The sequence below is a fragment of the Grampus griseus genome (assembly GCF_964374135.1).
Source record: "Grampus griseus genome assembly, chromosome: 20".
NCBI lineage: Eukaryota > Metazoa > Chordata > Mammalia > Artiodactyla > Delphinidae > Grampus > Grampus griseus.
Genome location: NC_139014.1, coordinates 8,352,576 through 8,424,480, shown reverse-complemented (window position 1 = coordinate 8,424,480; position 71,905 = coordinate 8,352,576). Strand labels below are relative to the sequence as shown.

General features: G+C 49.0%; 1 protein-coding gene across 1 annotated transcript; it reads right to left on the bottom strand.

The window, feature by feature from the left end:
- Nucleotides 1-18,943: 18,943 nt before the first annotated feature.
- On the bottom strand, nucleotides 18,944-70,844 carry SEC14L1 (SEC14 like lipid binding 1). Its single transcript, XM_082678023.1, has 16 exons — nucleotides 70,696-70,844; nucleotides 68,107-68,199; nucleotides 36,349-36,498; nucleotides 36,103-36,234; nucleotides 34,734-34,862; nucleotides 33,755-33,989; nucleotides 32,396-32,505; nucleotides 30,769-30,958; nucleotides 29,847-29,935; nucleotides 28,677-28,747; nucleotides 27,564-27,735; nucleotides 27,125-27,259; nucleotides 25,107-25,241; nucleotides 22,832-23,083; nucleotides 21,533-21,711; nucleotides 18,944-21,306 (listed from the first exon to the last, which is right to left on the bottom strand). Exons 2-16 carry the CDS (start codon nucleotides 68,167-68,169, stop codon nucleotides 21,201-21,203), a joined length of 2,148 nt encoding a protein of 715 aa, XP_082534149.1. The 5' UTR covers nucleotides 68,170-68,199; nucleotides 70,696-70,844; the 3' UTR covers nucleotides 18,944-21,200.
- Nucleotides 70,845-71,905: the final 1,061 nt, after the last annotated feature.

Below are 71,905 nucleotides of genomic sequence, written 5' to 3'. Positions count from 1 at the left end.
CTAATAGTATCAAACTAGAAATCAATAACAGAAAGACACTGGGAAAAACTCTAAACACTTGGAAATTAAACAACACACTTCTACATAATCTATGGGTCAAAAAGGAAATCTAGAAGGAAATTTAAAATACATAAAACTGAGCAAAAATAAAGATGCCACATACTAAAACATGTGGGATGCACCTAAAGCAGTGCTGAATGGGAAATGTATAACCCTGGATGCTTACATGGAAAAGAAGGAAGTCTCCAATCAAGTGTTTGTGGAGATGAGTCCTGTGCTTGGTGCTGGGGTGACAGTGGGGCTTACCAGTACCCAAGGGGCAATTCCCTGGCGGTCCAGTGATTAGGACTCCACACTTTCACTACCCAGGGCATGGGTTCAATCCCTGGTCAGGGAACTAAGATCCCACAAGCCATGCAGCGTGGCCAAAAAAAAAAGAAAGAAAAAATACCCAAGGGGCTTACAACTCAAATGAAAGCGAGGCAAGGACATGAAGATTTCACATGCAGTGTGGTCAGGGGCTTCCATCGAGGGTGGTGCAGAGGTCCAAGAGAGCAAAGACAGTGCCAAATCCAGGCTGGGGGAACCAAGGAAGGCTTCTCAGAGGAGGTGATCCTGAGCTGAGTCTGGTAGATGAGGTAGACCCCTAAAATGGGGAGGGGGAGCTCTGGGATCAGGGAGCTGGACACTCAGGAGTGCCCGGCAAAGGCGAACACGGCCCGCTGAGGCCCAGTCAGCTTGGCCAGGGCATGCAGACAGTGGTAGGCAGGGCCAGGCCCAGAGCGAAAGGGCCTTCCAAGACCGGTGAGGAGTTTGGGCTTGACCCCAAGGCAACTGTGGTTTGCAGATATTTTCTCCCCTTCCACAGGTTGCTCTGTCGCGCTGTTGGTTATTTCCTTTGCTGTGGAGACCCGGATTTAAAGGATGCATGGGATTAGCCCAACCTGATAATCTCCCTACCTTAAGGTGAACTGTCTTGGGACCGTAATGACACCTGCAAAACCCCCTCACTGCAGCGTCTAGACTGGCATTTGAGCGAATCACCGGGAGAAGGTGTGAGCACATGGGGGGCTGGGAATCCTGGGGCATCTTGGAAGTCTGCCCTCAGCTGTCACTGAGTGGAGGAGGCTGTTGTCACTCAGCCGAGGGTGTCGGCTAAGATGTCACAGATACTGAAGCTGTTTATCAAGATGGCAGGATCTGGGTGAAAGGAACACAGTGAACCAGGGCCCGAAGCCCTAGGGTGTGGCAGTGGCGGCTGAGTCAGGTGGGAGCCCTGGCCTCAGTGGGGCAGGGGGAGGGGGAAGACCAGGCCTGGAAGCAGTGTGGGAGCCAGAGGTGCTGCCTGTTAGAAAGGGGGTGGGGGGCTTCCCTGGTGGCGCAGTGGTTAAGGATCCGCCTGCCAATGCAGGGGACACAGGTTCGAGCCCTGGTCCGGGAAGATCCCACATGCCGCAGAGCAACTAAGCCCGTGCGCCACAACTACTGAGCCCACGTGCCACAACTACTGAAGCCCGTGCGCCTAGAGCCTGTGCTCCGCGACAAGAGAAGCCACTGCAATGAGAAGCCTGCGCACCCCAATAAAGAGTAGCCCCCGATCGCCGCAACTAGAGAAAGCCTGCGCGCAGTAACAAGGACCCAACGCGGCCAAAAATAAATAAGTTTATTTAAAAAAAAAAGAAGGGGGGTGGGGAGGGCAGAGGAGGATGGGAATTCGGGTGGCAAGTCAGCACCCTGCAAGGAGCGCCCATAAGATGCTCCTGCCGAATCTGAGATATGACCAGCTACAGGGCTGCCCCTGGACCTCACTGGGGGATAAGGGTCCTGGTGCCCATCTGTGAGCTCGGCAGACACAGGTCCTGCCTCTGCACTGCTCAGAGCCCAGCTCAGCATCTTCCTTGGAGGCAAACCCCGAGGTACCCCCAGCCAAACCCAGCAGGAGATGGGCTTCTGGTGCGTCCTCTGACCTTGCTCCTCCTTCACTGTTCTCCACCCTCTTGTAATTAAGTTAAAATTATGCAATTAAAGGTTTGGTTCATTACAGTGGGCAGGTGAACAAAACAGACGTGGTGACACCTTCAGGAGCTCACAGACTGGGATAAGGTGAACATGGGACAGATGAACAATGATGGTCCAACCTGGCGAAAGCTAGGATGGGAAACAGGCTGTTAGGTGAGCACAGAGCAGTAGTACCCACCCTAATGTGGAGCGATCAGGGAAGACTTCCTGGAGGAGGTGGCCTCCTGGAGCTAAAGTTCCTCAGGTTAGGCTGAGGGAGAGAACATTCCTGGCAGAGAGCTACAGGTGACTGTGGAGCCAACCAGCCTGGGTCGGAATCCCAGACCCTCTGCCCACCCACAGGCTGTGACTTCTTTGGGCCTCAGTTTCCCTGTCTTTAAGATGGAGAAGCAACGGGGGAGGGGGGTTAGGGGGGAGGAGTGCAGTGTCATCCGCCTGGTGCAATGAGGCTCAGTGAGGACCAGCCCTGCGAGGGAGGAGGGAGGCCCAGTCCCCGCTGACCTTTGGAATGTCCACTGAAGGTCCCAAGGCCCAGTTCTGGGTGTCAGACGCTTCCCCGTGTCGCGCAGTCTCCTGGCCTTGGTCTTTCCGGAAGCGTCTGCGGGTGGGAAGGGCTAGGTGAGCCCCTGGCACCCTCGCCAGAGGCTGGGAGATGGCCCAGTGCCCGCCGGCCTCACTCCAGCAGGTGGCGCTGTTGCCCGTCGGACCGAGGCCCGGGGCTCCCTCTTCGCGGACCAGACCGAGAGCCGAACAGAGGCGGGGTCGGGCCTGTCTTCATCTGCAAAGTGGGGAGAGCATTCTTTGTCGTCCCTCCCTACAGATAAGAGGGAGCTGAAAATTCAAGCCCATTTTCAAGTGCTTCGTTTCTAATTATCCTGGGACCATGGAATTTGGAGTTGAGAAGAGCCTTCGAGGTCTCACAGATGGAACAAACCGTCTGGCATTCCTTGACCTTTGCACGTGCCCTCCATCCGGGGCTGAGGTGCCTTCAGCTGGCTTTGGTTTCACCTTCAGAGGGATCCTCCCTCTACTCTTAGGCCTTCGTCAGGCAGGTGAGAAGGTCGGGTCTCAGAGAGGCTGAGAAACTCACAGCCAGTGACTAGGAGGCAGGGCTGGAAGTCTGACCCCACCAGCCCAAGCCCGATGCTCTCGACCACGCAGTCTGCAGCCCCGAGACCCTGGGAGGGCCTGGAGACCCCAGCTCCCTGCCCTGCAGCCCTCTCCTGTAGTAAGGACCTTGATGATCCATCTTCATCCTCCATTCAACCATCCCCACCCGTGAGACTCCGGGGCTACAGCACTGAACACAGCACATGGGGCCCCTGCTCTCATGGGGCCCGAGTCTGCGGGTCACTTCAGAGGAGACTGCAGGAGTACCTGAGTAGGCAGTGCCATTTAAATCAGGTGGTCAGAGATGGGGCCATCAGGCCAAGACCTGGGGGAGAGATGGCAGGTGCAAAGGCCCTGGGGCAGAGACCAGCCTGACTTGAGGGAAGGGAGGCAGGGGAGAGGGTCTGCAAAGAGGCTGAGCTGATGAGCAGGGCTGGTGTGGTGAGCTGCATACAAACCAAGTTTGTACAAGAGACCAGGCATCGGCAAGTGTAATCTTCTACCTCAGTGCTGGCCAGTGGACACTGTTCTCTTCATTTTTGTAGATAAGAGGCATGAGCTTCTGGGACTTCCCTGGTGGTCCGGTGGGTAAGACTCCATGCTCCCAATGCAGGGGGCCTGGGTTCGATCCCTGGTTGGGGAACTAGATCCCGCATGCATGCCGCAATGAAGACCACGCACGCCGCAACAAAGATCACGGACGCCACAACTAAGACCCGGCACAGCCGAAATAAATAAATATTAAAAAACTTTTAACATAAATAAAAAAAGAGGCATGAGCTTCTGAGAAATTCATTCTCCCAAGGCCTCGCAGCTAGAAAATCATGGCCTGGGATGGGCGGCCTTTGTCTCCCTGTGATGCGCTGTCTCAGAGTCTCTGCTCCCCTCGTTCCCCTGAACTTTGCAGAGTTTAACCGCCCATCCCTTGCACAGACTCCCCTCAGGCCTCGAGTCCCCCGCCACAGTTCCTTCCTAAAGCTCTGAACTTGCCGCTCTCCTTCCCCTCAGACTCCTCCCCCCACCCCCCGACCCCCGACACACGCACAGTGTTGATTACAGCTGCCCTGTAATCAACAGGTTGATTGATGCCCTGTAATCAACAGCTGGTGCTCAGCACCTGCCCTGGGTCCTGTCACTGCCCCCTCCTGGCTGAGTTCCCTGCCCAGCCCACCATCCACTCTCACTGTTCTGATCGGCTCAGATTCCCCAGTGTTCACACCCAAAGTGGGTCACAAAAGTTTGAAGTGGATTCTTAGGAACCAAGCTTACAGGAGATCATGAACAGGTTAGCCTGAGGTTTGGAACCAAGGCTGCCAATACCCTGGGGGAGATCCTTCCACTGAGAAAACTCAGGGGGAACAGTCACCATGCAGTGGGGGGTCTGCAGGTTCAGACCCCAGCTTGATGAGTGTAGGGGAGGGGCTGTTGAAGCCGTGTTACCTCGGATAGATTTGGGGTCAGAGACAGTATCTCTCAGGAGGGACAAACAATCAAGGAGACAGGGTGAGGACGCAGAGAGGACACTTTAGGCTCCGGGTCTGACGGCCACAGAGCCTGGCGCTGGAGGCAAAGGTGAATGAGCTGATTTCATCAGGAATCAGTGAGACTTGGGCACAAATGGTTCTGCTCCCGCCACAGGTGAGAAGTGTCCCCTGGCGTCGGCGGGTAGGAGGTCTCCCATTTCCATACGGCACACAGAGCGGCCCTGACGCAGCTAGGGGCAAGCGGGGCAGTGCACTCTGGTCTGGTGAGTCACAGCCATGAAGGTGTGCGCCCCCTTCCTTCACCTGCAGATGTTAAGAAGTGGAGCTGGACAGAACGCACCTGCACACCTGCCGTAAACAGGTGTGAATGAATCACTTGGGAGATACGGGCTTATGGCAGAGGCAGAGGTTCTGACATTTGGGGGGTTTTGCTGATACTCTGGCCTAGTGAGGCCTTGGGAAGCTCAGGTTACAGGTGGGAAGGAAAGATCGCAGAGCCAGACAAAACCCGTCCTGTGTCACTTAGCCACACGGTGACCAGCACTGCCACTTGAACCACGCCGCTGCTACTCTTCCTATGACTGGGTCTCCTTACCTAGGGCAGTGCACCTGCTCTGGGCCAGCATTCTACCCCCAGGCGTGGGCCGAGAAGCTTGGAGTTCAGCCAGCTCCCCAGGCCCAATGTCTCGGGTCTGGAAAAGTGATATTATGTGTCATGCAGCCAGACCCCAGGCTCAAGAAGGACGTGCAATTACCAGGAATCGATGAGAGATGGGAGTGTCCATGCTTTGCAGATGACGAGCACCCCCGTCCTCAGATTTTGGTCTCTAAAACCAGTCTCTACTCAAAGGAACCAGGGCTCCTTGGAGAAATGGCTGATTCCAGGTCTAGGGGCAGAGAACGTACAAAGTGATCATGGGACATCTTGTGCCAGAAAGCAAGGAAGCTTTCCAAGACTAATAGGGTCATGTCAAAAGGACACAGGAACCAGCTCCAAGAGGGTACCCCCGGCCAAAGCGGTGACCATTTGAGCATCAGAAAGAATAATGATTGAAACACACTGGATATATAAAAATCCATGAGTCCATTATAATCAACAAAGAAAAAGCAAAGACAAAACAAACAAATAAAACCTTCCTTGCCTTTCTTGGAAATTATTACACTTACTCCTTAATTTGAAAACAGGATATAAAGAGAAAAAATCAAGTGTCAACACTGCCACTCAAGTAGGAACTGTATTTAAGGACAACAGAATGGTCCAGGTGATGAGACAGATTCTTCTTTCAGAAGAACGTCACGCAATAAACGTAGAAGGAGGGATCAACTAGAAAATTCCCATTTTGTAACTCTGAATGAAATGACTGATTCAAGCAGGGTCATCAGCAGGTGCTGGTGACGGACTGGCAGGGAACTACATGTTCTCCCTGTGCCACAGTGTCCCCCATGGGTTACCCGATGGCCCCCAAGAGGGGAGCCGTGGTTTTAAGAACAGAGAGGGCCAGCTCTCACCCCCGAGCCCAGGGACCAACCTCAGAATCCCCGAGAGGGGTGTCACCACTGGCCACTACGTGCGTCCTGATGTGACGCATCACCTACAAGACATTCCCGCCAAACGTCTAACCTTCTGCTCACACCTCGTTCAGATCTGACACCCATGTCATAGCCAATGTGGGGCGACAAAGCGAGTAACAGCAAGAGGAAACAGACAAATCCTGAAGGTCGGACACTGTGCAAATCACCCGGCCCAGTCTCTTCCACAGTCAGTGTCATAAAAACAAAAGGGGAGGCGGATCTGGTTCTAGGTTACAAGTGACATAAGAGACTTAACAACCCAGTGCAAGGCACCATCCTTGATCACATCTTGATTGTACAAGTCAGCTCTGAGAGACATCTGGGAGATAACTGGACAGATGTGAACAGGGACCAGGCGCTCAATGACATTAAGGAATTATTGTTAATTTTGTTAGCTGTGATAATGGCATTTTTGTTTTGCTTGGTTTTGTTTTCTGGCTGCGCCAGGTGGCATGCGGGATCTTAGTTCCCCGACCAGGGATCGAACCCGCAACCCTTGCAGTGCAAGCGTGGAGTCTTAACCACTGGACCGCCAGGGAAGTCCAATAATGGCATTGTTGAAGTAGGAAATGTCCTTTTTTTTTTTTCGGCCATGTTGCACGACTTGTGGGATCTTAGTTGCCCGACCAGGGACTGAACCCAGGCCCCGGCAGTGAAAGAACCAAGTCCTAACCACTGGATCGCCAGGGAATTCCCGAAAATGTCCTCTTTTTTTTGTGGTGCGCGAGCCTCTCACTGTTGTGGCCTCTCCCGTTGCGGAGCACAGGCTCTGGACGCACAGGCCCAGCGGCCATGGCTCATGGGTCCAGCCGCTCCACGGCATGTGGGATCTTCCCGGACCGGGGCACAAACCCGTGTCCCCTGCATCGGCAGGCGGACTCCCAACCACTGCACCACCAGGGAAGCCCGAAAATGTCCTTTTTTGAAGATACGTGTACTCAAATACTAAGGGCGGAAATGTCACAAAGATGGCAACTTACTTTAAAATAATTTTGGAAAAACCAGATGAAGCAAATATGGCAAAATGTTAGCAACTGCTAAATATAGAGGCTGGATGCATAGGCATTTGTAATTCTACTCTCTGTACTTTTCCATACGTTTGAAATTTCTCATAATAGTCTTTTTTAAACTTTCAATAAAGATCAAGTACAGATCACATGGGGGACGTGGGCGTTGGATAGCACACAATCATCGTGGCAACAATAAAGTGCCGTCGATGGCCCTGACGTACAGGGAGTGGCCGTGTTGGCAATTCCACGTGGGCGCTTGGGAGGTGGGGACGGGTGCCAGAGGACGAAAGCCCTGGGGGCCCCGGGGGCACCTTCTCCGGGGCTCAGCACCCGGTCCATGGCTCACACACCCCACGGCCAGAGTGGAGACGGAGGACTTGTATGACTTGTCACAAACCACATCGTCAGTAGGGGAGGGAGCTGAGTGTTGAACAACAATTTGAGGAACTGGAGAGCGTGGCAGCCTGGGGACACTTAGTGAAGGAGCAACATAGGGGCATGGGAGTGGCGAAGCCCCGGTGCTCAGACTACAGCCTCCACCTGAGACCTCCGCTTCCGACCAGTCACAGCACCTGCTGAGGCTTCTGGCCAGTTCAAAGTGTTCCTTGAGCCACAGGCCCCCGCAGGCCAGTCTGCGCCCTGCCTGGGGGATTCTGGTCACCCCTGACTCACCTCCAGTTTCATCGTCCCATTGGGAGGATTTGCTTTGTTTCTGGACGGGAGCTGCCTGTGTGAGGCTGGCAGGATTGTCTGGTGACGTGCGCTGCAGGCTCTCCCTGAGCCACTTTCATGGAAGAGGTGCTATTTACCCTCTCAATTCGTTTCCAGGGGGCTGGGGGTGTAGGAGTCTCGCCAGGAAAAGTATTGAGAAACTGCGGTCTCTGAGAAAGGTCACCGGTCCCTGCGGCAAATGCAGCGGCCCGGCTGGTCCGTGGGTGCCCCCAGGTCACTGCCCTGGAGTGTGCACAGCCGTCCTCGGCCACAGGTGGAGGCACAGCGAGCTGTCCCCAGGGCAGCCATCCCGGGAGCCAGACCTGAGGACGGGAGTGTCGTGGGCACACGCGCTAGCAGCCCTGGCTCAGCTCGGGGGCCATGCCTCTACCCGGGATTCTCCCGAAGGCTCAGCCGTCTGGGGAGTGGGCGAGTCTGGAGTTGGCCCTTTGGAAAGGCCCAAGGCATAACGTGACGCCCCAAATCAAGCGGAAGGTCTCCAGGAAGGAGCGCTGCTGTATGGGGTCAGGTTTGCTGACATCTAAGAACTAACGTAGTCCAGCTATAGGTATTGGAGAATGCAGACTTCTACCATGTTATTATGTTCATCAGCTTGTCTCTCAAGTTTCAGGGGACCCTCAAGTGGGTCTGAGTCCTTTGCCTGGAGGAGCCTCGGCTGCTGGACCCCGAGGGGCTGTGTGGCCGTGTTCCCAGGACCACAGGCGCAGAAGCAGCCGGCGGCCCTGGCTGGCGTGCACAGCCCGGTGGAGGGCCTCACCCCGTGTTCTGCTCCCCTACTTCTGTCTTCCCTCTGAGACCAAGCAGGCCTCCTCTGGCCGTGTGTGACAACACGGCTGGGCTGCGCTGGAGCCCGGAATGGCTCTGGGGGCCTTGCGGCAGCCGAGACCCTGCAAGTTTCGGACTAGCTCTGATCACATCTGAGGAAGGAACCGAACCCTGAGTGTGACCGCAAGGTCCTCAGGTCACCTTGAGTCAGCGTCATCACGGGCCTCCTCCAGTGATGAATATTTATAAAAGACTTGCTGTGTGTGTGCCAGGCTCGAGGCTAAGCACACCGTGCACGTGAGCTCATTCCACCCGGAGAACAACCCTCCCACAGCTTCCCCAATGCCGAACAGGTAGCCCGTGGCAGAGCTGAGGCCCGCAGTCCCCGAGCCCTCGCCGGCTCCCTGACACCTGGGCTCCCGTGTCTCGGTCTGCAGACGTCCAGCCTGCAGGCGTGAGACGGGACACACGCAGACCCCAGGGCTGTGGGACGTGCCTGGATGAAGATTAGAAACCCCCACCTGGCTCTGACCGAGGCCGTCCCAAGGGGGTCGGGAGAACAGGCTAAAAACAGGAGCGAGGCTCTGCTCATCTGGGGCGACTTCCCTCTGATGTGCACGTCGTGTGCGGGAGCCGCTGACCCCGTCTGGATGACAACGTCAAATGCGTGCCTGGATTCACGCACCCTGTTCTAGGACAGACAGACTCAGGCCTTAGGGTATGTCTGACCCCCACAGCACACGCACACACTTCTATCGCTGCCCCCAAATAACTGTATTCGTGATTTAAGGAGATTCCCCACCGTGTCTAGTTTCATTTATTAAACAGAAAATCAGGAAGTAACCACAAGAGGAATCTGGCATTACTAAAGGATTCTTTTTTTTTTTTTTTTTTTGCGGTACGCGGGCCTCTCACTGTTGTGGCCTCTCCCATCGCGGAGCATAGGCTCCGGACGCGCAGGCTCAGCAGCCGTGGCTCACGGGCCCAGCCACTCCGCAGCATGTGGGATCTTCCCGGACTGGGGCTCGAACCCGTGTCCCCTGCATTGGCAGGCGGACTCTCAACCACTGCGCCACCAGGGAAGCCCCTAAAGGATTCTTGCTGGGGGCTGCTTTCTACACCCTTTTCCCAGAGCACATCTTCAAATCTGATCTGATCGACTGGGAAGGTGTTTACTGAGGAGCCTGCAGTCACGTCTGGACCTTGGAGTCTGCAGTGAGTAGTTACTGATGATTAGGAGGATGAAGACGGTCCGGGAGGCTGAGCACAACAGCTGGAACAAGCCGGGCATTGTCCGGAGGTGAGCGCATTACTGTCCGGTCCAGATGTCCCGGCCTGGATCCGCAAGGCTGTGTTCTCCGTGCAGGATCAGGCAGGGGAGGGTCCATGTTGGGGCCTGGAATTCAAACTCCCTTGGCTCTTGGTCCAGCCAAGGAGACTAATTTCTGCCCGTCCCAAGCATCTGCAATCTCAGTGACTGCCGTGGGACAACTGGACCTTGGAGGAGTCCGAGTTGCACCCTTCATTAAAACCACACTCCTGGGCTTCCCTGGTGGCGCAGTGGTTGAGAGTCCGCCTGCCGATGCAGGGGATGCGGGTTCGTGCCCCGGTCCGGGAAGATCCCACATGCCGCGGAGCGGCTGGGCCCGTGAGCCATGGCCGCTGAGCCTGCGCGCCCGGAGCCTGTGCTCTGCAACGGGAGAGGCCACAACAGTGAAAGGCCCGCGTACCGCAAAAAAAAAAAAAAAAAAAAAAAAAAACCACACTCCTCGCACCGGCTGCTGCACTTGCAATGGGCAGAGCACCAATCTGGGGACCCAGGACCAGAAGCCAAGCTCCAGCTCCACCTCCATGGACTCACTGTGTTACTTTGGGCAAATGTCTTAACCTCTCTGGACCTCAGTTTCTTCCTCCCACTCATGAGAGTGTTGGATTAGAACAGCAACTGGGGATGGTTTCACCCCCACAGGGGGACAGTGCACAATGTATGGAGACATCATTGGCTGTCACAACTGGGGGATGCTACCGGCACCTGGAGGGTGGAGGCCAGGGATGCCGCCAAACACCCTACAGTGCACAGACAGCCCCACTGCAAAGAATGACCCCGCCCAGAATGTCAGTGGGGCCAAAGTTGATGCCATTTGTCAGGATGACGGGGCAGGACCAAGGTCGTAGCCAGCCCTGGCCGGGCAGGACTCGACCGGGGAAGCGGAGAAGGCTCACTGCCCAGTTCTCCCCCCGTCCTTGAGGGTTTCCAGGGAATCTGGTGACATTCCTATGGGATTCCCTCCAGCTCTGGGAGCAGCAGAGAAGATGTGAGGAGCTGGCAGCCGAGCCTGGAGCTCGTGACAGTGAACCCTGGGAACTCGGGTTCAAAATGTCACATTCGGGGCTCAGAGTACAAGGTGACCGAGGCCTGGGCCTGCCCTCTCTCCTCCATCCTGCCTTCGTTTGTTCATTTCCTAATAGCTTCAGAGACAGGTAGGCACCCCTTTAACCTGACAGATGTTCCCTGCCTATTTCCAGAGGCAGTGGAAGCAATATTCTTTATGTTGGTTGATAAAAGCCCATGTGCCTCTTTCAGATCTGTATTGGGAATCAGACCCTGCCCAGGAAACAGCCACCTGCTCCAGAAGCCCCAAAACTGACCCCTAACAGGTGACCCACAGCCGAGCAGAGCCAAGGTTTCGGGGCAAAGCCTTCCCCACTTGTCTCTAGTTTGCATTTTCTCTTCAGCTTTCTCTTGTAATTTTTCCAAACCAAACAGCGTCCTGGGAAGCATACTGAAATGTTTTAAAATGAGGCAAGGGACCTCCCCGGTGGTCCAGTGGGTAAGACTCCGTGCTCCCAATGCAGGGGGCCTGGGGTTCAGTCCCTGGTTGGGGACCTAGATCCCACATGCCACAACTAAGACCCGGTGCAGCCAAAATAAATAAATAAATATATATATTTTTTAAGACCACGTGATTTAAATAAATAAATAAAATGAGGCGGTAAAGGAAATCACTTGTCCTCAGACAACAGCTGGTTACTTATCTGGCCGCCGGTTTCTGGGACTCAGCGCTGACGCAGGGATGCTGTCAGCTTTGTGTCCACGTGAGGGTGATCACGACTGTGGCCGCTGGGTATGGAAAGTGTCCACGGTCAACACCTGAGCCGACTGGCGTTACCACTGCGATTTTTCAACCCTTCAAACTGTCGGTCCACAAGCAGTTGCCCAGCTAGCCCTGGCCCTCCCTGGGGACCTGCTACCGTCCGCCTCTTTCTCCCCGCCCTTCCTACCTGCCACTCGGCACCAGTCCCTAAAGGATTTCTCACGAGTGTCTCAAGGAGCTGGAAATGAGTTTGGCCCTGCAGCGGCTGAATCTACGGAGTCACTGAAGATGAATCAAAAGTCACTACATAGAAACCAACATCTGATGCATCAGAGATTTAAATGTGGAAAAATTAAACCAGGAAAGCACCTTAAGAATGTAGGAGATTTTTTTTTTTTTTTGCTGTGCCACACAGCTTGTGGGATCTCAGTTACTCGACCAGGGATTGAACCCGGGCCACTGCAGTGAAAGCCCGGAATCCTAATCACTAGGCCACCAGGGAACTCCCCAAGAATGTAGGAGAATTTAGCATGGGGAACTCCTTTCTAAGCAAGACGTAAAACCCAGAAGCTACTAAGGAAGAGATAATAGAGTTGATCTCATAAAGATTAAAATTTTCTGTTCAAAAATAAACAAAAGAAAAAAGTCAAGGCCAAAGGACAGAAAAGACAACTGCTCCCAACTCATTCAGAGCTTAAGCCAAAAAGCTGGTGGCCTCACAGGACCCATATAGCCTTTGGGGACCTAGCCTCCCCTCCCCCCCCGACTCTGACCTCACCCTGTATTCGTCAGGACAAGCTCCTTTCTGCAGTGGTGACAGATAAACCCTGACGTCACAGAGGCGTAATGCAGTATGAATTTACCCCCACTCACGCCAAGTCCAGTGAGAGACAGGCAGCAGCCACTCCACGCGGTGACTCAGGGATCCAGTCCATCGTGGGCACGGGGCCATCACTGTTTGAGCTTGTCCAGAGGCAGCTCATCTCCTCGGTACCAGGTCCCCGTCCCTAACAGCCAAGTCCTGCGGTGCCAAAATGAAAGTGCAGGTGAGGGAGAAAATAGCAGCAGGTGCTTGTCCCCAGACTCACACCTGTCCTCGCTCTTTCCCGTGCAGAACTCCGACTTGCCCTATTTCGCTTCCAAACACAAAGGGTCTCCTACTTGCTTGTCTGTGGGTCGGCAGAGAGCGGTTCTGAAATAGGTAATCAGGTCCCAGGAAGCTGAGCGCCACCCTCCACATACACCCACCCACCGACCACCAGGGACCCTTCCCCTCCTCCAGGCTTCTCCTACATGGCCTGTGGGGCACGGGTCCTTCAGAGACCTCTGCAGGGTCAACACAGACCCAGCGTGCGCACATACACACACGCACACACATGCATGCACATGCATGCACACGCATGCACGCACATGCCAATGCCTGGGGCCGTGAGGGGGCAACATCCCCTCTGGGAAGCGCTGTAGGGACAGGGCCGCCCGGCAGAGCTCAGGGTTTACCTGTCAGCGGGTGGCTCCGGACAGGACTTCTGGAAACCTGGCAGGTGCCTCCCCTCGCCCTCTGGGCTGCCCTGCCACTGGGCCAGCGCCGTCTTCCTCACCAGGCCCGGGAGGCCGGCACCCAGGGCCCAGGATTCTTCCGGGGGCCCCCGAACGTGTCTTAACTTCTCTTAAAATCAGAAGGAAACATGAGCACGGCCGTCCCTTGGTTTCCGGGGGAGTGGCTCCAGGCGCCCCCGTAGCGCCCAGACCCCGCGGTGGCGCGAGTCCCTCACCCAGAATTCCTCCCGCAGCTGCGGATTTCGCATCCGCAGATTCGCTCCAAGCAGCCACGGTCAGTTGAATCTGAGGATGCGAAACCCGCGGCCACGGAGGGCCGGCTGTGTCCCAGGGCTGAGTGTACAATGAGTCCAGAGCGGATTACGTGCACCTTTATGCCTCCAGACAGAAACGTCCTCAGCCGCCTTGTCGAATAGAGGAAGGCCAACGTGCCCGGCCCGTGGGGTCAGAATAACGCCCTGACTGCGAGGCCGGAATGATGAGAACTCCACTCTCACTGCACAGAGATTTCGGGATGTGTGCCCTGTGGCAGGCACTGTCCTAAGCCCCGGCAGGGCCAGAGCCCTTGAACGCGGGCGCCTCGTCTCCGCCCACCCCGCCCCGACGTCTTGTGCTGAGCGCCCCACACGGAGCGCGATGAGTGAGGCCAGCCGGAGGCCAGCGTGAGGGCAGAGAGAAGGTGCCGGAAGGCCTGGGAGCAGCTCTCCCGGGCAGCCACTTACCCCCCCCCCCCCAACCACCACCCAGCCCCTGGCTCCAGCAGCAAGCCGTCTGTCCTCCGGTTCTCACGGACGCCTGAGCAGAGGGACATTTAATCATCCCCTGTGGTTGTCTCATTTCCTCCCCAGAAGAGGGAAGAAAGGGCGCCACAATGCTTTCTTACTGTTTGCCCTTTCTGATCTCCCCTGTGGTGGCTTGCCTTCCGTTGATGCCGAGCTCGTTCTTCTCCCAAAGGACCCTCCCGCGCAGGCACAGCGGGGACGGGCAGGCCCTGGTGTCTCCTCGGACCTGGGTCTGGCTGTGCTCCCAAGTCCTTGGTGCGCCCTGGCTGTACCGCACTCCCCGCGTTCGCAGAGCGCTTCCAAGTGCGTGTGACATGCGCTAGTATCGCTTGCTTGTTGTGTCTTGACAACGACCCGAGGAGATAACCTGCTTCTTCCCACTTTATGATCAGCGGCAACGACAGCGAGATGGAAGGGACGCGGGAGCTCTCCCGGCTCAGCCTTCACGGTGGGCGGATGAAATTGGGGCTGAGGAGTTGGACTCACGGCCACCTGCTCGGGGAACACCCCCCCTCACCCCTCTGGGCTGCACCTTCTCAAGCTGCAAGAGCTGGAACCAGATCAGGCTAAGCTCTTTGCCCAGCTCTGACAGACTGGAATTTTTTTTTTCTTTTTTTAGAAAATTTAATGGCTGCTTCCTTTTTTTAAAAATTTATTTTATTTATTTTGGCTACATCGGGTCTTAGTTGCAGCATGCGGAATCTTCACGGCGGCGTGCGGGCTCTTCGTTGTGGTGCACGGGCTTCTCTCTAGTTGTGGCGCGCAGGCTTCTCTCTAGTTGTGGCGCACCAGCTTAGCTGCCCTGCAGCATGTGGGATCTTAGCTCCCCAACCAGTGATCAAACCCACATCCCCTGCATTGGAAGGGGGATTATTAACCACTGGACCACTAAGGAAGTCCCCAGGCTGGAATTTTATTCTACGTAAAGAAGGATAAGCCTATTGATGGAAAAAACCCAAACCAAAACACACACACACCCCAACGAGAGATGATTCCAGATTAACCAGTTTTTGGTAAATGTCAAAGGCTTTGCAATGCCAGGACTTTGGAGCAAACTTCCTGTAGTCGGTCAAGGTTCCACAGAGAAACAGACCCAATAGGATGCATATATACAGAAAGAGGCTTATTATAAGGAATTGGCTCACGTGACGATGGAGGATGACAAGTCCCAAGACCTGCAGTGGGCAAGCTGGAGACCCAGGAGAGCTGATGGCATAACTCCCATCCGGAGGCCAGCAGGCCTGAGACCCAGGAAGAGCCAGTGCTCCAGTCCAAAGGAGAGAAAAGCCAGTATCCCATATCATGGCCATTGGGCAGGAGGAAGCCTCTGTTACTTGGGGGAGGGTCATCCTTTTTGTTCTATTCAGGCCTTCAACTGACTGCATGAGGCCCACCCACATTAGGGAAGGCAATCTGCTTTACTCAGTCTACTGAGTAAATGTTACTCTCATCGAAAAACACCCACACAGGGACTTCCCTGGTGGCGCAGTGGTTGAGAATCCGCCCGCCAATGCAGGGGACACGGGTTCAAGCCCTGGTCCGGGAAGATCCCACATGTCGCGGAGCAACTAAGCCCCTGTACCACCACTACTGAGCCTGTGCTCTAGAGCCAGCGAGCCACAACTACTGAGCCCACGGGCCACAACTACTGGGCCCACGAGCCACAACCACTGAAGCCTGCACACCTAGAGCCTGTGCTCCGCAACAAGAGAAGCCACCACAATGAGAAGCCTGCGCGCCGCAACAAAGAGTAGCCCCTGCTCGCCGCAACTAGAGAAAGCCCACGTGCAGCAATGAAGACCCAATGCAGCCAAAAATAAATTTTAAAAAACACACAAAAAACAAAATACCGTCACAGACACACTCAGAACCTTAGTTTGACCAAATATCTGGCCCATGGCCCAACCAAATTGCCACACAAAATTAACCATCACACCCCTCCCAAGGTAAGATTTCGGTAGACATGTGGGCTGGAGACTTTGCTCCCATGGCTCGGACTCCAGGGGCAGAGCTGAAAGGAGCAAAGACACGCTCATCGCCCCAGCTCGGTGACCGGGATGCGCATCTCCCATGTGGCCACAAGGTGGCGCCCGCGGAGGTAAGTCCCTGGATGGAGCCGTGACCACCTGCAGACGGCTGGAAAGGGGCTCCACCTGGGGGCTGAGGTTGGGTTTCACTCTCTGGCTGTAGCCCCAGGGACTCAGATCTAGAGTGTAGACCAGCCTTGCAAAAGGGAAGGAGAAGGACTTGGCAGCCAGACAATTCCATGGAAATCTGGAAGGCTCTACAGGTGGAGCTGAGAGAGTCCTCCTTTCTGCAGCCAGGCACTTGCCCCTCTTTGGTTCCCAGAAATAGCCCAGAAACCCTCTGTGCTTGTCTCACTTTGACACAGAGTGGTTTGGGACTGGTGCGCAGAGGCTCAGTAATTTGAATCTCCCAGGGATCGTAGCTGGCTCTCTGTCGCTGTCAAACTGGGTCCTGGTGACTGACCGAGCTCTTAAACCCAAAGGCAAGGTCAGAGTGGGAAACAGTCTAGTTGCTTCTATTTAAAGAAAGAGAAAGGACGGGTCGTGGGCAGCACATGGCAAGGGGCAGAGCTTTAAAGGGACTGGCCTCAGATTTTCTCCTGGAGAACTGCAGGAGCCTTGCTGTCACTTGTCACCAGCTGGGTGACTCTGCTTTGCTGTCCTGGGCACAGACACAACAAACGCAGGATCGAACACTAGCTACTGCAGGGTGCGTCCCAGGCCACAGTGCCTGGGCCACAGGTGCCAGCAGTCCCCACATGGTGATTTGGGTAAAAGAAGGAAACTCCCAATTCAAGAACCTGCGTTACTTTCCTTGAAGGCAAACTAACCCACCTAAAGCCCTAACTAAAACAAAAAACCTTTCTATTGTAAGATAAAACACAGACATGGAAGAGCACACATGTCGAATCTGCGACTCAGTGAATAAGAACTGCCCCACGCCTCCCATTCCATCCCATGCAAAACCAACACTGAATGCTGTTTTCACTCTCTGCCTTTCTTCATGAACGCAAAAATCCTCTTTGGAGTTGTTACCGAAAGTGGGTATTAATGCAGGTCTTTCATAAAAGCAAAATGGTGTAAGACGAACTCTGGAAAAGCAGGCTATACCTGTATACACACATATACACATACACACACACAAACATGTTATATATGTATCCACACATATATCCATCAACATGGTTATTCTTAGTGTGTGACCTATGTGTGTCTATGTATGTGTGTGTGTGTGGGTACCCACACACACACATATATTACATACCAAGACGCTCAGAATAACCATGTTAATTTCTTGCATATGCCGTCCCCACTCTCCCCTCATTCGTTTTGGCTGTGCCCCACGGCATGTGGGATCTTAGTTCCCCAACCAGGGATAGAACCCGTGCCCCCTGCAGTGGAAGCACAGAGTCCTAACCACTGGACCGCCAGGGAATTCCCAGACACTCCATTGTTTAACATGAGTCTTGTGACTATAGCTGGTTTGTGCCTCTTTTGGGCCTTATCCCCTAGCTTTGTTGTAAATTATGTCCATAGCTTTTTCTTTCTTTTCTTTTTTTTTTAACTGTGGAGAATATATATCATAAGCTTTGCCATTTAACCATTTTCTAGGGTACAAGTCAGTTGTACGTAGGTTTCAGGTTCCACATCGGTCTTTCTGTTTTCGTGTGGGGACGACACTACAATCCTCCCAGAATCCCCTGCTTTCCAAAGCCCTAACTTTTCAAACAAAACTGATTCATTGGTTTGCTTCACACCAACACTTTACCGAGAACACCCCTGCCACGACTCAGGACTGCAATGCAGCCTGTGGTTAGGCTCTGTCGACGTCTGATGAGACCTGGTGCTAAAGGGAACGACCCACTTACAGATCAATACCTGTTATGGCCTGGTGGCCCGGTACAAAAACCTGACGCCCACTGTCAGGACGCCCCGTTTCACTGTGGCCCTGAGATAGTCAGAGACGGGCAGCGGGCGACAGGTGCCCACAGCCTCATCTGCTTTTCACGTTGCTCTGGCCACCACTGCGAGAACCTGACGCTAAACCAAAGGCTTGGTAAAGTGGGCCCAGGAGATGACAGAGCTCGAAGGAATTCATGGGAAAAGTCTTTCCCTTCCCTCGGGGACAGGCTGGCTGAGTCATCAGTTGCACGTCCTGCAGGTGCTGCTGAGGGAGGACTGAAGCCCGTCTCCTGTGTCGACTGCCGGGGGGGCGGGCTCACAACCCAGGCTGGGCCGTGGGCATGGGGGCTCATGCAGGCGTCACCCGCTCCCGCCCCGCGGCCGGGCCGGTCCCACGGCCGCTGCCACCAAGGACGGGCCCTCGAGGCTCCTGACGGGGTAGACACTGCTCCTGCATCTGCAGCGTCCCACCCCGGCAGGCCCAGCTGCAGGAGCCGGGGACAAGGCGGCCCAGGTTTCTGAGGGTCCACGCTGGCCACCTGACAGAAGGACCCATTTTGTTACTAAAGAAACATTGCATCGTGGCTGAGTCCTGTTCGACCTCACAGAGTTTAAGGAAAACTACAGCCTGTTCTCTTCCGGGAGCAAGGGAGCTGTAAGTACCGGGCTCCACGCTCCTGAGGAATCGGCAGCCCACAGCTGCAGCGTGTGTGCAGGACAGTGTACGATGGCCCCTCACAAGCTAGCCACTGTTCCCGAGCTTCTGGAACACCAGTCCTCTGGCTCCAGAATCTCCCCTTCCTTCAGTCTCTAAAGTCTCCCAAGGACGTCACGCCCTTCAAGGGAGACTGCCGATTCACAGTAAGAAAAAGACATTCGTTTTTTTAAACAGTTCACATTTATTATTGATAACAATAAAAAAATCTTTTAAAGACTATCAGTATTGTATTACCAAGAGTGAGGTAATATGTTTACAAAACATTTACAGAATTTGATACGTAAATAATGAAATTAGGAAAGAAAGTGAATTAAGACACTAGTAACAGAGGGGAAACCGAAAGGACCGTTAGTGCTGAGAACAGGTGAAACGACAGCAGCATTTTAAAAAGAGTGCAGGGCACTGAAGGAGAGTCACGATAAACTGCGTGCTCGAAGTCCACCTGCCTCACAGCCCCCTTCCAAGGAGGACAGGGCGATGGGTACTCAGGAGGAACCCTGTAAGGATTTGTGCAGTGATGTGCTGTGAACGCTTAAGGATGCATTCAACTCTTTGGGGACAGGACAGTGCCACTTCTGAGTCAGCTCCAAAAGAGCCGCTCTTCAGACTGGGGGAGGGGCGGCTGCGATTCAGACCGTTCTGCAAGCGCCCCTGGGCTGATGTGGGCTGTCGGGTGCAGTGTTTTCTTGGCAGCTGAGACACAGAGAAAGAGAGAGGAGGACGGAGACAGGACCGTCTTCAGGTCCTGAGAATTTGGAAACGGATGCACTAACTAACCCTACTGTGCTTTCTGGAAACAAGCCTTTAGGTGCCAATGGTGAGCTTCTCTTGTGCAGGAAACACACAGCTGTGCTCTGGACGGGCCAGCAGCCCTGGGAGACGCCCAGGAACGTCCTCAGCGTGCAGGCAGCCACCGAGTATCGCTGCCTGGGAGGGTTGCTCCGCCCCTCCGGAGCCCTGCAGACACCTCCCCGCGGGCGCACGCTCGTCCACACAGCTCTCCTGCCACGCGGCACCCACCTAACACCTCCAGGGCAGGTTTACAACAACGCAACTCAGGGTTTCCGTGCCCGTCACACACTGACGATGGCCGCCTGGCTTTTGGCCCAGATCCTTAAAAGCACAGCCTCCGCCACGCACCCACCATGACACACGTCTTCATTCACCACGGAGACTGACCCAAGGCAACACCTGGACAGGTTCGCAAAGAACCCGCTTTTCCCATAACAAGCCGAGAAAACGAGGGCCAATAAAAGGTAGACCAGGCTTGGTAACTGGAATCAAAAAGAAAAAGTAAAAAGCAGACCGACCTCACAATCTGACCTGCTTCTATGCAATCGAACCCTTCATTACTTGAACTAAGTTTCTACTCGCCCTGTCCCCCGCTGACACACACCCACCCCGAGACACACATGCCTGCAGGCACACACACACACACGCCCACAATTTCCTGCCACAAAGAAGCAGGGCTCCCCCAGGCCACAGGCTGTCCCGACATGGCCACACAATGAACACAGGACAGTTTCAAAACGGCAGATGGGACTCACTGTCTCTTAAGTACCCTTCTAGTGACTAGAAGAACCATTTGGGCTCTGATGCTACCAAGCTGTGAGGGGCCTAGGGGAGGCCAATCTAGAATGAGTTCAGAACTAACACGTGCAGGTAGGAAGAGCAACACACCGGGAGGAAAAGGGAGAGGACGCCCTTGGCCCAAGTTCATGGACAGAGGAAGCCTGCTCTCAAAGTACCAAAAGGTTTAAAAGGAGGAAAGAGAAAATAATGTTTAATGATGGCGGTGTTCTTCCTGGCATTGTGGGGAGTCCGTGAGAGCCCCTGACCCCCCAGACCCACTTTACAACAGTGGGTCCGTCTGGCCCCGGAGCCGGGCCGGGGTGCCCACAGGCTCCCTCTGAGTCCTTCTGATTAAGCAGTGTCTGCTCAGAGGAAAAGGAGCCTAGCGGGCAGTCACTGAATCCTCGGACCGCGTCGACCACCAGCAGGGAGGAGGTGAGGGCCAGATGCAGGGCGGACAGGTTGGCAGCTTCTGCTCCGCGGAGTAAGGTGGGTCACCTCTGACGGGTGGTGGGGAGTTCATCCACTAAGGGATGGTGTGCAGGTACTTGGAAACATTTTTTGCATCAACATTTGAGACAAAGTCAACCTCTTAATTGGTATATAAACTACTTTTCTCTGAAGAGAGAGCCCTTGTGCTCTGGTTGGATTTTGTGCACACTGTATACAAAACCTATGGCTACTGAGCTGGAGTCAAAACTACCTGTCGAGACTGTTTCGGGGTCAGTGACTACGTTTGCCACCTGGAGAGCTACGTGCTACCTAGAGGGCCAGAGGAGCCTGCACAACGCGGCTGCGGGGTGGGCGGGCGGGCGGCGGCCCGAGGCGGTGGGCGTCCCCTCTGCGCACTGGGCGCTACCTGGAGACCATGGAGCTGGAGTGGGACTGGCTGGACGAGGTGGTGGCAGCGCTGAGCTGGGAGAACCCGCTGTGGCTGGACTCCAGGCTGGTCATGGAGCCTCTGTAAGAAGCACGGGGAGGGGGGTGTGTGAGGACCCCACCGCGGCCGCCCACCGCCCTCCTGGCCGATCCCAGCCCGCTCCCCGCAGCGCCCCCCAGAGCCGGGCCGGCCGTGCAGGGCCCAGGGGGACACAGCCCCCCACCGCCCTCCCACACTGATGACGCCGTGAACTGCCAGCGACAGGGGGCCCGGAGGCCGCCCCGGCCTGGACCCCGGCCTCACGCACCGGAAGTCCTCGGACCCGATCACTTCGGTGTAGTACATCACTTTGCACTTGTGGGAAGAGACCTGCAGGGAGGCCAGCACGTCGTCCATGCGGGGCAGGCTGGTGGCGGCACAGGCCGGCATGCTGTGGAACTTCCACTGCAGGATGTAGAAGCCCGGCCACCGTGTCACGTGGGAGCCCTGGAACGAGTCAGGCGGCACCAGCTGAGGACCTGCTTCGCGTGCCCTCCCACAACGGGTCTGACAAACGCCAGGAGACCGGGTCCACTCGGATCCAACTCCGATTACTGACCATCGCGACGGGGAAAGGACCGGCTGCCCTGATTCACGATCGGGGTCCATCCCACGCTGCCTCCCGGGTGTCGGCACTGCAGCCAGGCCTCTGCCAGGCGCAGGGGAGGCCACGGGAGGGACCCTCAGAGGCTGTCCGCCCCCAGGACTCTGCCTTGGGAGGAGGATGCAGGCGCCCGCAGGGTGGGAGCGCCCGGGGGTCCTCTGCTCACCCTTGAGGGCCTGGGGTCAAAAAAGGCCACTTGGACCAGGCAATGCTCTCTCTGACGTGCCTGCAACGACCTTACCGGTGTATTCTGGGTTACAAGGACGGCGATCTACAGTAGAATGCCAGTCTGTGAAAACTACTTTCTCCCTTAATGCTGGAGCTGAAGACTGTGATACAGATTAAAATGTTCGTTATTTTAAAAATGGAATAAAATACTCTCTTTTACCCTGCCTCTAAGACCACCAAAACACTGACAGGCTTATCCCTGAAAACCGTAAAGACAGCAAAATTATGCATCTATTATGAAGGCCAGAGGCACCCGAGAGCTACCACTCTGAGCTCAGGCACTCGGAATAACCAGCCAAAATTTTAAATGAGCTGACAGAGCATTTAAGATAAATTAGGATGCTTAGTAATGACACTTAATAGTTCCCTAATTACTTGTTTCTCTCCCTTCTATTCGGGGTGATTTTCCTTGAAGAGAAGAATGCTGCCAGGTCAAAGGCCGTCTTAGCAGAAGCCTTCTCAATCCCAGCTTTGTACGTGCGCCGAATGCCTTTCCCTTTCTTCCATGTCGCTTTTGTGAAAATACTTCCAGAAATAATTCATGACTTTAGATACAAGTAATGGATTCTGCTGAGCTCTAGGTTCTTCTGGGATCCGCTCGGCTTCTTGAGCGCCTCTAACCGTAACTAAGAGGACACACTGAACTGCCTGTCTACAGACGCAGCACGGGGCCGAAGCAAGACTTCCTTCTCCAGACGGAAGAGCCACGCCGCGGGGACTCCCAGGAGACCTTACCTGCACACTTTCCCCTTCTTTGCAGATCAGAGGTGACTCCACCATGCTGTAGTCACGGCCCAGCTGCCAGATTCTGTCTATCAGCTGCGCGTTGTTCCCTCCCGGGGAAGTGATGCTGTGCGCCCCCAGGGAGTCCTTTTTGGGTGGCTGCGGCGACCTCTTGGAGTGATAGATGTTAAAGACGATGTCCCCTTTGCACACATCAAAATCCCAGGTGATCACCGAAGAGGCATCCACAATCTGAACGAGAATCTGGAAAAAGAGGTCGCATCAACCCACCAAAATAAGCACGGGCCTCTGAGGCGACGCCGCGGCAGCAGGCCCCCCGGCAGCTTTCCCCCGGCTAGGGGGGCGCATAGCCGACCCTCCTCACCCCACCTTCCAGGCCTCTGCTCGCTCTTTTCTTTCTTTCACCCAGCTGCTCCTGCTACGCGTCAGCGCCAGGCTCTGTGCTCTGTCAGCCACACCTATGGTCCAAGCTTCCCCTCAATTCCCTGAGTGCTTTAAAACACCCAGTGCTGGCTGTAAAAAGTGTCTTAATACAAAACAGAAATAATGCTAGACACCACAGAAGTGGTTCCGTGGGTTGCTCTGGGCTGAAGGGCACAGGGAAGGTCGCAGAAGAGCCCAGGAGGGACAGGAAGGAAGCATCCAAGCGGGGAGCGGGGTGGACGCGAGCGCAGGCTGAGTGGCCTCTGCCCGTGGCCACTGCACTAGGTGGGAAGAGGGCGCCACGTGGCCCTGGGATGGGGAAGGGCCCCGGGTGTCGAGTGCCAACCTAAAAGCTGAATTTCATGCGGCGCCCATACAGCTTCCCCACAGGGAATGATCAAAGTTACAGTTTCAAAAGATTACTGTGGGAGGGATGTGAGAATTAAAACCAGCTGTAAAAAGTTATGTATTCACTAAAAAATTCCAGCAGAAGCCAGGCCCCGCATCCCACCCTGCCCTGGAAGCCTGCCCGCTGAGCCTTCCGGGAGGCGTGTTAGCGCTTTGCTTCTCGTCAAGCAGCCCTTTTGGTCCCACCACGGCCACTTCTCACCGCTGACAGAGCCACACAGAATCTCCCTAAAGAGCGGATTCCGTAAGCACAAGAGCTGCATCTAAGCACAGCGGTGGCACCAACGACACCAAAGTGGCTCTGAGGTCAGCCCCTCTGCGGACCAGCACTCTCGCTCCTGCATTCACAGCGGGGACGAGGAATTCAGTGCTCATTTCATGAGGCCACCGTTCTCGATTTGTGCTTTACTGAACCCCCAAAGCAGAACTGAAGTGTTCAGTTTTGATGTAGAAACACTTGCACAGATGCGTGACTCACAAGAACACATCACACCACTGAGTTCTCTACCCTGGATGAGAGCAACCACAACCTCAGGAAAGAACTTGGCCTCCCCGCGCCTGCCAGCCTCCAAATAAAAAACTCATACAAATAATCCTCAAGACACAGTCGACTTCCCCCTACAGAGGCTGTGAATAAGGTACATCGAACCTGTCTTTTTTGCTCGCTCAAACCACAGCCCCATGTCCACTCGCCCCACGAGGCACAGGTGGGCCGTGCGGGACACACTCTGGCCAGGAGGATGGAGGAGGCAGTACGGCGTCAGCTCCCGGCCACCACTGTCCACCCGGCCAGCAGCCCAGCGCGCTGAGCAGCCTCTCCACGCCAGGTGCCACCCCTCCCACGATCCTGAGCCACAAACCTCAGCCCGAAGTCCAGGAAGGGCCAGTCTGTGCTGAGTCCCTCATGACGCCACAGCACACACGCGTGTCAAAACACAGGCACACTCTTGCTTCTGCACCACCACGTGACAGCAAGGAGAGAAAACACATGTGCTAGTTTCTCCTCACTCCATCAGATTTATAGAAACGGGCAAATTCCTTAAAGGTAATAAACACCCAAATCCAGTCAAGACAAAACAGAAGATGCGACTGGTCCCGATCACTGAGTACATTAAACTGAAGAGCTACAAACCTTCCCACGGGGAGACCTGCTGCGCGCCCCTGTGTGTCCAGGCTCTCGGGTGAACTGGACCGCGAGCTGCCTACCCTCCTTCCAGGCGCCCTGACCAAGGGCAGCCACCTTTCCCTCTGAGAGAGCCCTGCTCTCCTGTGTCGACATCTGCCTAAACTGCAGATCAGTGTCAACAGAAACCTAAAGACCAAGACCAGAGAAAAGCACCTGATTCTCCTAAACTACACCCCACTGGGGAGACCCACAGAAGAACCTCGGTGGGAAGCGGGGGCCCGGCCCCTGTGGCTTCGTCCCGGCACCTACCTCGTGCGGGGCCCCTTTGAAAACACTCGCGGACTGGTAGATGGTTTCGGTCCAGAGCTTGAGGTCTTCGTTCTCCAGCTCCTCTGCAGTCCTGTACAGGGACTTGGGCACCAGGCCCCCCTCTGGCACTTCACACTGGAAATGTAAACGCAGTCGTGCGAGCTGAGCCAACGCAGGCCACTCCTCTGAGAACCAAACGCCGGCAGCGCCATGTCCTGACACAGGCGACTCCTCGGAGCCGCTTAGGAAATGGACAACACCTGCCATGTCGCAGAACACTCTACACTACTTAGCAAAATAATTGTGAAAAGCCACTTAAATACATGTGTCTCGCTTTAAATAAATGAGAACAAGTTGAAGCTGATTTGCCACAGAATTCACACTAGTGCGTATGAGGGACTGCATCCAACTACTGAAGCTGGTTTATGTAAGAATAGTTAAGTACGTATGTTGCGCTGCAGAAGAAAACGTTGTGTTAAGAAAAGAGTTTTATTCTCCGCAGCTACAGGCACTATTCTTATTACATACAATTACAGTCAAGATATATAATCTATAAAGAAAGCTTTGTGTCTAAGCCAGATCAAGTGATCGGTCCGTGACACCAGCCAAAAAATAGTAAAGAGCAGCAACTTCCGAATCTGCTTGAAACAGGCCGAATGAGAATCTGCACATTTCATAGATTTCCTAACTGACCGGATATAATGACTTAACACTCGAGCTCATAAAATCCAAGCACTGCTTACATTATCAGCCCTGGGAGGCGACCACACAGGAAAGAAACACGGCCGTCTACAGCGGGCAGTGCAGCGGGACGCAAACACGCCACAGCGCCGAGGCCACGTTAGACGGCAGCGGGCAGAAGCGAGCACTGTCTCTTCAACGCCAGCCCGACAGCAGCACGGAAGAGCAGAGAAGGAGCCTTAACGGCCAGCGTGGGGAGATCTCTGCTAACTGCGGGACTCTTAGCATCCTGAACGCCTCACGGGGGAGTCAGGTCTGCTTCTGCTGCAGCCCAGTTGCTTTCGTTGTAACTGGAAGAAGCAACCTCGCCGGGTCCTGCTCTGATATAATCGAAGTCTGTGGGTTTCTACAGATCTGACCTTGCGCTTTAATCTCACGGGCGCTGGGTGAGTGAAGGTCCTCTACCTCACTTGCTCCTTTGTGCTGCACTGCGATTCCCTGGAGCAGGACTGAAGGCCTCAGAGCTGATTTCAGCGCCGGTTAAATTCCTCGAACAGTCCAGAGGGATTCCCCCGAGCGCCCAATCATCAGCTAAATACGTGAGTCAGCCGGGGGGCCACATCTCAACATCTCAACGGCTAACCTTATTTACTATGAAGGATGATGGAAGTCCCTTCTCTGAGAAGAACCACTACTCCCTGCTGGCGCCCGTCACCTGTCACGTCAGCTAGATGCGTGGACCACGCTTCTGTTTCCTTCACACCACCCCTCCGCCCCGTCAGGCCGTTGTGCCCCCGAGGCTGTACGGTCCTCAAGGAACTAAACTTCTCTGACTCCATCGCCACAGTACGGGGGTAAAGAAGTGGAGCCCCCTGCCTGCTAACCGAGCAACTCAACGTATTTAAAACCCCACATCACAACAAGAGAACTAGTTCCCTTAACTGTCCCTAAAATGTTATCCTGATTTATTGTCAAGGGGGAAATCTTTTTGAGAATCAATTTGATTTTTTAATGTTTTAAAAAGATGCACAGCTCCTCTAAAACGATTAAAGAATCTGATTCACACAAAGCTGAGTGAATAAAGCAAACTGCGATCACACTGACCGTAAAACAAATTCTCATTAGTATTTAACAATGGAGAATATGTGTTATCAAAAATTACCGACATGGTTCTGTTTAGTTTCACCCAGTATCAGAGAGATGTCAGCCAAAACAAAACCGGAAAGACAATCAAATAATCCAAACTAAAAGCTCTGAAGTTCCTTTGTGCAAACCAGCATCCACCTCTGCTACCCTCGTGAGCAGCCGAACATGCAGGTGCTTTCCTAGATACGTACCATGCACTCTCCACTCAGGAAGTCTGGGATAATCTCTTTATCGATGTAATCCAGCAGGCCTCCAGGACCCTGGTAGTCATTTCCTGCATAAATAAGGAATTTCCTTCTGGTGTTGTCATCAATGAATGGACTAACCTATAAATAATCAGAAAAAACCACGTAGTCATATTTGGTTTGCTGTCTGTATTTCAAAGATTAAAATTACACACTGATATTACGGGGCGGATTCAAGTTTGACACGCTTTTTCCGTAAAGCCCGAGTGCACGACATTAGGGCCCTCGGGAATTCTTTCTTTCCTTAAATAATCTGAGAAACTTTGATGTCTCCGTGCTTATTTTGCTTTATGACTTCAAGTCATAGACACATACACAGACATGAACGCACATGTGTGCACCTTCCAAGCGGCTACCAGTTATGCAGAACGACATGGAAACCCACCAGAGTCCAGAGGACAGGAAACACCCTGGGGGCACGCAGGATCAGAAGGCGGCCCAGCGTCTCAGGGTAGTTGGCCTCCACCACCTCGATGATGCGCAGCAGGGCCTTCACGCCCGGCCTCCACAGGTGGCGCATGTTCAGCCCTTCCAGGTCCACCAGGCAGGTCCACGAACTGCAGGTGAGATGAGCTCCGTTCAGTACACGGCACACTCGGCAAACCGCGGCCCAGAGTGACTTGCTTTTCTTTTCGATGTTATATACGGTCATTTGATTCCACTTCCAAAGATACACCAGGTTTTAAAAATCACAGTGTAATGAACTCTATATATATCTGCTTGTATCAAGATATGGGATGGGTGTGGTAGGACTAATCCCTGAAACTTCAAAGCCACCAAGAGCTAAGGGACCGTGACTCAAAGCTTCAGTCTGACGCACTCAGCAATCCAGCAAAGGAGGCCACGTGCTGCCCTTGACCTGCTGAGCCCCCTCTACTGACCCAGTGGGGTGTGTGTGTGGCAGTTAAATACGTGGTGTGACTGAACGGCGATAACCTAGTCTTTGACAAACGTAATTGAGTCAAGCACTGTGGCAGGAGCTGCGAATACAGCAGTGAGCAAAGGCCCTCAAAGTCCCTGCCCTCCTGGAACTTACGTGCTAGTTAACCATCTATACCCTGCTCTATGCCAACCTCTGAACCACTGCACGTTTTCAAAAGGGTTTACCATAACTAGAAGTTTGGTTTAATAGCACAGACTCATTTTTTTCTGTCCCACCTCCCCACCACCAAAAAATAAAGGAGCAAAAACCAACCACCTGTGACTCTGGGCTCCCAAGGACCATGCAGACCTCGGACACGCCAATCCACTCAGACTGAGGGGATGGCAATGCCTGGGGGCAGAAACACCAAACTCTAGCAACGGTCCCTCACAACTGACTATATTACATGCTCTACATGTTTCCCTCTTACCTGCCTCCTAGAGCATTATGGTAAACAGTAAACTATTTCCACTTGGTCCTATAAAATCAAACCAGATTTTGGTTCTAAAAATCAACTAGAAATACTTAACTCATATTCTCAATAAGCTAGCAGGACAAACAGCACCACACAGATACCTGATAGGCCGGCCGAAGACTTTTGTATTTTCTTCACACCGTCTTAGCCCTTCTTCATTTATGGAGAGGACCTACGTACACAAGGGCCATAAAGGTTCCATTATCAGTCTAAGAAGCTACCACGACTGTATCAAAGCTATGCGACTGACAAAAACACGGCGTGTTTTAGGTAGGTGTGTAAACCAGTCATGTATTTAAATCTTGACACATTCATACACACAAAACACAGCACGGATAAAGAACATTTCTTTCAAAGAGAACGAGCGCTGTCCTGTGTGGCAAAGGGGACAGCTCCCCAGTGAGACGACAGGAGTCTCCAGATGGGCGGGGAGGGCACGAACTGCTGACCTGTCTCCAGAGCAGACACGTCCGGAAGTGTCGGACGTCAGTGTCCGTCAAGTGGGGACACTGTGATGCCACACGTACCAGCCAAGAGAAAAGGCAGTCTGAGAACTGACTTGAAGTCCAGCTGAAGGGAACCCTTCAATCTGGAGTAACAAGCCCTTCCCCAACAGACGTAGTCCACCCGTAGCTTTGTGCGCACACGTGTGTACGTGTGGATGCATACGTACGCCCATGTCAGCACACGCACAGTGGCGGGCGCTAACAGAATAGCAACAAAATGCCAACAGTGGATATTTTGGGATAATGGATTATAGATATGCCTTTTAAAGTTTTTGCTTGTTTGTTTCTAATTTAAGGACAATATTCTTCTCTTCATAGTTGCCCACGTGGTGGAAGCTGCCCTGGAAGGGGTCAGGGAGACAGGGAAGTAGCCCTGATGAAAGATGCTAAGAGCCTGGATCATGGACGTGCCAGTGGAGAGAGTGCTATTAAGAGGTCCGATCTGAGGGGCATCTTAAAAAGAGAGTGAGGGTGGGCGGGGACGGCCCGAGCCAGTGGGAGAGAAAGGAACAGGCGACCAGCTCCCCGTACCCTCTCAAGGGGCTGTGCTGATTCTTCTGTTCACACTGCCCCACCGGGAAAAACACTTCTATAATTTTTGTGCCCTCTTTTGAAGTTTTTGAAATATATTAATGGATCTTCCTTTCTAATTATGAAAGTAAAACATGCTGGTGCAACAGGACAGCTGTCCTATCCCACCCCTGCGGGCAGAGAAAGAAAGTGAAGCCACAGCGGAGCCCGGTGTCCTCTGCAGGGGGCACTCACGTATCTCAGCAGGGCCTCCTCGCCGAGGGCTCTCACCAAGCCTTTGGTGTCCATCTGCCCCAGCCTGAGCACGTAGAGGGGCCGCCCGTCTGCAGGGGGAAGGACAGGCGTTGTGAGCGCCATTCCTGACATGAGGCTGGGGACACAGCTCTGAGGCCCTGACAGGGAGACGGGCTCACCCAAGTTCCAAAGGAGCTTCCAGCGCTCTCCCGCTGAGGAGCAGCAGCTGCCTTCTGTGTTGCCCACAGGGCCCCTGCAACCCTGCCCCACCAAAGCCAGCCGACGGAGCAGCTTATTAGCAGGGCCCCGGAGACGCTCTGCACGGAGAGAGGGGGCCCAGCGGAGCTCTGTCCTCCGTCCGGCTCTACCACCCACACCGCGGCCATTGCCGGGCTCAGCCGTGACCCCACTCCACCCGCCACCAAGTCGAGTCAGGAAGCACCGGGCACGCCTTTCGACGGCGCAGGCTGTCCTGCAGGGAGCCGTGTGCAGGGTAATCCAACCAACCCACGCACACCTCATCATTCATGTTCGGGATCACTGTTCTTGGTTTAAGTTTTGTTCACTCTCCAGGTAGAGCTGAAATTCTGATGTACAAAACCTGGCTACACGTTTTTACAGATATTGCAGGGGTTAAGTCACTGGAAAGTACCTTTCCTAGCACTGTGCTCCTGAAAAACCTCTGCCTTCGAAGTTTTTAAAATAAAGTCAAACTCCACGCAACTAAGGACTGCAGTGGAGCAGGCTGCCCGAGGGCAGCGAGAGCAGGGAGGCAGCAGCAGCCTCAGGCCCTTCCTTCCGCTCTGCAGGGCATCCCCAGGGCGGCGGCGGCGGCGAAACGGGCATCCACTTGCTCAAGCCGGGGGAGGGAGGGGCAGCGTGCCCACGGGCCCGCCTGTCTCGATGCCAAGCTCCCAGCTACCTTTGTCGTGATGGTGCCAGCCTCCCGCGTAGTAGTCCTGAAGGACCTGGGGAGGTTGCCAGGTGTCGAGGATGTAGTCCACCTGGTGCTGCTTTCGCCAGGTCAGAGACTGACACAGGGTCTCTCTGGCTTTGTCTATGTTGAAGTCCCGGGCGCGCAAGAACCGGAGAATATGCTCATCTTTCGGGATCTGTTGAGAGTTAGAGATGTTTCTAAGCAATGTTAAAAGCTGCTAAGGGGAAAAACCAAGTTACCAACGGAATACGGCTCTGAAAGTCTCACTTCTTATCAACAGCGAGCTGCACTATCGCACTATGTAAAATTAGCCATTACCAGAAATTCCTTAATGCTTTAGAAAATCAGCATGATTAGTCTGAATAATCTTCATGCTATTCCCATTTTAGTTTCAGCAAAGTAGAGTGAAGGCATAAGGAATTTCTTAAACACCAGATGCTTCAGTTCACTGAGCTAACCTACGAGTTATTATGATCTGTGCATTTTTCTGTGTATATATTACACGTAAATAAAAACCCAGAACACGAAACAGTGTTGTTGGTTTTGGTAGTGGTGCTGGTGTCCTGACACACAGGAACCTTCTCCAGGTTCCGCTCCTGGCAATCAACAAGTTCGACAGGTCGGCTTCCCTAAGTAAACCACAGGCCAAGGCTGCGTCTGGGTCTCCCGTGGACTGGCTGCCCTTGACCCCGGCCACGCACTCACTGCCACATGCTGCTGGTGCACAGATGGGGGAGATGTGGTTGGCACCCCCTAACTACCCCACTCCTGGGAAAATAAAGCACTGAGATGGCATCACCTTCTCTCAGAAAGGAGCACCGTTACAAGGAAGTGGCTAGGAATGGCGGTTCCAGAACCTAAAGGCCTGGCTTCGACCCCAGCCCACCACTCACTACAAGACAGAGCCTGGGCAAGTTACTGAACTCCTCTGTGTGTACCACGGGGCTGATAAAAACAGCACCACCTCACAGGGCTGCTGGGAGGATTTAATTAAGATCTTAAAAGAGAGGCTGGTGCACGGTCAGCACACAACAAATGGCAGCTCTTACCACAGGGGCTGTGTTCTCAATCACTAACACAAACGGTCCTCAGATGCTGGCCGCTGGTGACCAGGACTGACGGACTTAGAGGGCAGGCCAGCGAGTGAATAACACCCCGACACACAAATCCCTCTGCTCCTACTAGTCCCCGTCAGCTGGAGGATTACAAAAATCTAATTCCTGATGAGGCTGCTTACCAAAACCCTCAAAATCAAAGCCCAGACAGTTCGAACCTCGGAATAATCTGTGAACCACTTCCAAACCTTCTGAAAATTAAATGTATGAATACTTGGAATACAATATTGCTTTGCAACTGGACATATAATTGTTTTTCAGCAAGTCCATTCTCTGTAACATCTACAAAAGTACAGCTAATTATACACAGTAGGGGACCATAACTTGCCACGAAAGACTCGGATGCCACACACGGGGATACGGATTCAATGACTTTTAGACTGGAAGGGACATTCCCAGCTATGGCAATCGGGCACATTTACTCTGAGTCACTATGAACAGGACCAGGGATCCGAGGTTTCACAACAGCGCCCCTGCACATGAGTGTGAATTCTCACTTTGCCCTTGTGGGTCTCCTGGAGCCACTGGCGAAGTCGGATCAGGCAGCTCTCCTGCAGTGGAGTCAGGTCACCCAGGTATCTCTTGATGTAGTCTGCGTCTAGTTTGTCTGGAATATAAATTACAGGACATCATTTACAACAAAGAACACAGAAGCTCGAAGGCTTCCAAAGTCCTCCTGCTTGGTGACGTTCCTGTGTGGTCCCGGAGTCTGAGAGGTGACGGAACCACAGGGACGGGGGACTCTAACCAGCTACCCTAGAGACCCCCAATGACAGTCTTTAAGCCCAATCACTGCCAGAGCCACACAGAAACGTGCCGATTCCTTTACACGCCCCGACTACCACCAGATCAACTCTGCTTGCAAGATATCAACTCTATTCATGACAGAATGACAGCTGTTACAGATATTTAATGATATTTAATTCAAAGTTACATAAGGAGGACGCACATCATATAAAACTACGAAATAAAACAAACAAGTGGATCTAGACCTATTTTGGATGTTCAAGAACACAAGAAATCTTCCTCATAAGGTAACATAAACTGGAAGAATGAGATTTCAAATTAAGCATAGCAAAGAAAAATTCCCAAAGTGAAAAATAAAACGTATTTTTGCCAAACCAACTAAAATACCTGCCACCCGTTGAAAAGTAACCAAGGGCACAGCTGAGCCGCAGAAAAGAAGGTATGGAAAGATAAATGCCAATAATTCAACAAAACTTATGAGGGCAGAATTTTCTTGTATTTTCTTATTTTACAATGGGCACAAGTTTGAGAAATAAAAAAGAGGTGTGTGCGCGTGTGTGTGCGTGCGTGCACGCGCACGGGCATAACGCACGAGAAAGGCGGCACAGCGTGGTGGAGCCCGCACTGAGCCTCAGTTAACTCATGTATAAAATGTGAACAGTAAGCATTTCCTACCTAAAAGGAACGATCATGAAATGAGTGAACATTCATAAAGTGCTTAGAACAGTGCCTTGAATCTAGTAAGCCTAAAATGTGTTTGGTGATGATATAATTGTGTTAGAAAGATCAGTTCCTACCTTACAATTCCCTGAAGATACCTTCAACTGAAATGAAAAACGTTTCCTGGTCTCAGTAAAAGAATAACTTGATATGTCCCTTCCTGCCCATTTTTTAAAAACTCATAAAAATAAGAAAAACTTATTTTTTTTTTAGAAGGAAGTTTCTTCATTCTAAGAGAAAAATAAAATCAATGTGTTATATAAGCCAGAGGAAAGGGGACAGTAACGAGATCAATTTTCTGCTCGTGTAACCTCTAAGCGTCCCGAGAGGCAATGGCTCGAGGTAAGCCTGGAGTCTTGCTCTCAGAGCGAAGCCTCGCTCAGACCCACCGTCAGGGGTCCCCACCGCGGGCTCAGGCACCCCGCTCGGGGTGCTGAGGGGCTCGCTGCTCAGCCCTTCCTTTAGCGCAGGGTCTGGGACCACTACAGCCAACGGCGCTGCTGGTTTCTTGCAGGATGAGGACATCTCTGAAGAGGGTGCAAGGGAAGGTGGAGTCCAGCGGGGCACAAACGTGATGCCTTCTTCTTCTAGCTGACGAAGGTAGTACTCAATGATCTCTTTTCCCTTTGAAGCAAAAGCGGTTTTAAAGTTAGTATATACTGAGTTTTCAAATTATTCATCCCTCACGGGTTTTTAAAACCATGATAAAAACTGAGTTACATAAATAGGAAAAAGAAAAGCCAAATGCCTTTGTGGCTTGTTTTTTTTTTTCATAATCTTACTTCCTCTTCTCTAAAGGTCTAGGAAATCATATCTAAGATGGAATTTTTTATATAACCAGTTAAAAGCACTGATTTACCACACTGGTACTCAACATGTGCTTTGTGTCTCAATCCAAATGCTTTCCAGTATCACTTAAAACAAGCCTTCAGAAAGCACTCCTAATCCCATACATACTGATACGTTTCGCAACCCAACTGCCACAATGATGAGCAGCAGCATGAAAACCAGAAGGAAAGGAAGACTCCAAGGAAGACGAACCTCACCTCTCAGCGCCTGGGACCCGAGAGACCCCCTGAAATGCCTCTTCAGGACAGCAGCGCCTTCACCCAGCAGGGCCCTGCTGGCCCGGGGCTGCTGGGGGCTGCTGCCCGGCCTGACTGCAGCGCTCACCTTTCCCAGAAAGCCCGGAAGGGGGGGGGGGGCAGGCCAGCGCCCGCAGACCCCTCCTCCTCAGTCCCCCAGCGACCAGCATCACCTGCAGCCCCGCCCACCCCTTCCACCCCCGGGAGCCCTGACTAACCCGTTCCCAGCCTCCCAAAGAGACTCCCGCCCACCCGCTTCCTTAAAATCCCAAGACAGACTCACTTTTTTAATGTTGCTGGTATACTGTTTCATTGCAATTTTTTCCACTGTACTTTCAAAACCAAAGAAAGATTTAATATCTAAACTTGCAGACTGTTCAAAACAGGTCCAATCTTCATTTTCAGGGTGAACCTGCAGGTAAAAGAGAAAGTATTCCCACTAATTATACTGACAACTGAGAATATCATTTGCTCCTCAGTCAACTGGTACCCAGGAGAAACACTTATTTTACTAATGATGTTATCATCATGAAAACAGCAGATGGAAAAATTACACAGAGAGGTTCAAATTCATGAAAAGGCTCAAATAATGTTTCTAAAATAGTCTAAAAGTGACTATTAGAAGGAGAGCTTCATTTTCGTTCTTGGTTCAGTCATTCATTCACCATATTCATCGAGCCATGTTCTCCACCATGAACAAAACCAAGATCCCTGCCTTGTGAAGCTTCCAGTCTAGCAGGAGGAGACTGACAACGGGCCACAAACATACAGGTAAGAAATGATATCATTGTTGAAGATAAGCACTATGGACAAAAGCCAAGTTGGTGCAGGTTAAAGGGATAGAGGGCAGGTTACAGAACCGAACAGGGTGCTCAGGGCTGGCTCCATCGAGAAGGGGAGAGCTGAGCGAAGCCGGAAGGAGGGAAGGACGGGAGTCAAGCGGAGGTCTGGGGGCAGAAGGAGCAGAGGTCCTCCGGGAAGTTCGCCTACACGACCACAGCCAGCGAGACAGCGGGCAGGCCGTGCCCAAGGCAGGCAGGACAGCAGAGGAGAGATGAGGAGAAAACAGGGCTTCACGAGCCACTGCAAGGCCTCTGGGCTTTTCCTCTGAGTGAAATGCAGAGACACTGCAGGTGTTTGAGCCCAAAGAAAGCATGACACGATCTGACATACTTTAAATGGATCACTTTGGATTCAGTGTCGAGGATACATTGTAGGAAAGTAAGGGTGGAAGCAGAGAGACCTATTAGGTTTTTCCAATAATCTGGTCAGAGAAGTTCTTGAAAAAGGGTGGTGAGCAGTGAAGACGGGGGGCAGATAAACACACTCGGCTCCAATCTTCGGGGGACACAGTAGTCTGGGTCCCTCAATACACATTTCTAAAGTGTCAGAGTGGCCAGAAAAGACGTGGCATATTAAAGAACAAGTCAGGCCATCACTTGGCCACCTGAACTGCGACAACAATGTAATCCACCCTGCAGTACACCACACCTGCCGCTCCCGCTCGTCAGAAACCGGTGACTTTATGTGATGAAGAACTGCCCTCTCAGACAGAGGCAGCCCTCACGCACTGCTTAAAGCAGTGGCCAAACAACTCTCAGAAGCTCCGCGCCAGCACACTCTGCGCCTCTGCCTGAGCGCCGGTTACTCACGCTGTAGCAGCAGTGCTCGTTGATGATGACGCGGTTAGAAAACGTTTCATTACGGGCCTCAATGTGCAAAGTACGTTCCCGAGAATTCAGTGAGTTTTTCTGGATAAAATAAACATAATCGACTCCTGCAATCTTTAAAACAGAAACAGAAAGAAAACGGGTTAATAACAAGAGCAACAGAAGCTATAAGCATAAGTTCATTTTGGTTTTGGGGGGACTGCCTTTTAAGGTGTCCTTTTCAGTTACCTTTTTCAACAGTCTAGGGGCATCTATATCCAGTTTGCAGCGCCTTTCTATAACATGAATAGCCCCATCTTCACTCTTGAATTCATTCACAGTGTCACTGTCCACAAACATCGGAATCAAAGGACACGTAGGGAACCTCCTTTCATAGGCCTATGAATAAAATTTTTTAAAAAAGGAATTGAACAAAGATGCAACCTGACAGTCTGTCTTTGACAGTCTCCCTGGAATAAAATCACCTCTTAATACATGGCAACACGTTACATCACAGCCATCTTCATCTTTACACCTTAAGCTTTCGTGATTTTAAAAAGAAAAAGACATTCAACGTTAATGGACTGCAAGACTCAATATAGTAAAGACGTCAATTTTCTCCACGTGGATATAGAGTTTTAACAAATTCCTATCAAAATCACAGCAAGATTTTCTTCTGTAGCTTATAGACAAGATTTAAAAATTTATATGGAAAGGAGAAAGAACGAAAATAGCCAAAACAATTCTGAAAAAGAAGACCACATCGGGAGGCATCCCTCTCCTGGGGATTAAAGCTTACTACACGGCTACAGGAATCCAGGCTTCGTGCACGGGTGGAGGGAAAGACACACAGGTCAACGGACAGAGCAGAGAGCCACAAGCTGACCCACACAAACATGCCAACTGACTTTTTTTTTTAACAAAGCTGCAAAAGCAATTCAATGGAAGAAGGATGGCCTTTTCACACATATTACTGGAGAAATTACACACCCACAGGCAAAAAAAAAAAAAGGCCTCGACCCCTCGACCTAACCCCACACCTTACATAAAAATTATATCAAAGTGGATCATAAACTTAAACATTTCTGTAACATTCTTGAAATGACAAAATTATAGAAATGGATAACAGATGAGTGGTTACCAGGGGTTAAAGAAGGGCGGGGGGTGGGAGGGCAGTGGGTGTGACTACAATAGGGCAACAAGACGGGGGCACTTGGGAGATGTTCTGTCTTGACTGCATCATGTCAATATCCTGGTTGTGATGATGTACAACAGTTTCCCTGGATGTTACCATTTGGGGAAGACGGGTAGAGAGCACATGGAATCGCTCCATAATATTCCTTGGGAATAATATGTTATTAATATACTATGAGTCTACCATTATCTCAAAATGAAAAAAACTTAATTTAGAAAAAAGAAAGAAAAAGACTTGCTACATAATTCATCCAAACTTTTAGAAAATGTACTTAGGCACCAGATTTAGTTTGCTCTGTAGCAATCTGTGAAGATTACCGAAGATACTGTTGAATTCACACTAAAACCTAAGCCATCCAAAGGATCACAGGTGTGCAAACACAGGAAACCACAGGGCATGGGATGACAAGTGTCTGGCCGTAAGAAGAAACCTAAAAAAGGCCCAGGGCTCGCCTCGCAGTTCTGCTCCCCCTATAATAAAGGACGGTACCATGAGATGTTGTCATGTTAGATTGACGGACGCCACTCCCCTCTTAGGCGGGAGTAGAAACGGAGGCAAGGGGAATTGAGACACCCCATCTTTAATGACAAGCAAGCACAGATTTAAGGAAGAAATTTACGGTGTTGAAAGATTAATGAAAGTGTGGAAATGGCACAGACTGCTCTGACTGCACTTCTAACAAGGTGCACGTGGTTTCAGAACACCATCATACTAAAAAAGTTGGCCTTCTTGGAGAAGTTCCCTGAAGTTCCCCTTCAACAGGCTCGACCATTTGAACGTAAGTACACTCATCACACGAGCGGTCACAGAAGACCCTGTAAAACACCAGAGTGACCTAGCAATTCCTCCACCCAGGATGTTCACGACCATTTCATTCCAAGTAATTCTCAGTTTTCTGGTATCTCATCTTCTCTCCATAACATTATAAAGTTACCCCAATCTGAAAAATGTATGCTGCCCTCCTGCTCTTTATATATTTATACTGTACCAAGCTAGGCAACATGGGAGGAAGGGGAAGAGGAAGCGGACAGTTCGGGAAACAGTGTCAGGGAAATACACAGGAGTGTCCTAAGAATAGCAAGTGCTGTAAGGGCTCAAGAAGAAGAAAACACACAGCTTAGAGGAACAGAGGGACGGAGGCTTCGGAAGGCTTCCAGCGAGAGGAGGCATTTACACCGGGCCTCAAAGCATGGAAAGGGCTGCTCATAGTCAGCGATGAGGGGAGAACATTCCCAGGAAAGAGACCCCAGGAGCGCGACTTCGAGGATACCTCGGGGCGTGAGCACAGAACCACAGCCGGCAGAGGAGGGAAACGGGGGCCTGCAGTGACGCCGTGACAAGGAACATCCCAGCTCAGCGCCAGCCGCGTAGCCAGGCCCCGAGAGCAAGACGGGGGTGGGGGGGGAGACCAGGACCAACAGGAGGCCCCGCCCTCTTCTGCAGGGAAGGAGGGAACGCTACCATGTGACCAGATGGTCAGGAAGGGAGGCAAAACCCACATGGTGACCAATTACATTTACTTTTTAAATGTTTTTACTTTGGGAGTTGAAAATATAATCTTCATGCTTATGTACTCCCCGCCATTCAAATACATTCTGAGTTCCGTGACTGCTACCATGGGATGATAAATCGCACGATAATTCCCTTAATGCATATTATAATAAACAACGTTTAAGAAGTTTATTCAGCCGCTGAGATCGTAACATAGATAATTTAGGCCTCCACGAGGCCCTAAAATTTGTTAGTATTAAGTACTGCACACACAAACAATTCTCGAAAAAAAAATTGCTGACTATCATTTGTTCTACACACTGACACTGTCTAAACTGACTTTTAAATTTTACTACATTAAAAAAAAAAACTGGCTTTGTCCATTGCAGCACTATGACATATCAAGAAACTGAGAATACAAGGGCTTCAAACAAAACAATTCTTTTTAAGTTACATAAAAGGTAGAGTAAGCACTTAGCAAGAAACAACCTAGGCTCGGATCTCTCCTATTTAAGTACCTGTTATATATCATTTTCAAAATACCCACATCTTTAAATTCTTGAAATAGAGTGGTCAGCATAAGGCATTACCCACACAAGCTAGCCCTGAATTTAAAACATAGTAAAAACTTTCCATTCCCTGTAAAATTATCCCTCCATGCAGATTCATATTTGCAGAGACATCCATTTTTACCTCGGTATGCCCCAACCAAATGGCATCTGAGGTATCCAGGCTAACGAGCCACTAATACAGGAATCGGTATGCTCCTCTCCAAAGCTCTGTCGTGGTGGAAAGTGGTTGGTAAGCATCTACCCTCCTTCCTCCACATCCGTCACCCTGCCACCAGATGCAGGGTGACACTCAGCCACAGGGCAGAGACCAAGTCCGTTTTCTCTTTGATTATCCAGGAGAACAAGGACCTTACTCAATGCCTAGTAAGAAGAGAGTCACTGTTCAATAAACATTTTTTGAAATACGGAATAAAAGCTTCCTAAATAAACCAATGAATCCAGCTTTTTGCTTCTGTGCTCACTTACCCTGGCCTTTCAGAGATATGTGAGGTTAATGAGTCCTGCGTACTGTTAGCATAGAAAACCCTAACTTTCTAGAGGGTTAAGGAAAAGGAAGACTGCAAGAAGTTGACCAAACTTTAGTCTCTGAAACTGCTTAGGATACCAGTACCCTAGTTTTCCAGCATGAACTACAACCTGTAAAGTTTCTGGAGCCTCTGAAAAAGAGCAGCATTCTGATTTTATTCAAAATAAAATATATAATATTATTAATATAATTAATATATGTTCTAGCTCCATCCACAGGAAGGGCCTACAAGTGATGACACCTCAGCTGCCATGAGCAAACTTGGCATCCAGATCTTGTTTCCTAAATACCATTCCCTACTAGAAAGGAAGCTGTGCTCCCTGGAGAAATGGCTGATCACAAGTCTGGAGCAAGGAAAGGTCAAGGTTAGTCTGAAGTATTTCTTACCAGAAATCAAGGAAGTGCTCAATGACTGATGGGGAACCAGCCTGAAGGGGTTCCACTTGCCAATCCCGGGATAATTTGAGCAACATAAAGAAAAAAGGTGGTAAAGCTTTATAAATCATAGAGTGATCCTCAAGAAATATGGGCGGGGGAGGAAATTTTACAGAAAAAGATCACCTAATAATCATAGAAGGAATGACAGAATTAGAAAAAATCATCATTCTGCAACTGTCAATTTATAATAACTGATTCAGGCAAGGATCATAAATGGTTGCTACAGAAAGGTAGTCGCTGGAAGATACCACAGTCTCAAATTATCGTCCTGCCGATCATTAGTGACAAAGGCACAATGGTACCTTTATAATGGAAAGATCTAGTAGACATCACCTTAACCAAACGATTGCACTTGGGACAATCTGACAATCCAATGGTTGCAATGGAAGCACACACAAACCCACGAAGTCCTCACGACGCAAAGGGCAAACTAAAGCTAATCGTGGGGAGCAATCAGACGAATCCAAATTGTGGAATATTCTACAAAATAACCAGCCCGGACGCTTAGAAAAGAAAAACTGTCCACGTCTTGAAAGGTGGACAAAGAAAGCAGGGACGTGTCTACAATAAAGACAACTGAAGAGACAGGACTATGGAATGCAATGCTGTCCTGGTTCCTGGATTGGAATAAAAATAACTCTATGTACTCCTTATTAAATAATATTATTCTATCAGTCTCAAATTTCTCAGGTGTGATAATGATGACAGTTATGTAAGGAGAACATCTATTCTTCAGTATTTAGGGCAAAAGTGTTAATATGCAGCTTACTTTCAAATGGTTCTGCAAAAAAAAAAAATATATGGTGTGTGTGTGTGAAAAAGCGAGATAAAGCAAATGTGCTAATTTACCTGGGTGAAATGTATACAGGTGCTCACTATACTTTATCAACTTTTTTTTTAAATGACATTTGTTGTTGCCTTTTTTAAAATATTTATTTATTTGGCCGCGCTGGGTCTTAGTTGCGGCACACAGGATCTTTGTTGCAGCATGCAGGATCTTTAGTCGCTGCATGTGGGATCTAGTTCCCTGACCAGGGATCGAACCCAGCCCCCTGCAATGGGAGCGCAGAGCCTTAGCCACTGGACCACCAGGGAAGTTCCTTTTTCAACTGTTTTTTAATAGAAATTTTTCAAATTAGAAAGCTGGGAAAAATATTAATAGGAAAAGGTAACCCTGGGGGGAAGTCCTCACGTAAACCAACAGTGCTTTTCCAAGTAACTGATTAAATACAACATTGTCCCATTTTATACGTGAAAATGTACACAACTTTTAGGTTTGCCCACAGCCCTAACCCAAGGCGCACCTGCTCCTCCTTGTGGGGCCTCCTGCCCGCGGCCGTCCACTGCAGTTCGGAGGAGACGCAGGCCCAGGGAGCTCCAGCTTATGGTTTTTCAAGAGAAGCCAGCAATCCGGATTTTATGAAGCTTCCCTATTTTTATAAAACCCTGTTTGGTCCAAAGAGCCCACACTAGCAGGCCTTCAATATTATCTCCGCAGGAAGAAATCTCTAGGAGAGAAGTGAGGAAGAACCCCATATTTCAACGCTCACCAGGTTCCAACCACTGCGTCAGAAAAGCAGAGGTTAACTTTCAAATGTCTTATTTTTTTGCCAACTATCTGCAATATTATCAAGTCATTTCCTAATCACACTCGATATTTAACAAATACAAAAATCAAGAAAGGCTGAACAAAAGTAACTCTTCCAGAAGTAGTTTCTTCAGAGGGGGAGAAATGTTCTTTGATGTCTCCTCTTAAAAGGAAAAATTACTTTTGGAAGAGGAATAACCATTGTAGTCATTTGCTCACTCTTTTTGTCTAACTTAGTGATCGTTTCAGTGGTAGAAGCAGCACTAAAGCCTTGTCCACTTGCCCCTGAGAGGAGAGCTGCTCCTGGGTAGCAACTCCCCCCCACCTTCCTACACCCACTCTTCCTCCTTCAAAAGGGTTCTGAGCCTGCAATTTGGGAGCTTGGAAACAGTACTTTCGGTTTTTAACCAACCTCCGAATGCAATTGTGACATATTAAAAGCTGGTACTGTGCCAAAGAAAACCATATTTTAGTGAAGACATTTCAACTTGTGCATTAATGAGCTTAACACTGCATAGTGCCAGGAAAACCCATTTAAAAGAAATTCCATTTAAAGAACCTACCTTTAAATTGAACTATGTTCATACCCAATTTAGCCAACAAACTAAGCCCGTTGCTTTCCCTCACCTTGTCTATCCTGTGGCACCAGGCTTGACCCTCATGAACAGATAGGGTTCCACCCTGGAAAGAATCAGTAAGTGAAAAAGCTAACCATGGCTTAAGTCTCTCTTAGAAGGTGCCAGTGTTCAAAGAAATATACAACATATCAAGAAAACATGGCAAGTTGATCAAAGTCCCTCAGAGTTATATTTCTACAATTCACGGAGTCTCAAAACAACAGCTACGTAAAGAGGGCCTACCATAACGCAGCCCTAGGCTAAGGTTCTGGAAAACACTCGAGTGGAAGACACAGAAACATACGACTGTACACAAGGGCAGCAGAGAGGCCCCAGGGAGAGGTGAGCCACCACCGAAGGGGCTGTATGACAACAACGTCCCGGCTGGGTGGTTCCAGAGGCTTCTCGGAGGAAGTACGTCTGCCGGGGGTCTTCAAGGGTGGGCAGCTTTACAGAAGTAACCCAAAGGGAAGGAAACATCCCTGGTGGCAGGGACAGGAGCAGAACCAAAAGGAAGCCAAGCTGGACGAGCCCCGGGGAGCAGCTAGAGCGCGAGGGTCGCTGCCCCGACAGCGGCAAGCTCCACGTCTGTGGCTGAAACTCAAGAGCAGACAAACGTCCAAGCTAATTCCAGACGTGAAACGTGACAACTGCCCAGGGAACCCGGGGCCTGGCACTGCACCTTGTCCCAGTTCAGCCCTCGGTGGGCCCTCACACTCCACCCCTAAGCCGAGGTTCCAAATCACAGGCCATTTGTGAATAAATGTGTTCATACTCAACAAGATATGGATAAAACCAAAATTTGTAGAAATCTGAGCCCTTTTAAAGAAAAGTTACAATCCAGTTAGTCATGATATACTTCATTCATCCAAATACTTATTGACAACCCTATCATATTAGCTATTTTCAAACCAGTACAAGACCAACAAAGGAACAACGGTCACATGGCACACACAGCTGTAGTAGTAAGTGCTGCATTTAACCCAGTCATTTCCCTCAATCACCCGTCTTCAGATAGACCAGTGTATCAAGTCACAACAACAGGCTGTATACCCACCGGTAAAATCAAACAAGGAAATAAAATGATTATACTAAAACTAAAAAGATATATATAAAAATTTAATATACTCCAAGCCATTTCCCTTTAAGATCAAACATATCTGACGTTTAAATTATGAATTTCATCTTAGACAACCTCAAATTCCATGGTCCTGATAACACTTTTTTTTAAATTAATTTTTATTGGAGTATAGTTGCTTTACAATGTTCTGTTGGTTTCTACTGCACAGCAAAATGAATCAGCCACACACATGCATACATCCCCTCCTTTTTGGATTTCCCTCCCATTTAGGTCACTGCAGAGCATTAAGTAGAGTTCCCTGTGCTATACACTATGTTCCCATTAGCCGTCTAGTTCATACATAGTATCAATCGTGTATAAGTGTCAGTCCCAACCTCCCAATCCACCCCACCCGTCCCTTTCCCCCTTGGTATCCACACATAACACACTTTTTCCAGCGGCAATACTTAGTCTGGAAAAGACATGAGTTCAACCTATGGTGCCATAATGTCTAAGGAAAGGGCACATAACCCAATAAGAGGTTGATTTCTTTTCTAGAACCTTCTCGTTGAAATGTGATTTTGATGAATATTGTGGAGGGCACAATTAGAGCTGAAAGAACAGATGGTGAATGCATTGCTCACATACCATGCACCAAAACTCTTGCAACTCCAAACATTTTAGACAGTTTTACCAGGAACGTATCCCTTTCTCCCAACACGCACTCCCACAGTGCACAATGATATAAACCAGCTCTGTTTACTTTTGATAAATGAGCCATTTCAACATACATTACTCTGCACAACAGAGGGGGAATGCGCAAACACTGAGAAGAAACGTGGGGAATTTTGCACCAACACATCACAGTTTCTTTCACTCATAAATCCACTCCTTTGCTTCAACGGTCCTAAACATGAAATATTTTTGTTAAAGGATAAGACACTTCAGAACTGCTTCTAAAATCCAAATCTCTTCTCTTGGGAAACAGCACACAGACTCAGGGCCTTTGTGCCAATTGGCGTGTCAGGCCTGCATGAAGGAAAGTCACTACTTCCAGTGACCGTCTGTGTCCTCTGCACTTCACTCACACCTTTACCACCTGCCCCTTAACGGACCTTCGGACGACTATTACCAGGCAACAGTGACAATTCTAAAGGACCTGGTAAAAACTACCCACAAAATTAAAAGACTTCACACATAAAAAGTTTTAATTCCACAGAGAGGTCAATAATCTGATTTATCCATACTATGATATTTTAAAATAGTATCCAAAAAGAAAAAAACAGTAGTAGGGTTTTTTTGTTTTTTGTTTTATTTTGGCTGCGTTGGGTCTTCATTGCTGCATGCAGGCTTTCTCTAGTTGTGGTGAGCAGGGGCTACTCTTTGGGATGTGCAGGCTTCTCATTACAGTGGCTTCTCTTGTTGCGGAGCACAGGCTCTAGGCTCATGGTCTTCAGTAGCTGCAGCACGCGGGCTTCAGTAGTTGTGACACGTGGGTTCAGTAGTTGCGGCTCACAGGCTTAGTTGCTCCACAGCATGTGGGATCTTCCCGGATCAGGAATCAAACCCGTGTCCTCTGCATTGGCAGGCGGATTCTTTACCACTGCGCCACCAGGGAAGTCCCAATACTAGGGTTTTTGATCTCTTAAATATCTGGTTCGTGATGCCCATGTACTTGACTCTACTCCAAAAGGCAGCATTCTTGCAGATCTGAATGACGAGTGGGATGGAAGTGCTCTGAACCCAAATTCAGGGCGATGGTCTCTTCCCAAACAGCCACATAAGTTGTTCCTAGAGAGTTCTACCAATTTTAAGATTTTTTTTTTTTTTTTAGTGGTACGCAGGCCTCTCACTGCTGTGGCCTCTCCCGTTGCGGAGCACAGGCTCCGGACGCGCAGGCTTAGCGGCCATGGCTCACGGGCCCAGCCGCTCCGCGGCACGTGGCACCTTCCCAGACTGGGGCACAAACCCATGTCCCCTGCATCAGCAGGCGGACTCTCAACCACTGCGCCACCAGGGAAGCCCCCATTTTAAGATTTTCTACCACAAATTTTCCTAATCCTTTGGGTCCTAGAAACAAGCACTAGTTCATGACCGCCCCCCCGCAAAAAAAAATATCAGCGAGCAAAGAAACAAAGGAGTGGGTATAACAGAGGAGCAGGCAAATATCAGCAAAGAACTGGGACGTCACCCATAGAGTATAACCGGACAGCGCCCGCCACCCCCGAACTCTCCCTGCAACATACTGTGAATCGTGGTTGCGATTTTACACTGCACATACGACAGTCACTGTCCTGCTAACAAACTGTTCCTGGTTCATGGGAAATGTCTACATGTTAATATTTTATAATGTTCAGCAAAAAGTACCATGGCATCTAAGTATCTGAGTCATCGCTATGAGGTCAAAACAAGTAGGAAAACAAAGAATTCTGCTTAGAAGAAAAAGAATCATCTAAACCTGCTTACAAACTGGCTTGTTCACATTGGCTAAAGCAAGACTAGCACAGGGCTCTTGCTTTAGATACAATGCACAACAAGAAGCCAGTCTCAGGTGGGCCCTGGTGGAAGACGGAGCAGACATTACCCCTTCTCTCCTTGCCAAACCTAACACATACGTGGGTGCTGTATCGTGAAAGCCGTGACTTAGCGAGGCCTTCCAGAATACTGTACCTCAAAGTTCTTGTAATGTGTTCCTCTTCAAGAATTTCCAGGCAAGACCACCTGCAAACTTTTGTTAACACAATTTAATAGACAGACAAAGTTACTGGGTTTTCAAATAAACTCAAAGGATAATCAGTATGCTTGATTAACTGCATCTTCTGCATGTTAATTTAGGTTAGAAAACGATAGCCACCCACACTTCTCCAACTGTGTCACTTTCTGAAAGATCTCAAGATTGACATCTAAGTCAATAGCCTGGGGGCTCCATACTTCCAGCGGGTTTATTTTCTTGAAGATAATCATTGATGACATTTCTGACTGGCTTATCTGGGGTCATCTGTCCTTTAAAGCACTGTCACTTGGTGCTCTGTGTCAGAGGTTCCCAAATTTCGGTTTACAGCACCCTTGGAATCTCAGCAACTTTTTCACAGTGCCCCAAGGCCAAAAGAAATACCATTTATTAGATTAGTAGGTCCAAACAATTTAAAAAGCATTTGTGTCTTAATAACTTAGTAAGCATTTGAAAGAAATAATGCACTTAAGTTGAAGGAAAAGATGTTTCTGTTTCATTCCTAAATGACCAGAACTACGTGCGGGTGCGCGCGCCTCTTAAGAATCAAGGTGGAGCCACACTGCTGCCCCAGTTTCCTGGAGTTGGACACCAACTCCTCTGAGGCACTTGCCTTTAGCACAGCAACCACTGCAACCCTAGCTTCACCAAGATGCGACACCATCAAAAGAAATGCAGTGTGATCCTGAAACCGTGAACTACCTGAACTAGGAGCCTGCAGTGTTTAAGAAATGTGGAGTGTCACTATGCTTCCTCAAAAATTAAAAATATCCCATAGCACTGGGGTGCTCTGGGGTGTCTCAGAGCACAGTTTGGGAACTGTGGCTCCAAGTGCTTTAAATTTTATTCATTCATTCACAAATCCCTTGCCTATAAATACATTATTCAAAATGCAAACAAATGAGCTTCAATCCAAGTGATTATCCTCTACTATCAAACTTTCAAAGGGTCCGGTGTTCAAGTTGAGTTTCCAATTTCTGCATAAAAGCCTTCAAAAATCTAAGAGAGGGGTGGGCAAGCCTTTGCCATAAGTGAAGGGCCAAATGGTAAATATTTTCAGCTTTCTGGGCCAGTCTCTGTGGCAAATATTCAATTCTGCCTTTTGAGGACAGAAACTGCCACAGACAATATGTGAACAAATTGAGTACAGTTGGGTTCCAATGAAACTGTATTTACAGAGACTGAAATTTGAATTTCATATACTTTTCACATGTCATAAAATAGTCTTTTGAATTTTTCCCAACCGCTAGAAAATGTAAGAATGATTTTTAGCTTGTGTACAAAAACAGACAGCAGGCCATCGTGTGCCCACTCCTGATCTAAGAGATTAACTGTAACAGGTTCCATTTAATTATTTTCTCACAAAAATTCAAGAGTTATTTTAAATGCCAACCAGTCAAAATTGTGAAGGACAAAAACTTGAAGTAAAATAGAAAGGACTATAAAACCAATGGACTGTCACTTACTGTACTTGTACTTAACTGTTCTCCGTTATACAGAGGGGTCCCAGCAAATGCACATCTAACTTACATACACAAATTGGACTATGTACATTGAACCCAGAAAAGAAAGTGGGGAGCAGGGGAGAGGAAAGAATGAATGTGAATAATGAAGGTAACTCCTACCATTCCACTCAATGGAATGCACTCCAGAACCATCTCTTCTATAACCTGCAGCCACCAACCACATGCGGCTATTTAAATTTAATTAAAAGCAAATAACATTAAAATTCAGTCCCTCAGTCTCACTGGCCACATTTCAAGTTCAAGAAGTTGCTCTGATCGTCTTGACTGACTCACCATGAATAACTTAAATCTGCAGCAAACATGCTGACCTGACAACTACATATCTCTGTCCTCGTTACTGTCCTTAGAATGTCTGTAAGGCTGTGGTGGCACATGCCCAAAATAATAAGGCTTATGACAAATTTCTTCTCTCCATGAAACCCAAGAGTCATTCGTACTTGTTGATAAATGAATCTAGTATGAGTTTCAAATCTGTTTGATCAACTAGGCTTTTTTAATTAAAGCCTTTTGTCTAGAAGTAGAATAGAAGGCTGCGCTACCTATTTAAAATTTTCTGGCATCAGAGGGAAATTTTTCAAAAAACAGGCAGCAGGGCTTCCCTGGTGGCGCAGTGGTTGAGAGTCCGCCTGCCAATGCAGGGGACACGGGTTCGTGCCCCAGTCCGGGACGATCCCACATGCCACGGAGCGGCTGGGCCCGTGAGCCATGGCCGCTGGGCCTGCGCGTCCGGAGCCTGCGTCCGCAACAGGAGAGGCCACAACAGTGAGGGGCCTGCGTACCGGGGCGGGGGGGTGGGGGGGAACAGGCAGCCTCTGAACGCACACCAATCATAAAGCCAACTTACAGGTAAACATCAGCTAATTCTTTCAAGGACAGCTGACTGAGGTGGCTCAAAGGCCTTTTCTGAAGAGATTCTGGGGGCAGAGGGACCACTGTCAGGCCACCGGCCCTGCCCCTCCCAGGTGTGGCCTCTGGAAGCCACACCTCCCACCCCTGCAATCTCCCTTCCTGTTCAACTCTTCCCCCAACTTTACCCACTGTATCCCTCCCTCTCTAGCTCCCCAAGAGTTAAAGATCTAGTTTTGTTTTCTGCCTAGAATATAACCTCAGTAACTGTTTTTTTCTTTCTTTCTTTTTTTCTTTTTTGGTTTACCAACTGAAAAGTAACCCTTTGTTTTCTAGTTTACAAATATTAATCCTAACTTGAAAATAAATGATAGGTTTTACTCTTGATTCTAACATCTAAAATATTAGAAAGATACTACTGAATGAAAAAGTATTATCTTTTTTTAATGCCTATGTTTTCCACTGCAATGTATACAAATAATGGAACACTCTTCAGCAATACAGTGTAATGAACTATCTTTCATCCACAATGAATGAATCCAAAATAATTATGCTGAATCAAAGAGGCTAGACAAAAAAAAAGGTTATGATTCTATTTCCGTAAAATTCTAGGAAATACAAACTAATTTATAGTAACAAAAGGCAAATCAGTGGTTGCCTGGAGGTGGAGGTGTGTTGGTATGGGAAGGAGGGAGAAATTACAATGGGACATAAAGCACTTTTGGGGTGATGGATACGCTCACTATCGTAATTATGGTGATGGTTTCACAGGTATACATATGTCAAAACTTATCCAACTATGTATTTTTAAAACATATAGTTTATTATTTGTCATTTATACTTCAATAAAGCTGAAAAAGCAATAAAAACACAAATACATATAGTTTTAAATGGAGGCCAACTCAGGGAAGCATTTCTAGTAGTGACCAGTATTTCCTGATAAAGAAGCTTGATGCGCCATCATCAGCACAGCTGGAAAACTCAAGGTTAAGTGAAAAGGAACGCAGCATAAAGGCTTTATTCACAATTGCCCAAAACTGGAAGCAAGCAAGATGTCCTACGAAAGGTGAATGGATAAACAGACAGTGTGTGGTACATCCACACAATGGAGTCTTATTCAGCAATAAAGAGAAATGGGCTATCGAGACACAAAAAGATGTGCTAGAAACTTAAATGATTATTGTTTAATGAAAGAAGCCTGTGTGAAAAGGCTGCAGAATGTATGATCCCACCTATCTGACGCTCTGGAAAAGGCAACACTACCGAGAGAATAAAAAGACCAGGGGCTGCCAGTGCTGGATGGGAGAAGGGAGGGACGAAGGGGTGGGGCACAGAGGAGTTATAGGGCAGTGAAACTACTCTGTAGGACACTGTCCTTGTGGACACGTGACATTACACATTTGTCAAAACCCCCAGGCCTGTACTAACAGAGAGTGAATCCTAATGTAGACAGTGGACTTTAGTTAATAATAACGTATAAACACTGGCTCACCAATTAAAACAAACACACTACGCAAGATGTTAATAATAGGGGAAGCTGTAGAGGGGTATATAGCAACTCTGTACTATCTGCTCAATTTTCTGTAAACCTAAAACTGCTCTAAAATCTATTAAATATGAAGAAAAGAGAAAGGGATCAAGTAACACCTTGGCCAAAGGTAAAAGCCTATTAGCTACCTGTGGTATAAAAAAAACAAAAAGAAAAAAACTTCTTCTAAGAAGAACCTAGAGAAATTCGTAACATCATTTATTCAACAAACATTCCCTCCAGTGCCCATGACAGGCACTGCAGAGCAGGCACCAGGGACGCAGGAATGGAAGGCCAGGGCCCACCCTGCCAAGAGCTCTCACCAAGGTGGGCAAGGGGGAAGGAGCCAGCACTGCCTCCCCACAGCCGCACCATAAGCAGGTTCATGAAGATTAACGCATGTACTGGGCAGACTCTTCCTGTGAAACAAGTTTCTCCCCACTTTAAAATGAGGAAACAGGGGCTTCCCTGGTGGCACAGTGGTTAAGAATCCGCCTGCCAAGGCAGGGGGCACGGGTTTGAGCCCTGGTCTGGGAAGATGCCACATGCCGCGGAGAACCTAAGCCCGTGCGCCACAACTACTGAGCCTGTGCTCTAGAGCCCATGTGCCACAACTACTGAGCCCGTGCGCCACAACTACTGAAGCCCGCGCGCCTAGAGCCCGTGTTCTGCAATAAGAGAAGCCACCACAATGAGAAGCCCGTGTACCGCAATGAAGAGTAGCCCCCGCTCGCCGCAACTAGAGAAAGCCCGCACGCAGCAATGAAGACCCAACCCAGCCAAAATTAAATAAATAAATTTATTTAAAGTATATAATAATAAAATAAAATAAAATGAGGAAACAGAGGCGGAGAGAAGTCACATCCCGGGATCTGAACCCAGGCGTGTCCCAGAGCAACGTCATGTCTCAGAGCACAGGCCCTGGGAGAGAAGACCCGCCTTCAAGTCCAGTCCTACCATCAGAAGAGGGCCTTGGGAAGGCTACTCAATTTCAATGAGCCTCAATTTCTTCATCTTCAATTCATCTTAGTTTCTTCATCTGCTTTAACGTACAGAATTGTGGAAGATTAAAAAAAGAAAATGTAGAGTGTTTAGCAGCCCTGACACAGAATAAGTACAAAAAATGTAGCTACCGTTCCAGGTTGCACACAAACTTCTCAAAGAAGACAAAAGTGATCACTAAGCAAAGACACTGCCACCCACAGTCCAGGAACTAACTTGGCTCTGCACAAAAAGAGGAAGAGAAATTTCTAATGTGAATGGCTTTAAAAACTAAACATTTTCATTTGACATTTACCTTCTCTACTATACTTTGAAAATGCACCCCCAAAACCCATGTGTTCACCAAGCTAAAATTAATTATATCCTCCATGGCCCTAAAAACACAGGATGTAAATCCATGAGGCTTGGTTGGAAACTAATTATTTTAAGTTTATAATTAGCCAACTGAAAAAAAAAAAAGGAACTCGGTGTAAGTAATATCATATAGGTCTCCTTCCTTCTTTAAGGAAAAGAAAAAGCCAAGAGGGGATAAAGATAGAAATGATACTATTTCAATTTAGGCACTGAGTAAAATATTCCCTCTGTAATATGAAATACAAGAAACACATGGATTTAGTTATATAACTCATTAATTAGCTAAATATACTATACTCAGTTGCTAGAAGCAGAAAATATGGCCCCAAAGATAAATGACCAAAGCTGGGAAGAGAACTTTCATAAAATAAATGGGGGGAAGGGAAGTTGCTGAGGAACAAGATGTTCTCTGAAAGGTTAGGGTTACAGGTAGCCCTGAATCAGGCTTAATGCTAATGGTATTAACGCTTTCCACAGAATGAAGAAACACAGTATACTTGGAAGGGAAAGAACTCGCGTCAGGAAACGAACTGCTCAGCTCCCATCATGGCCTGAATGAACGTAAACATCAGACTGCTGTTCCCACAATCCTGGAACGTCATCTACTGTTCCAAGGACAAAAGCCTTCTCTGGGTAACCTTGCACAACTGACTACCCGAGGGCGCCAGCACTCATGGCCTCACACTATTTTAAACTCAGAGCTCCTAGCAACTTGCCGTCCACTCCCTCCCTGCCACCCCTACCACCCAATTACCAGGTATTCACCTCAACTTCACAACAGCGCCCTTTCCCTCCTCTCCTCCAGCACTGTCACTTCAGGACTCAGACACAAACCAAGGAGCTACACGGCAGAGCCAACAGAGAGCCTGGGCTGGAGTATCACCAGGCCTTGATTTGAATCTCAGTGGTACCACTTACAAGCGCCAGCCTTCTGTTACAGAAAAGAGCAAGAAAGGTTGCGAGCCACCAAAGATGGAGCAGTAGGGGGAAAGCTTACTGCCCAGCTGGGAACCAGGTCAGACACAGACAGATCATAGGGAGAATGAGGCTGGGGGAAGAGGACTGGGGAGGAACCGCAAAGCAAAGACTGCAAACTCGCCCTGTCCAGAATCAGGAAAGCCAAGGGTCTGAGCGCTGCCTGTGGAGGGGCGAGATCGGGTTTGCCTGGAGGCGAGCCAGCTGCAGGCAGTCTGGGCTTACATGCAACCGGATCAGAGCCATGCCACCTGGGCCGTCTGCACCACGGTCAGTGGGCGAGGCAGCCAGGGCAGGGATGGTTACTTGGCAAGCAATTTAAATCTCAGTTTTCTCATTTGTAAAGTGGATTAAGAGAAGAGCCTATCCCAAAGGTACACACTTCCAGTTATAAGCTAAGTAAGTCCTGGGGATGTTAACTATACTGTATTGGACATTTGAAAGTTGGTAAGAGATCTTAAAAGTTATCATCACAAGAAAAAAAAATGTGTAACTGTGAGGTGATGGATGTCAACTAAACTTAGGGTAATCATTTCACAATACGTACATAAATCATTACATTGTTAAGTGAATACAATGTTATATATCAATTATATCTCAAAAAAGGGGGGGGAGGAGAGGGGAGAAGAGCCTACCCCACAAAGCCAGTGTGAGCAATGAATGAGACACTGGCATACAGCACCCAATACATGCTCGTCATTACTCTTAGGTCTTTTAGACGTTCTTTAAGTGTTTCTTAAATGGTGGTTCAGCTGTGAGACCCCTGTCTGCGCACAGGGGCCCAGGCAACCAGGTCTCCTCAAGGGGCTGTATGCTGTCGGTTGCCCACTGTGTGCTCAAGGCCTAGCACAGAGGAATGCCCTACCAGTCCTCTCCAGGAGATAAGATAAGAAGACTTCTGAAGGCAGAACTCGTTTTGAAATTGTCTCCCATCCCCCTGTGGCATCCAGGCCTATTTTGCCTTCCCATTACATGACTAACATTCTCCAACGAAATTGCCTTAAAAGCTTAAAGCTTTAAGTTAAAAACATGATACAGCTGCATTTGAGGGCCATTCACAATCTAAAATTTCCTTCATGAAAAGCAAACATGACCATGAGAATCACAAAAACATAAAAAGATATTTTTTCCCCCACCATTCCCCTGTATGGTGACACAGCAGAATCAAAATGTTTATGCTGTGTTAATTTCCACAGATTTAAGTCAGACCCGGAAGCTGAAGACAGTGCTATCCCTATTTTCCATTCTCAGCCTTGCCAGTCAATACTCAATTTTAAGTCAAAGAACTGTGACTCCTGATCCATCGTGCAAAAGGGCTGCCCACTATCACTGAAAACAGTTGAGCCAACAATTCCCTCAAGTGAATGTTTATCTCCCTCCCCACCCTCAGGTTGGCTTCAACCTTGGCTGAGTGTCAAACAAAACCCAATTTAAGGACCTAACTGACTTGGATTCATGAAAGTGTAGCAAAATCTATCTCAGAGAAACGGTTTGAGTAACGTACAAACCCCTTTTAAAAGATAAAAGTTTCCTTGGACCTTTAATGTTAACCAGTTATTTTTACTGTAATGTTACTTAAATACGTACAAACAAACTGGGCAAAAACTCATACAATTATAAAATTCAAACTATCCATATAGGGACTTCCCTGGCGTTGCAGTGATTAAGAATCCGCCTGCCAATGCAGGGGACACGGGTTTGAGCCCTGGTCCAGGAAGATCCCACATGCCGCAGAGCAACTAAGCCCGTGCCACAACTACTGAGCCTGCGCTCTAGAGCCCACGAGCCACAACTACTGAGCCCGCGCGCCTAGAGCCCGTGCTCCACAACAAGACAAGCCACCGCAATGAGAAGCCTGCGCTCCGCAACGAAGAGTAGCCCCCGCTCACCACAACTAGAGAAAGCCCGTGAACAGCAACGAAGACCCAACGCAGCCAAAAATAAAATAAATAAATAAAATTTTTAAAAAAAGATGGGCTTCCCTGGTGGCGCAGTGGTTGAGAGTCCGCCTGCCGATGCAGGGGACACAGGTTCGTGCCCTGGTCTGGGAAGATCCCACATGCCGCGGAGCGGCTGGGCCCGTGAGCCATGGCCGCTGAGCCTGCGCGTCCGGAGCCTTTGCTCCGCAACGGGAGAGGCCACAACAGTGAGAGGCCCGCGTACTGCAAAAAAAAAAAAAAAGATACATGCACCCCAATGTTCACCACAGCACTATTTACAATAGTCAAGACATAGAAGCAACCTACATGTCCATCGACAGATGAATGGATAAAGAAGATGTGGTGTGTGTTTATGCGCACACACACACACACACACACACACACACACACAGAATAGACTACTACTCAGCCATAAAAAAGAATGAGATAATGCCATTTGCAGCAACATGCTTGGACCTAGAGATTATCATACTAGGTGAAGTAAGTCAGAAACAGAAAGACAAATACCATACGACATCACTTATATGTGGAATCTAAAATACGACACAAATGAACTTATTTATGAAACAGAAACAGACTCACAGACATAGAAAACAAACTTATGGTTACCCAAGGGGAAAGGGGGTGGAGGAGGGATAAATTAGGAGTTTAGGATTAGCAGATACAAACTACTATATATAAAATAGATAAACAACAATGTCCTACTGTATATCACAGAAAACTATATTTAATATCTTGTAATAAACCATAATGGAAAATATGAAAAAGAATATATATACGTATAACTGAATCACTTTGCTGTACACCAGAAACTAACACAACATTGTAAATCAACTATACCTCAATAAAAAGAAAAAAGTACTGTTTGGTGCCCCCAAAATAAACTTAAAAGAAAACATATACTGTCTAATAGCACTTAGCTATGAATATGATAGGTATCCAGATGATCTCAATGTGTTTATTTTTTTCAATTATCAAAATAAAAGCACAAGGCCTTCCCTGGTGGTGCAGTGGTTGAGAGTCCACCTGCCGATGCAGGGGACACAGGTTCGTGCCCCGGTCCAGGAAGATCCCACATGCCGCGGAGCAGCTGGGCCCGTGAGCCATGGCTACTGAGCCTGCGTGTCCAGGAGAGGCCGCAACAGTGAGAGGCCCGCGTACCGCAAAATAAATAAATAAATAAATAGATAGATAGATAAATAAAAGCACAACATTAACCAATCATGTTAGAGAATTAAAGGATAATAGTCAGAAAAAATAGAGGTATACACATCTTTAAGTACATCTTTATACTTAAGATATCTTGTCTCTGTCAATAAATCTTGAAGGTCAAATGTTTCACAGACCACAGTTACTTAAGTCCTAGGCAAACAAGATGTCTGGAGTGCTATGAAGGGTTTCTCTTCTCTTCGTTTTTTGTCTTTGAAACAGTCACATGACTGATCCGTGACCCAACGGAATCCAAAACATGCCATGATTTTCCAAAAATATTCCTAATCCATGAAATCTTTTGTCTAATAGAGAGCAAACTGAGTATATGTGACAATAAAAATAGCAGTTTTGCATATTCTTCTTCAAATTAAGCTGTATTTGGCAGAGAACTGTTTTACTTTCCAGAGTGTAAAAAATAAATTCGTGGACTTCAGAAGAGCATTTGATATTCCAGGGACCTGCAGCTGTCAGCTTTTAAAGATGCCATGTGTTTGCCCACATAAAAGAATGTAATGAGCCATGGAAATATTATCCGGTCTCATGAACCAGAATAAAAAATCTATCGTCAGTAGGCTGATAGTAGGAGTCGGGTTACTGTATCAGGAAAATATCTATCAAGCGCTGCTTATTAAACGCCTATGATACAAGTTGTACCTCACAGACCTTGACGTGTTCGGTTCTGTTTTCTCTACCACTTCCCTTCCTTTATGGCAGGAGCCCCCATTCTGTTTCAGTGCATGCCCCCCAGCTCATCATTCTACATCTACTTTCAGATGCTCTTCTTTCTTTGTTAAGAAACTAACAGCAGTGGCAATCATGAGATGTAACTTTAAAGATCTATTTTGAACAGGTGGAATGAAATACAGTGGTTGAACTCCTCAAGGAACTTGTCTTTTGGATCTGGAATCTATCAAATATAAAAGACCAAAAAGTAAACCTAGAGAGATATGCACTTATTTTTGGTTGACATAATAGTCAAAAACTAGACTTTAAAAATGTACAGTAAACACAATAGCCAAAAGGTGGAAGCAATCCAATTGTCCACTGATGAATGAATGGATAAACAAATTGTAGTGTGTATATCTATATATACACGCATATGTGGGATTATTCAAGTTTAAAAAAGAAAAAAGCTTTTGACACATTACAACATGAACGAACTGTGAAGACATTATGCTAAGTGAAATAGGCAAGTCAAAAAAGGACAAACGTTGTGTAATTTCTCTTATGTGAGGTATCTAGAATAGTCAAATCTATAGAAACAGAAAGTAGAAAAGGGGTGGGGCGTACCAGGGGCTGGGGGTGGGGGAGGGGGAGGGGAGTTAGTGTCCAATGGGGACAGAACTTCTGCTTGGGAAGATGCAAATGTTCTGCAGATGGATGGTGTCAATGGCTGTACAACATGTGAATGTACTTAATACCACCGAACTGTACACTTGGAACTGGTTAAAATGGTAAATTTTATGTCATGTATATTTTACCACATAAAAAAAAGTGCAAATCTACTCCACCTGAAAATTAGCAAATAAAGCCATACAAATAATTCAGTTCAGACCAGCTCAAGGAAGCACATGCTTGTTAATATAATTTTGGTATCACTAAATAAACTCAAGAGCAGCAGCCTGGAGAAGCGCGCGAAGCAGACAGGCCCCTCTCAGCGCACGGTCAGCCCTTCAAAAGAAAACGAAATGGAACGAGAGTCTCTGTTACACAACTGTTAAATAATCTATCCTTTCAAAATCTTCAAATTAAAGAAAGTTATAACTGAAACCAACTTCCTTTCTTCCTATTCCATTTACTACAAACCAAATTAAGGACATCTAAACCAGTGGTCCTCAAACCCAAGCAGGCATCAGAACCATCTCCAGGGCTTGTGAAACCAGACTGCTGGGCCTGCCCCAGAAATCCTGATTCAGTAAAGAATCAGAATTTAGAACTGTTAGAATTTGCATTCTAAACCAACTCTGTGTTCAGTAAAATGAAGATAACATGCATCTGGGGAAGAGCTTTCTCAATATTAATAGCATATATCCTGCAATGCAACCATCTCTTAAATCAATTTACTTCTTAAAATATGTACCTGTAGCTTTTAGTTCTGGACTTGGTTTTTAAAACATATATAGGCATTAAACAAGCAAAAAGAAAAACACACATTTTATGATTAGGACCACCTTATGTTACAGAGTAACTTATTCATTAAGAAAAAGAGTCAGGGCTTCCCTGGTGGCGCAGTGGTTGAGAGTCCGCCTGCCAATGCAGGGGACGCGGGTTCGTGCCCGGGTCCGGGAGGATCCCGCATGCCGCGGAGCGGTTGGGCCCGTGGGCCATGGCCGCTGAGCCTGCGCGTCTGAGCCTGTGCTCCGCAACGGGAGAGGCCACGGCAGTGAGAGGCTCGCATACCGGAAAAAAAAAAAAAAAAAAAAAAGAAAAGAAGAGTCATGCATCACCAACCTCGCAGGTTTAAACCTGTAGAGATCTCAAAAAGAAAATTAGAATACTATTCTATCAGAGTCAAGAATTTTTAAATGAATTTTATGTTCTGTAGAACCACAGAAACAAAATTTTTTATATACTTGGCATTCATTGCTATGCGAAAAAAGCCACTCAAACACCAAGTGATACATAAACCAGGACACGTTTGTCAGTCAACTATAGTAATTATAGGCTTCAGTTCACTGATCATAAACCCTATTTTACTTACAAAAACCAATTTGCATCAGATTCCTTCAAAACACGATATAAGTATAAGCAGTAAATCCAACCAAAAGAGTATGTTCCAATGTGACCTTTTGTTGAAATTTTCACTGCCAGAAGCGGAGTCATGCAGGAAGCGAGAGCACGCATCCCAGGACTCGCTTATTCTTTTTTTTTTTTTTTTTTTGCGGTACGCGGGCCTCTCGCTGTTGTGGCCTCTCCCGTTGCGGAGCACAGGCTCCGGACGCACAGGCTCAGCGGCCATGGCTCACGGGCCCAGTCGCTCAGTGGCATGTGGGATCTTCCCAGACCGGGGCACGAACCCGTGTCGCCTGCATGGGCAGGCGGACTCTCAACCACTGCACCACCAGGGAAGCCCTCGCTTATTCTTTAGACACATCAATTTCTGGGGCCTTCCTCTATGCTCAGGGTAAAAAGCAGAACATTTGGCTCCCACCCTCAAGATGCTCGAGTGTAAGGGAAGGTGACAAGCCTAGCGACTCCAGGAAGGCAGGGACCGGCGAGGTGACAGTGGGACACCAGAGCCCAGAGCAGGAACTCCTCTGAGAACAGGATCTGACCAGTGAGAAGGATGGAGAAAGGCCCTCCAGGCACGAAGGCCAGGAAGCAGAATGGCACACTTGGGAAGCAGCCAGTGACCCTACAGAACTCGAGCGGGGAGCACGTGAGGGTCTCGCCTGCGGAGACAAGGCTACGAGAAGACCTTAAGAGGTAGAAGGAGAAGGGCTCCGGGATGGAGCTAAAGGGTCCAAATTCGTCTCGGAGGTGAGGTGCAGCCACTTGAGAATTTTAAACTAGCAAGTGACATGGTCAGATGTACAACTGGAAGACTGGGCGGCAGCAACCCTCAGAAAGAGCGGGTGGGAGAGACAGGGTTGAGATGCAGAGCCCGTAGGTCACTGCAGGGACCTGGACGTGAAGGGACGAGCTGTGATCTGAGGCTGAGCCAACAGGGTCAAAGGAGCAGATTCAGACCCAGGTCAGAAGACCTCCTCAACTGGCAAGGGTCCAGCCATCACCAGGGCTGAGGGGGGAGGGGGGCTGTCAGGGATGTCTGGGTTCCGGGTCTGAGGGTTGGGCACGTGGCAGTGGCACTCATCAGAAGCAGCAGCTCGGAGGAAAAGTAGAGCTTTTCAGAGGGGGGGGGGGGGGTGTGGGTTGGGGTGTGTGTGTGTGTGTGTGTGTGTGTGTGTGTGTGTGTGTGTGTGTGTGTGTGTGTGTGTGTGTGTGTGTGTGTGTGTGTTTTCTGTTGGTGTGCTCTTTGTGGGGCAGAAGGAAAGTGTGGACTCTGTTTCAGATGTACTAAACCTGCCTTGAAATGGCCAGGTGGAGATGTCCTGGCAGGGAGCTGGCTGGAAATCTGGAAGCTCCTGCGTGTAGGCTTAAGATAAGCTTTCAGAGCTGTGGTTTATAAAGTGACGGTTGAAGCCATGGGTTTAAATGAGGCTGCCCAGGAAGAGATGTCGGGTGAGAGAGAGCTGGATATTCCTAAAATAGCATTAATTACCAATTAAAACACCTGTGATGTCCAGAAAACACAAAATATTCAACTAGGGGGTCTCAAAATAGCAAAACAAGTTATGATTAAAGGAAGAGTCCATCTGTACCCAAGAAGGCAAGGAGGTAGGTGGAGTAACAAAAGCAAGGGCAACCAGAGGGAGGGCCAGAGACCCGAGAGGAAGAGAGCTACCACCAGCCGTCTAATCAAACATGCGAGACATTTAGAACTGGACACTTGTCAATCACTCAGATCTGCACTATGCATGTGAACAATGCACTAGGGATACTCTAGTGCAAAACCATGTAGGAGAGATCTATGAAATACTCGTGGCGGACTTCGGAATGGAAAAAGGATTCAGTACATATCACGATATATATAGCAATTATCTTACAGAGTGATAATTACATAAACCTACATACGAAAAACAAAACCAAGGCCAGTACTCCTAACATCAAATTGTACCTTTCAAGAGAACTGTAATGCGATACATGCTTTCTGTTGCAACATGTAAAATTATTCCACTAGAAGTATATAAAATTGTCAGTTTCACTCTCGCACAGGTTAAAAATCAAGATAGAAGGATCAATTATCACACCTGCCAAGGCAAATCCTCTCTTCGGTGAATTTCTCTGTGGGCACTTCCCCAACTAGACCGACATCCCTATCCGGGGCTCTAATGAAAGAAGCACAAAGGACTGGCCAGCACCACTGCCACCCCCACCACCTCAAGGGTCCCCAAGCGCTCACAGCAGACGCTACACAGAAACCCTCTTAATCAGACCTGCCAATAAATTAACTCCTTTCAACTGCTCACTATAAACAGTAGGATCAATGAAGTGGGTTACAAAGTAACTATAAATGGAAAGACCCAGTTTAATTTGGGAAAACAATGTTTTGCATCCTATTTGCAACTCAAAATTACAAAGCATAATCACCAGGACGAAAAAGGAGCAGCCGGTTTTAACCACTCACTTCAATCTCTATCAGGGAGTGTTTAAACAGAGCTGCTGAAAGTAGATGAACTGATCGATCTCAGGCCTGCGCGTACGCCCTGTGCCTACCTGCCGTCACGGACAATCACGTGAGCAAAAGGTTAAGGTAATTGAAAAGGACAAGTGACCCAGTTTCTGTCACAAAGCCATGGCAGGAAAGGAAACAAAGGAAAAGGAGCATGTAAAGGAACACAGGAGGCTGAAGAAACATAATAACCAAACACAAAGGTTTATTTGAAGCACGATCCAAACAAGTTATAAAAAGACATTGCTTAAGGGGCTTCCCTGGTGGCACAGTGGTTAAGAATCCGCCTGCCAATTCAGGGGACACGGGTTCGAGCCCTGGTCCGGGAAGATCCCACATGCCACGGAGCAACTAAGCCCATGTGCCACCACTACCGAGCCTGCGCTCTAGAGCCGGCATGCCACAATTACTGAGCCCACGTGCCACAACTACTGAAGCCCGCAAGCCTACAGCCCGTGCCCCGCGACAAGAAAAGCCACAACGATGAGAAGCCTGCGCAAAGCAACAAAGAGTAGCCCCCGCTTGCCGCAGCTAGAGAAAGCCCATGCGCAACAACGAAGCCCAACGCAGCCAAAAATAAATTAAATTTAAAAGAAAAAGACATTGTTTTAGACAGCTGAGACAGTCTGAACATGGACTTGCTATTGGATGACATCAGGGAATTATCAGTACTCTTGCCGGGTGGATAATGACACGGAGGTTACCTTTTAAAAAGAAAAAGGTCCTTATAGTTAGAGGTGCATGCTGAAGTGTTTTGGGATGAATTGACAAGATGCCTGAAATCGGCTTTACATACACCAGCGGGGGAAAAAGTGGGGAGAGCAGATGAAACAAATTGGCAAAATGTTGATGCTTTTGGAGCTGGGCCATGGGTACCTTTCTCTCTACTTCTGTATGCTTGAAATTTTCCATAATACAGGGTTTACCTGTTTGTTTTTTTAGACAAAAACAGGTAAATCAAAGAGGCAAGGAGCTGAATCAGATCCTGCTTTATTTCTTCTTGAAATATCTCCTACTGAACCATAACTGCCTTCACCCTAGCACATTAAAAGTAATTCAGAGTGCATAATGTATTGGGAGAGTGGGTTTAAGAGAATGGAAAATGCCTGGTTCTGTACAAAATAGTGTACAATGGAAGTACACCATAACTGCCCATTTTCAAAGCTAAGCACGTCTGACTGCAATCCCAGCTTTGATTAAATGCAATAGCATTTACACTATGGCATTCAAAAACTTGATAAATGAAAAGAGTACAATCTCCCCCACTAAAAACTGCCCAGGATCCTTAATATAACATTAGAGAAACTGGACCATTTCCCTTCACTCCTAGACTGAATAAAACTGGTTTTAAAAGTTAGCGACCCCAAAATGCAGACTGCTTATTCCTTTGAGTAAAAACAAATTCTATTGCATATTAGGCTCACTGAAGATCTAACAGTACCTCAATTAATGAAAAAGATGTATTTCAACATCACACCTAACCATCAGAAACCTGGAAACTACAAAAAGGCCCAGGGATAAAATCTAGGATGAGAGGAAGAGGATGTGCTTCGAAAAGAAAAGCAAAAGATGGAATGAAAATATTTCGTAACTGAAATAAAGGTAAAAACACAATATGCATGGGACTCAGGTCAGAGGAAGAAAACGAAATCAGAGGAAAGGAGACTGGGGCTCCCAATATCTTCAGGCGCGGAGGAAGGGGTGGGTGAACACACAGGGGCTTCAGGAGGCAGCCAGCCGCCTCGGAGCAAGAAGGCAGAGCAAGCCGGGCTCCGGCAGGACCCCAACCAACAGAGGAACAATCTGGAAAGGGCTGCATGGGGGGCCCTCCTTGGGAAGCGCTCTGCTGCTCGGATTTCTGTGCACCTCGCCCCCGCCCCCGCCCCAAAAAGAGCCAACTTGATTGCCCTTGGTGTGAGGCTCCCCTCAGACTGCGCTGCAATACACGAGCCTACGCCGGGGTCCCCCACATATCTTCCCAGCTGTCCTGATGTATAAACTGTGAAGGGATGAAATAAAGCTTAAACATAAATACAAATGTCTACTTCATCTAAAAGAGACACACATTCAGAGGTTATATGCCAGCATACGACTCTGCTGATTCATGTCACCTTGTATTTGGGAGCGGGACGGGCTGGCGGCCAGAAAGGGATGGGCAGGCTGTGGATGTTCCCAGGCCCTGCCTCACCCACCGTCACGTCTGTGGTCTGCTTAGTTCTATCACGTCCTCACAACAGTCTCCACTAGTGACCAGCCTAGACACTAGGTTACAGAGCACGTCTGTGCGGGGCCCAGCTCTGCACCTAGTATCACATCAAATCTCTTTCTCCTCCCTTCATCCTCTTGTCTTGGTGGGAAGACATGAGGTATCTGAGGAAAGAGAAAATGAACGGAAAAAACCAGAGAACGAAACAAACAAGAGAATGAAAAGAGCAGAAGCAAATGTTGTTCTGGGGGCCATTCAATCAGCAACCACACGCTTGCAAAGAGGGCTTTTCGGTTACTCAACTCGTAAAAGTACATCACTTAAACTACTACGAAATTTATCAAATGGGTTTTGCATAATTTATGAAGATGTTAAAAAAAAAAAGCCAACTTCATCACAAAAGGGCTTTGCTCCTAAGGGAAGCATTGGTTAACTGAAGGGTCAGAGCATGTTACCTCTTTTCCGTGGAGAAAACATAAATCCCTTGTCTGAAGACAGGCCGCAGATCTGAGCTTCAGCCACCAAACCCACTTCCCATATCCTCACACGAAAAGCTCAAGTGAACAGACACCAGCTGATCAAAGATATGAGTGCCCGCTATGTGCTTGGTACCGAAGCTGGAGGGAACAAGGGAAAAAACAAAGCCTCTGCCCTCGAGGAACATACAAAATAGAGAATAAAAGAAACTAATCACCTGCCACTGACTACACCGTTAAGGAGGAGTCGGAGGAAAGGGAGAGAAACGCGAAGGGCTTCTGAGCAGCATCCGGGAAGCGGGTGGGCCAGTAGGAGTAGGATCAGACAGCTGGGGAAGGTGAGCATCTAACGCGGGGAAGGAAGTGTCAAAAGAAAGGGTGGGGGCAGGAAAAGACACCGAGTGGCAAACAGGGACAGCACAGAATAGAGGTAAACATTCATGCTGGGAAGTTTGCATAATTATGAAATAAGCTTAAACAGAGAGGGTAGGACATAAGGGCCCTGAGGAAAAAGCAAAGCAGTTTAGAACGGATATGACTGATAAGAGATCACTTCAACAGAGGGCTGACAAGTGGAAACAGTGTCTGGCAGGAGAACACAGTACGGACCAAAGGGAGGCATGTGTAAGTAAGAAAATAACAGCTCTGGTCATGCCCTCCACAGGCTGGACCGAAGGCGGTGCTCAGGAGAGAAAGGGACAGAGATGTGACTTGAGGGCACAATCTAAAAGATGCACCTGCTAGGGATACAGATGGCCAAGGGGGTCTGGGAGCACGATGACAGGATGGAGAGAACAGGGAGACTGTGCGGGTGCGGAGAGGAGAGAGCGACGTGACCAAATCCGTCGGATGACAGGAAGCCCACTAGAAACGGGGCTGGACAAGGCAGCGACTCGTGGCACGTCACAGAGAGCAGTGGGGCCTCTCCTGTCACGCGCTCCAACTAGTCCCAACGGCAGCTGTCCCCAGGCGAGAAAAGGATCAGGGACAGGTCCTCACCTCCCCCGCCACTGTGACCACAGAGGCCTCGGCCCGTGCCCCGACCCCCTGCCTCTGCACTTTACTCTGTTCCATGGACTCTCTCTCCTTCGTCCTCCCTCTGTGTCCTTTATGAAAGGGCCATGAACACCAGGAGGGAGAAAGCTGAAAGTTTCCAAATTTGTATTTTACCTCAGAAATTTCAAAATGAAACACTCAAACCCAAGCATCTCGGAACCACGCCTCCCACCTTAAGCCCCTTCTCGGCGGGCACCTCACTAGGCCCGGGTGAGACCACAGATCCTTGAAGGCACAATCCATTGGAATGTTCTTCACTGATTAAGTTCTCCTCCCACAAGTCAGGCAGAGCAGCCCCAGGAAATGTTTCTGGTTGAGCTTGGAAAGGTCACAGACATCTTCAAGGACAAGAACCCTCATAACACATTCCAGGGTACACATTATGATAAAAAGAACACCGAACTCTCTACCTCAGCTAACTGTGGAAGCTTTAACTTCTCTGAGGCTCAGATGCCTCACCCTCAAAGGGGGCTGAGCTGGGGGACTTCTCAACTCACTGAAGCTCCAACAATTGTTTCTGGGCTCACATCTAACAACAGAATGTCCCTCAGATGCCACAAATGCCTCCTGAAACACCTTCACTTCAATTCTTTTTGTTTACCATTAACATTTACATGATTTCTTAATTCTACCAGTATATTGACCCCAAAACAAATCATCAGTTGTCATTAAATCAATCAAAATCAATTAACATACTTGATACCCACTGTATACCTACTGACGTAGGCACTTCCTACCTCAGCATATCCTGGCAATCCTAAATTACAACAAAACTCTTGGTTAAAACAAAGGCCTTAAGTGAACGACAGCATCTCCGCCAGCGGTCATCACAGGACCCTGTAAATTAGGACCTGGATCCACCTGGCAATACCACAAGCTGATCACCTGACGAACACTTCTGTCACTGTCACATGCTGTGATTACTGAAGCACAATCACTTTTTGAGGTTCTCAAAAATATTTCTGTTGAAGCTATAGTTCCGTTCTTGCATTAACTGTATACCTCTTTGCTCATCCTGAATGAAATGAAAAGAACGTTTTTAGAGTAACTCTTTTATACCACTGTTTTTCATCAACAAGAGAAAAAACAGAGCAAGGAAAATACTGAGGATTTTATGCTGTGCAATTACAATCAGAAAAGCGGCAAGTGGCACCACAAAAATCACTACAGGCTTAACGAACATGCACGTCTGTCTCTAATTCTGGAAGGAAAAAGGTAACATTTCATTTTCAGATTAAAAAATAATTTCTAACAACTCAAAAAAAATTTACTACTGCTTAAAACAAAAGCAAGTGAAAAATCAGTTAATTTTAAAAGATTGAGGGGTGGCTGAGAATTTCAATTTCAATTTCTTCTGTAAATCCATGCATAAAAGTGGCAAGGCAAACTGTACCATTTTGAAAGCTGTAAAGAAAGGAAAATAAGGAAGCTGAACATTAGACAATCAAAATACCTCTTTATTAAAGCTAGTGTCTGCATAAGAGATTAGTCTTTGCCTCAAATGATCAGGGTTGCATCAAGATTTTAAAATCGTCCTTAGCATTCTGGAAAACATAAGACACCAGTCTCATGCCTGCCCGCTCCACTCCCGGGCACCTCCCGGGCTCACTGCTCTCCACGGCCCCACACCAATCCCCCAGCGCCACCAGCCCCTGCCAACCGAAAAGGGATAGGTGACCAAGCCCCACAAGGAACCCACAGGCCGGCCAGCAACCGACTTCCTGGGCCCAGGGGGAAGGACCAGATCTAGTCTCTCTAGAATCTGAACTAGGAAATGTGACAAGAACCGGTCACTTAGAAACTGAAAGAAGGCAACAAGAAACGCCACAAAGGCAAACTGGAGCCAGAGGGGTTATGACCAGCTGAAAAAGCACAGGAGCTGAAGGCGCAGGGGAGGGAAAGGCAGGAGAGAGCAAAGCAGCCTGGTGGTGGTGGGGGGAGAGGCAGATGGAGGAGGCAGAGCCCGGGGCGGGGGGTGAGTTCCGGGGACAACTGCTGCCAGGAACCACCCGCCCATGCGGGGCTCTTGGAGCTCAGCCTTGCCGGCTCGCATTCCTGGATTTCTGCGCGATCTCATCGCACACAGCATGTGTTCCACCGACAATACCCGCTCTCAGGCCAGAGTGGGCCTCTGCTCCTTGTGACCAAATGCCAAACCAGCACCCAGAACATGCAAACAGGAAGCAAGCCTTTCTGATAAGCCCTAGATATAAAATACTGAACAGTCCTAGTATTGAAGGAACATACAGAACTAAAGAGTACCCCCGCAACAACAACAAAAAACCCAAACCTCACACCTGATGGAGAAGGGGCACAAGGAAACTTTCTGAGGTAACAGATGGAAAGGTTCTGCATCTTGACAGAGATGCGTGTCACTCTTCAGTGAAAACTGATCAAACTATAAACCTGTGACCATTTCACTGTCTATAAATTATACATCAATTTCAAAAACAGACGCCCTAAGTCTAAATTGTTCCCTTGAGAAGACTTGAGTTTTGTTTTGTTTTCCAAAACTAAATTGATCTGGATAAATCTCACAAACAATGCTGAGCAGGAAGAAGCCATATGCAAAAACACCTGAGTTTCTATTTATACACGGAACAGACACAGAGAAATTCATCTCCGTGTCATAGTCAGAGTAGGGGCTAACTACGCGAGACCAGGAGGAGCCCAGAGGGGCTCTCGTCGGGCTGGAAGGCTCTGGTTTCTCATCGCGGTTCAGATTGACACTTTCATCAGGGCATACTTCACGACAGAGGCATCTTCCTGTACATCCACTTATATTACACCTTAACAATAACACAAAAGAGAAGGGAAAGGAAAGAATACCTTATACTAATCTAAAAGGGATTGGCAAAAAGTTTGTTTTGGGTTTTTGGGGGATTTTTTTGCCTCTAGTGAAATGCTTATTTTGAACCAAACTCTTTAGGCAGTAACAAAGAAAATTAAGACTTTAGTTACCCATTTGTAGAATTCTAATATGACTTATGAATTTGATATTAGCGGAGGAAATTCATTCATCAGAGTCCTTAGAATCTGGTAAATTAAACTGCATCCTATAGTGTCAGTTCCATATGGTGAACTCATCCATAATCTAAATGAGCAGCAGAGGGAAAAACCCGCTCTCCACATCCCTTTTCTACTTTAACAAACAAAAAAAGAGCAAAATCCAGAGGAAGAATTATTTAGTCACAATCCCACTTCTGTGTTTTCAAAAGGAGAATTAACTGAAATTCATACATTACCCTAAGGTGAATTATTTTAAAAATAAACATGCAGATTTTGATTTTCAGAGACTTGTAGTTTAAAAACATTTCACAAATTCGATAAAGTTCAAAAGCATAAAAACAGAACAAATAAAAGTGGAGCAACAGGTCCCCAAATTTGAATACCTAAAAAAATAAGAAGCTGAAGAGTAAACTGAAAAGTACTTACAGCCATAATTAATTCGAAGGGGTGTTTATACACCCTCACTGGTGACTGGTATTTTTGCACCATGATTGCAATAAAACAGCAATCCTCTCACACCTGCAAAACACAAACATTTGTGATAAATAAACATGATGTAGAAAAAATTAAATCTGCATTTACACAACATACTACAGTCTAAGGAATCTCAGCGGGTCGTAATTCTATGCACGCAAAAGTCAAAAGACGAGGCTTAATTATAGAAGGACAAGGAAAGGCGATAAAGACAGTAAGAAAAGGTGAGAAAAGCCCAAGTGGAGTGAGGGAAGCAGCTCTGGTCTGAGGGCTGGAGGACTCCATTGCCCTACCTGCCTCACCGCCTCTCCAGGGGCTGCCCTGGGTCCTTTCCAGCAGTGAGATGTCATGATTCCATTATTCTGATAACCCATACAATTAGTTCTTGAATCATTTTCTCTTCAACAACTTCCATTAGAAGCCAAATTAAAATGGTGGCACTTCAAGATATTAAGCCCAGGACACACAAAAATAAAAGTGGAAAAAAACACTAGTGTGTCTCAAATTATGGGATATTCCTCAAAAGCTATTTTGAAAGGAAACTTGTCAATCCCCATTTTCTAAGTGCAAGACCACAACTTCAGAGACTTCCCTGGTGGTCCGGTGGTAAAGAATCTGCCTTCCAATGCACGGAAGGTGCGTTCCATCCCTGGTCGGGGAACTAGGATCCCATGGGCCGCGAGGCAACTAAGTCCACGCACCACAACTACTGAGCCCGCGTGCCACAAGTAGAGAGAGAAAACCCGCACGCCACAGCTAAAGAGAAGCCCGTGCACCGCAACAAAGATCACGCATGCCACAACTAAGACCCCACGCCGCAACTAAGACCCCACGCGGCCAAGAATTAAATTAATTAATTATTATTATTATTTTTTTTTTAAAAGACAACTTCAGGGATCTATCTTCAAATGGCAGAGATACCACCAAGCACTCTGGCTAGAGGCTCCACTGACTTCTCCAGCCTCAAACAGCTGTAATATCAGGAAGCAATCAACTAAGTGCTGAAGCCTACTTCAAAGTCAGGAATCCTCCTGCCAGGGACACATTTACACACTGGCCCCAGCCTACCTGGATTTTTCTGAAAACACACTTTTATTTGGAGTCCTCTATGGGACTTCACTTCCCTATTTAAAAGGGAGGAAGAAAAATAAATCCAGAGAGCCTACCTGTCCTGCGGAGGATAATCATTAAGAATGTTATTTTATGCTGAATATGGTGAGAGGATATTCAGAAGTACAAAATGTAATATCCTCAAGGAGTCCAAAGTCTAGCAGTAAAAAAAGAAAACTTTACGAAGATACGTTTTATATCGTAAGATTCCTACCTATATAATTACATTTAAACAGGTCTGGAACCTCCTCTGGTATGTTTCGCATCTCTCTCAGAGAGAACAGGTTCTGGCGGAAAACAGCCATATCTGGCACTCTGAAAACTGCGAAAGAATAACTCTGGGAGACCTCAAGCAAGTCATTTGACTTCCCCCGGACTCAGATCCACCTCTGCAAAGTGAGGTTTGGGGTGAGATAATCTTGAAAGACTTCCAGCTCTAAAATCATGAGACTCAGAGACAAACTCCTGAATCCACCACAATCAACTGGAATGCTGTCATTAATCTTGATTCTGGGACTGGCAGGTCCTGGTGCGCTGGGACCGTGTTCTATAATCTTGATTCTGGGACTGGCAGGTCCTGGTGCGCTGGGACCGCGTTCTATTTAGTTTTGCCAACCTGATAATGCCGGTGCACGGCAGGAATTCAACAACCTTTTAAATTTTTAATTAGGAAAATTAATTTTAGGGTGTCTCCCACAGAAGGAGAGGGTGATTACGGAGTATCAAAGGGGGTGGGGGGAGAATGTAAAAAAAAAAAAAGTAATGCTCGGTTAAGACTCGGTAACACCCATTCGGGATTCCGCTGCCCGGCAGAACCCAAAGCGACTACGCTCGAGAACCTGCTAATTCACGAGCTTCTGAACTCCTGCCAGTTCCCAGCTTCCGATGCTCTGGTCCGAAAAAACGTCCTACGTGGGAATCCGGAGTTACAACCGCCAAGTGGCACCGTGGACCAGGGCAACCTCTACTGCATGACAATCGGTGCTTAAAAATTAGCCAATGGCCAAACCCAGTGAGTCCACCCCGAGCAGGCTCAAGGGGCAGCCGGGCCCTCCGTTCGATCCGGGGGTCCGGCGCGGCGGCCCCTCGGGCCCCCAGCCCCGGCCGACCCGGGGAGGTGCGCCAGAGGCCGGCTGGGACCCCAAACTCCGCTTCCCCCAGGAGGGGTCCCGGGTGGGAATATCGACGGGTGGAGGCGGGGAGGGGGCGACCAATACAGTAGGAGCGGCGCGGGGGTCGGCGGGCCGGAGGCGGGCGGGAAGACAGTCCGCTCCCGAGTCGGGGAGCCGGGGGGAGCCGGGGAGAGCCGAGGGGAGCCGAGGGGCCGGGGAAGGGTAGGCAAGGCGGGGAGGCGGAGGCGAGAGCCTCGCGCCTCCCGGAGGGGCCGGGCCGGGGGCGCGCTCGGAGCCCGCCACGGAGACGCGCGCCTACCTCTTGTCAGAAGGGCCGGGCCGGGGATGCGGGGCGGCGGGGGTAGCTCATGCCGGCGGCTCCGCGGCGCCGTCGCCGTTCCACTGCAGGCGGCGGCAGCTCAGCAGCCGGTTCCGGGGAGTGGGCCGTGGGGCGGGAGCCGGAGGGGCCCAGCGAGGCTCCTGTGGTTGTTACGGGTGACGGGGAGGGCGGGGCCGGGCGAAGGGGTACGCGTGCGCGAAAGCGGCCGAGGGGCAGAGGCAGGAGCGACGACGGTTGCTAGGAAGGGGGGAGGGGTGACAACCTGGGCCGAGCCGAGCTGCGCAGGCGCCAACTCCAGGCCGGAGGGCGTGGGAGGAGCTCGGAGTAGGCGTCGGCCCAGAAGCAAGGCAGGTCTACCCAAAGGCTCTTGGCCGCACCCAGATTTGCGTCACGGGGCGGGCCTAGTGTGGGGGGCGGGGCTCGCGAGTAGCTGGGCGGAGGCTGCCGAGACAAAAAAGGGGCGTCCAGCAGTGGCCCCGGGGCGTTCCGCTGACTTGGAACTGGGAAGTCTGCGAGGCATCAAAATAGCCCGGGCCTTCCGGCTTTGCGGGTGCTCAGGGCCGAGCTGGTCTGTCTGATCGGCGCAGGAGGCTCCCCGTACTTCCTCATCTTTTGTTGACTTCTGCGGTGCCCTGACCACATTCTCGCCGAGTAATGCAGATGAGGCAAACGCCAGGGCTGGGGAGGGGCTGGGTGGGACCCAGCAGCATCTTGTCAACACGTCCGAGTTGTTCGATGGACCTAAGACAAGTGGATCTGGCGTTTCGGCAAGAGCTCCAACTTTGAAGCACAAGTGTGATGCACACTGAGACATTTAGGGGTTCTTAAGAGGAGCTAATGACTAGAGAAGGACAGTACGCATGTCCACCCACACAACAAAGATGGTTTTATAGCCAACATACAGTTTCTCCATCAATGTCACTGTTGTTCCGTTTGCGTTAGTCACCGTCGGTGGCTGTGCCTTTGACGCTGCCAGTGCACAGCACATTTTTGGAACAGTTTCGGAATTTCCTTCAGGGCCAGTTTACCAGCCACACAAGAAAATCATTCATTACTTGATCACACCTTGTTTTTCACCTCAAACCATCATTTTTCCAGCTTGATCACCCACCCTGCTTACTAGACTCAGCTAGGGCTGGCTTTTGCCTGTTTGTGAAAATCACATCCACCTTCAAAAGATGGTCCGAGA

Excerpts from the sequence above, each read along its gene's own strand:
- SEC14L1 (XM_082678023.1), bottom strand. The coding sequence starts at position 68,169 with ATGGTGCAAAAATACCAGTCACCAGTGAGGGTGTATAAACACCCCTTC. Across the intron at positions 32,506-33,754 it reads CGCGGTGGGGACCCCTGACG|ACAAACTAGACGCAGACTAC; the intron begins GTGGGTCTGAGC and ends TTTATATTCCAG. Across the intron at positions 25,242-27,124 it reads TCCTGAGTGGAGAGTGCATG|TGTGAAGTGCCAGAGGGGGG; the intron begins GTACGTATCTAG and ends TTACATTTCCAG.